Raw genomic sequence first — 69,506 nt, forward strand, 5'->3', positions numbered from 1 at the left:
CCCACCAGCTGCACAATCTGCTCCTGCCATTAAGCTCCTTCTTCCTTTGCAATTCGGTCTTTCTTAAGTGGTCCCTGTGGAGAGAGGGCAGTGGGCAAGGTCAGAGGGAGGAAAGCAGCTGGGCACGAAGAATACCCCACACACGCCGACCGGATCAGACACTGCGCGGGCTCCCAGTGCGGGCACAAGCTCAGGACCCCCAGGACCCAGCCCAGCTGCGTCCTTCTGCACCAGCACCAGATGGGCAGGTGGCAGGCTGACAGGGGACATCAACTGGGAACCATCCCAACCCCAGCCAGAGGGCGGCCAGGTCGGGGTGCTCACCATGAATGCTTTCTTCTCCTCCACCGTCTGGAATCGGCCGTGGCCAAACTTGGAGGTGGTGTCAATGAACTTAAGGTCAATCTTCTCCAGGGCCCGCCGCTTGGTCTGCACTAGCAAGGACTATGGGCCAAGAGCGGAAGGTTAGTTTCGAAGAGCTGGGCCATCCTCTGCCTCCTCTTGGTTCCCAGGCCCCCTCAGCAGAGGGCAGAGGACCAACAATCTCAGCCCCTCCCGCAACACCTCCCGGCTAGCTGGTTTACCCAAGGATCTCGCCCTGCCGCCAGACTGAGCAAACAACGCAAGCACAGCAAACAGCTGGGCCAAGCCCGACTGGGAATTTCCTCCTCCCAGGACTTCAAAGCTGCTGTTTGAGTGGCAAGCCCCCCCACTTTTCCTTTGAACTCCCCTCCACAAAGTGCGGGCACTATGTTCCGCTGTTACCCATCACTCCCCCCTCCGCTGGAGGGCCGAGCTCCCGCCTACCCGCCCCGACTGCGGAGAAGGGCCCCGACCTCACCTTGCGGAGAGTAAGCACTCGCTTCTTGGTTCCCACCACACAGCCTTTCAGCATGACAAAATCATTGGTCACTTCACCGTAGTGGACAAAGCCACCCTGGAAAAACCCAAGGCGTCAGGTCAGATCAAGCACGGACAATACACACGAACGACCCCTTCAGGTTCAGGAGGTCTGCTGCCCGACGACCGCCAGGCTGTTCTCAGAAGGAAGGCAGCAAGGAATGTTTCCGCAGTCTGACTCGGGCGCTGCGCCCAGCGCTCATTCCAGAGCCTCATCACTGAACAGCTGGGTCTGAGACCCCACTTCTCACCAGCCAGCCCCACCAGTGGAAGACCCGGCATTTACAAGGAACAGACAGCTGGGGGCGGTCTGCAGGGCACAGCTGACAGCCTCTGGAAACACGGCCTCCACGCGTCAGCCAGGCCCCAAGAGCACTAGGGTCCCACCCCCAGGGGAGGCCTGGCGCAGATGCACAGCGTGAGGGGAAATCCCTGCCGGAGCTAAGACCCGAGAGGCTGTGAGAAGACAACTCCCGTTCCTCACCAGAGGGTTGATGCTCTTGTCAGACAGATCATAATCAGTGGAAGCGTTGTTCTTGATCAGTTTGCCATCCTTGATGAGGTAGCCCTGGCCGATCTTATAGATCTAAGGAAAGGCATAAGCACTTTAACCGTGAGAGGGGAACAGGCTCACGTGTCCCCGGACAGCAGGCTGGCTACGGGACAGCCAGCCCACAGGGGCAAGTAACCCTCGGCTCAGCAGTGGGTTAACCAGCAAAGGACTCTGGATGGAAAGCAGCTACCAGTCCCTGACGGGGGACCCCAGCCTAGGGGCACAAAGAAGAACCGGCTGGGCCTGAAGATACTGCCACTTGGCTGAGACAGTGCACGGAGGCCTCCCCCAAACCCTCAGAGGCGAAGGAAGGGACAGACAAGGCTCTCATCCCGGGTCACTCCAAGTCAGCTGTACCAGAACCACCTCCGACGACACCTTACAAATCCCGCCCAAGAACCCAAACCATGCCCATCAGACAAGATGAGCACCTCGAGTCCACACGCATTCCAGAAGCTCCCCACCGCAGCAGCGCTAACAGGAACCGGAAACCACACCCCCACCACGGGGCTCATCTTTCCCTTCCCAGCGTCAGTCTCCACAGGAGCCCCCTCGGCACCTCACCTTCTTGTTGATCTCAGTGCGGTGATGGTAGCCTTTCTGCCCAGCCCGAGCCACGGAGAACGCCACTCGGGCGGGGTGCCACGCCCCAATACAGGCAACCTTGCGCAGGCCCCGGTGGGTCTTGCGGGGGAGCTTCTTAGTGTGCCAGCGGCTGGTGACCCCTGGAAGAGACGCGAGCTTGTCACCGGGGCATCTGGCACTCGTGCCACTGGCCCCTTTCCTGCCGAAGGCCAGTTCACCCACTTGTGGCGCACGCACACAGAACATCCGACACACGGGTTTAATGCCCTCTCCCCCGTCGTATTTCCTCAGGTTGACCACAAGGCTAGACATAAACCTGTTCTCAGCCTGTAAGGAAACGCCTTGGAGGATCAGCCCCGAACTAGAAGGGGACCATATGCACTTCACAGCATCCAAGTTCCTCGCCGGCAGAGCCCCCCCCCCCAACTTCCCAGTCCCCTCTGCCTTCTGCAGCGGCCTGCAAATGCGAAGGGTTCAGATGGATGGTGAGGGATCTCCCTCAGTCCTCCACACTTCCCTCACGCCTGACCGCACAGCTGTTCTCGGAAGGCAGGCAGCGAGGCAAGTTTCTGGAATGTTACTCAGGCCATGCGCCAGGCACACATTCCACAGCCTCAAAGATCTGGACCTGAAACCTAAGTTTTACCACAACCTGGCCCACCGCAAAGCTCACCCTTGTAGCCTTTGCCCTTGGTGACCCCGATGACATCAATCATCTCGTCCTGCCCGAACACCTGGCTCACAGGCACCTGCTGCTCCAGCCTCTCGCGGGCCCAGTCCAGCTTCTCCGCCACCGTGCCCCCGTTCACCTGGATCTCCATGAGGTGGGCCTTCTTCTGGCGCAGAGGAAGCAGACGCATCTAGGACGGAAGCGATACAGCTTAGATCCCGAGCTTCGAGCTCTCCTTCCACAGCAAGGGAACTCAGGGTGGGCAGAACCGTCTGGCAACCTTGAACCTCAAGTCTCCCTACCAGCAAAAAAAGACTCATTCCTGTGTTCTAACTCCCCGCTGGGTACGATTCCCCTTTTCAATTCTGACGCCCAAGTTCACCATGAGCTGATCCGTAACAGACATACAAGGGCCATGCTAACACAAGGAGACCAGAGACAAGATCCTAGGACCAACTAGCCCCATGTTCCTCCTCCTCAGCAGGCTTTTGGCCGTTCCCTCTGGGCTACTGCCCTGGTTTACCCTGGCCATCTATCTTGGTCTACTCACTGTCAGTAAGGCATTTACAACGTGGGAGAGTGGAAATAGCACCTCAGCCAAGGGTACAAGCTGCAAATATTAGGGGAAAAAAAGGAATTCAAGCCTAAAGCTTTTCATTAAGAGCAGCCCAGCGCTGTTCTACAGAACTTTCTTCAGTAATAGGCATACAAATGTAAGCAGATATGGTCATTGCTAACCGTAGGAAAAAGGAGTACTTAGGAACTGGACGTAAACCTAGGATGATGGCTCAGACCAACAGTGTATGAAGTAGCCATTCTAACCAAGTCAGGAAAAGGCTCATTCCGTTTGTAGCAAGTCAGATTTGAGCGCAAATGGCCAACATCCTACTACTGCCTACTGTTTTCAGGTAGGCGTTTTACAACATTAAGGAGTCACCAGTTCCTCCACCACTTGTTCTACAATGGGGCACGGCTTCCCTAATACAAAGCCCATAGAGACACAGCGCCCTCTGCTGGCAACAGAGAAACCAACCCACCAGCCTGGAGGCAGCCCTGGCTGCCTTCTCAGACCAACAGTGGTCTTAGCCTGGCCCCAGAAATCAACGGCTGCGCAGGTGCCCCAAGCTGATCACTGGATGCCCATCCATCCAGACAAGCCTAAAGAACCGGAATCCGACTTACCATCCCTCTAAAATCCTGAGACTTGGCACAAAGTCAGCTTGAGCTGAGGATCAACTCAGCAGGTTAACTAGGTAAGCACAAGGTAGTTACCTTGAAGCAGTGGGACAGTCGCCCTCCTTCTGTGCCCCTTGTCAGAGTGCTCACCTGGGTGTGGGCGATGACCCGGATCACCTGGCAGTACTTCTTCATGCTGTTGAAGTCCTTCTCCAGCTGCTTTTTGCCATCATCATCCTGCCACTTCTTGCAGTATTTGGTGAAGGCCTTCTTCTTAGACTTATGCCTTCAGGAGCAGAGCAGAGTTGGGGAGGGGGCCGGGTGCAGGCCTTCATCACCCCTCCAGGGGGTGAGCGGAAGGCACACTGGCACCACATGGGGACGGGGCTCATTGCCGGCTTCTAAGGAGCCTTTTCCACCGGCAAGCGGAGCCTGGATGGAGCTCATCGGGCAGAGCCGAGCGGAGCTGAGCAGAGGTGCACAGAATTAACACAAGTCACAGCATTCAAGCACACGCTAATTCTTGCTCCGGCTTAGCCATCAACCCACCCACACTCCCAGGCAGCACTGGGGGAGTTACACTGCTCTGTTTTAACCGGACTCTCAACACTTCCCAGAACTGAGAGAACACTGAATACCGAGTCCTCAGCCAACACCCACTAGGGCGAACATGAAGGTCTGTCCTCAAAACTGTTCTGTTCAAGAGACAACTAAACCACACACCAGGGCAGCTCTCCCCCTGCTAGAGAGAAGCCCAGCACAGGGTATTCTCTTCTCTCCTAATCCTAGTCCAGGGCCTCCTCACCCCTTACCAGATTTTATTTATTTGAAAAAGAGTGAGGGAGAGGGGACATGAGCAGAGGGAGGGAGAGGGAGAAGCAGGCTTCCTGCTGAGCAGGGAGCCCCATACAGGACTTGATTCCAGGACTCTGGGATCACGACCTGAGCTGAAGGCAGTGGCTTAACTCACTGAGCCACCCAAGTGCTCCATCCCCTTACCAGTTCTTATAGAACCGCCTTTTGCATTCATCACTGATGTGCTCGGCAAAGATGGTCTTAAAGGTACGGAGGCCTCGAGGGGTTTCCACGTAGCCCACGATGCCCACAACCACCATGGGTGGCGTCTCCACGATGGTCACAGCCTCCACAACTTCCTTCTTGTTCACCTCTGCCGAAAAGAGTGGTCAGACTTGAGTGGGATGGCTAGAATCGCCCACAAGGGATTCACGGTGTTTTGTGTGAAATGCCCATTTAGGTCAAGAGAGCAACGTGCTTTGGGTAACAGGCAACTTTGTGGAAATGGGGCCTTACCAATCTGGACTCCCAGGCCTGTCCTTACCACATACATTACAATTCTAACTCAAAAAAATTTCAGGACTCTATGACAAACAGTCCAGCTTCAGTTCTCATCACGAATCTCTAAAAGCAAATTCCTTATTACCTAGATAATACAAGAGTACGAAGTATAATGGGTTGTGGTAATAGCTGAGCTCAGCGTAGACATTCAATACCAACATTAGCATGTACCGTGTGGTTCAGTAGCGTCATTTTTTTTTTAAATTTTAAAGATTTTATTTATTTATTTGACAGAGAGCCAGAGAGCACAAGTGGAGGGAATGGCAGAGGGAGAGGCAGAAGCAGGCTCCCCACCGAGCAGAGAGCCCGACGTGGGGCTCGATCCCAGGACCCCGGGACCATGACCTGAGCCGAAGGTAGACGCCCAACCATCTGAGCCACCCAGGCACCCCACCAGTGCTTTTACTTAGTGATCTTTCTCGTTTGCACTTCATAACCCAGCGACACGGGCAGCATTCAAGCTTTTAGATTAAGGTGCACGGGTACTAATTAGCTTACTCCTCTACGCTGTGGCTCTTGAAGAATTTACTCACGTGCTGCTCTGACTTCAATACATCCCCCCACCTAAAGCAATAATGCCAGCCACCTGTAGCCTTTAGGAGAATCAATCCTAATGGAGATTTCCATCCCGTCAAGAGAAGGTCTGCCCTCCTTTGACTACAGTCCAGTCCATCCCCATCCTCCGCTCCTAACCACCACCCCCCCCAACCAGTGTGAAGGGTCCTGCTTGTACTCACTGGATCCTGGCCTGTCCACCTCCCGAACGATGTGAGTCATGCCAGCCTTGTAGCCCAGGAAGGCTGTGAGGTGGACAGGCTTGGAAGAGTCATCCTTGGGGAAGCTCTTGACCTTCCCACGGTGCCGGCTGCTGCGTTTCCGAGGCAAGAAGCCCAGGGACCCATGCCTGGGAGCGGAGAACTTCCTGTGAGACTGGGCAGAAAGGATCAACGTTAGCACTCAAACTTGTGTCAAGCAGCTCACTTCTGATGCCCGGCTTTGCCTCAGTGGTGGAAGGATCCGCCGCAACGCAGACTCCACACCAGAGACCAGCGGCCCAGCTAACGAACACGCTTACAGGCCGGCCTGGGTTCACTTTAAGGAAGGTCACACGGCCTAAATGACTTGAATCTTTGCCACAAAACCTCCTTTTTTAATCTAAGAAAACGTACCCTCCCCTTTTCTCTCTAAATAGGACAAAAGCACACCAGCTGATGTCCTTAAAATCATTTCACAGGTGGCTTTACGATCAAGTCAACACAACACGGCTGCTGGCACCAAGAGCTGGGTGGCAGACGGCAGCACAGGCTCCCCCGGCTAGAGTGACACCCGAAGGCCACTAGAACTCGACGGAGCCAAATCAGAACATGACAATCAGCACAGAGCCTCTGTCCGCCCGTCAGTGAGTTCATCATCTGTGGTTCCTGGGAACTCCAGAGGCCTTACACCGGGTACCAACGTCCCACCCAGGTCAGCCCGAGGCCTCAGCAACCCCGGCCCAGGCTCCCCTCCCACGTGCTACCGTGATTTCTGCACCTCCCCCGGTCAGCACGAACAGGGCCTAGCGCCCCCACTCAAGGTCCTCCTGACCAGTGTGCTCACAGACTCCAATGTAGATCCCCACTCAACTGGTGAGCTCGAGAAATGATCTGGGACTTGAAAATTTCCGGGCTCGGGGCGTCCAAACCGGAGCCCGCCCCGCCGGCCTTCGCCAACCACAGGCCTCCGCTGTTTTCAGAAAATAGGCCTCACTGTGGATCTCGCTAAGTCTCCCGTGCTCCCGGAGCAGGCCCCCCGCGCCCGCCGAGTTGAGATGGCGGCGATGCGCCACGGATTGAGCCGCACCGCCGCGCAAACAAAGACGAAAACGCCATAGTGAAACGTACCATTCCGCCGCCAAATGCTACCGGTAGAGGTCGGACCACGCTCGACGAGCCATTTATAAAGCCCAGCCTGGGCCCGCCCCTTCCGGCGTGCGAGCGCGCGCCCGCGGTGGACGCCGGGTCGTGGGGCGGGTAAGGGTCGCCATTTCCGCGCACGCTCGTCCCCGCCTAGCGCTCGTTCGGAGCTGGACGTCACCCTCGGGGGCGGGGATTAGGGACTACGGCGAGCGACCGCGTTCAAACTTCGGGAAGAGCCGCGGGAACGCTGGCGGGGGATTGGACTGCGGCGGCCGTAGGGCTTTAGGTCGCTGCCAAATTTGCTGAAAGACGCCGTTACGCTGAAGCTAAGTAGCTGCGTCTTTTTTTCATATGCAATGCAGTCACCTCCAGGATTGAATAACCCAGCTGTGGGTTTCAGTTCCAAAGCGCCTTCGCACGTGGTATCCCATTTCTTCCCGTCCCACACGGGAAATGCGCGGTGTTGCCATTTGGCGGGGGGAATAGGTTGGGACGAGTTGACCCGCTGCCACCTGCTCAGAGTTGGAGAGAAAAGACTGAAAGCCCGGTTTCCTGGCTCCCATCCCAGAGCCGCTTCCACGACACCTTTAATGCGTTGTTTTCGGACATCCGTCCCTCCAGCCTCATCTCGGCCGCTACTCCCGGTGTCCAGCTGCTGTGGCCCCGCTTCTGAGAGTCAATGAGGCGGCAAAACGACCTCAGGACCTGCGGTGACGGGTCCAGCTGCCCAGCCTCGGAGCCTGGCCCTTCAGCCTCGGGGACCCTCGCTGATTGCTTGCACACCCACACCCCCACCTCCGTGACCCAGGGGGCTCCTAAGTGCTCTCCCTGCCTCCAGGCTTGCCTCTCCAAACCTTTTTAAGAATCAAATGTTATCTTCCCCTCACTGGAAAGACCTCTGGGATCCCAAGTCATTCACTCACTTAGAAATTCTTACTGAAGGCCTGCTGTGCGCCAGGTACTGTTTACTTGGGATTAGGCATTAACTGCTTTGGCTGCCACCCAAGGCTCTGTTGTAACTGGCTACTCCACCCTTTTTTCTGGGTGAGAGCAGCACACTCTCTCCCATATATCACCTTGCACCTCCATCCTGCCCAATCCTGTTATTTGATTCTGGGCCTGACCATTGCTCCAACTGTTGTTAAAAACAAAACAAAACAAAACATTCTTTTAATCTTCACGCCATCCCTTGAGGGGCAGCGCTGATGGGTCCTCAGTCCCTTATTGGAAATCTTTGGGGCCTGATGTGTTTCCAAACTCAGCATTTTTCATGTTTTAAAAAAATCATGCAGGGGCACCTGGGTGGCTCAGTCAGTTGGGCATCTGCCTTCGGCTCAGGTCATGATCCCGGGGTCCTGGGATTGAGTCCCACATCGGGCTCCTTGCTCGGTGGGGAGCCTGCTTCTCCCTCTCCCTCTGCCTGCCACTCCCCCTGCTTGTGCTCTCTCTCTCTCTCTCTCTGACAAACAAAATCTTAAAAAAAAAAAAAAATTTTAAAAAAATCATGCAATATGGTGCACACACTTATGTAATCCTCCCCAAACTCTTTAATGAAACACATTAATTCTGTTAAAAAAAAAAAAGGATATTCTCATAGAGTGGGATAAAAATAAATGTCTTCACATTAGTTCAAGGCTGACTTTGCTGCCTAAAAATTCAGATCAGTTTGGTTTTTGCTATCAAATGACTTAAGTTTTTAATTTCAGAATTGCTAACAAGGGATTATGACTGTTGTCTGTCCCCTCTTGTCCCCTCTTGCAGAGAAAACAAAGTCTCAGGCCAAGAGGAAATACTTTGACAAAAGTCACACAATCAGTGAAGGACAGAGCTGACTCCAGCTTGGGTTTTCATATCAGACTTGGTGTTCAGTAACCCCCTCACTGGAAAGATCTCTGGGGTCCCAAGTTTTCACTCAGTAAGAAATTGCAGTGTGCTGGGTACTGCACCACGCTGCGGGAGTACAGAGAAGAACAAGACAGCCACCATCACCACCAAGTAAGACTATTTAAAACCGTGAGGAGAGTTTTAAAAGGTTTGACAATGTCACTAAACATGCTAGATGAAATATTTTCCCTAGAAGAAACTCCCTCTTTACCATCCAGAGAAAAGAGAGCAGGGCCACCTGGGTGATTCAGTCGGCTAAGCATCTGCCTTGGGCTCAGATCATGATATCGGGGTCCTGGGATCGAGCCCCACGACAGGCACTACACTCAGCAGGAGTCTGCTTAAGATTCTCTCTTCCTCTCCCTCCGCCTCTATCCCAGCTTGCGCACGCACGTTCTCTCTCTAAAATAAATAAATAAAATCTTTAAAAAATTTAAAAAGTAAAATGGAACTTCTAGTAAGGAGCAGAAAAGGGTCCCAGGCTTTGCTCAAATACCTAAAGAGCAGATGTTCTCTACAGCCAGGTAAAACCCAAGGTGTGGAAGGTTAGGAGGACCTGAGGAGGAGCTGAATGGGTATGACAGGAGGATGCTTCAGCGTTCATCTCTCTTATTAGACTGGAAGCTTCCTGTAGGCAGAGACCATGTCCTGTTCCCATGTGCTCAGCACCCAGTGCAGGGCCTAGCACAGAGGTGTGGGTCACATTTGTCAGATGAGGGCATGAACACAGGGGACCCAAACTAGAACACCACGGTTTTGCTTTCAAAGGCTGCCTCCCGGGCGCCTGGGTGGCTCGGTTGGTTAAGCGACTGCCTTCGGCTCAGGTCATGATCCCGGAGTCCTGGGATCGAGTCCCGCATCGGGCTCCCTGCTCGGCGGGGAGCCTGCTTCTCCCTCTGACCCTATCCCCTCTCATGCTGTTTCTCTCTCTCTGTCAAATAAATAAATAAATAAAATCTTAAAAAAAAAAAAAAAGGCTGCCTCCCTTGTGCCTTTGAAGCAATAATGCCCCCTCTTTGACATGAGCTCACATCTTGATCTTTCGTGCTGTCATTGATTGTTGCAAAACCACCTGGCCCAAATGACAGAGTATTTGGACCAGAGGCTCAGTTAATGCGAGCTTGTGGCAGGAGCCCAGCCCAATGCCCCCGGGGCAGGAGCCTGGGCACGGAGCCTCTGGGTCATGAAAGCCTCCCATCCCTGCTCCTCCACCACCAGCTGCCAGGACAATGCCCCACAGAACGGGAGCCGACTGGCCAGGGGTGCAAAGCAGCTCCTACTGCGGCTCCTGTGTGGCCCAGGCCTGGTGAAACTCTCTGCCCCTCTGTTGGGGCTGCAGGCGGCCATAGCAAATATGGCCTCCCACTGCCGCTCAGTCTATATACTGGGCCTCTGTATCCTGTGGTGCGACAGCCTCCAGGTAAGCAGGGGGCTCACGCTCATCCTGGACAGGAAGCTGTGCATAGAGGGGCTGCTGCCCATCCTGCGGGCCTTGTGGCAGCCGCTGACCATCGCGTGGGGCTCGGGCCCTCGGCAGCTCACCACCGTGATGCATGGAGCCCACCACTGCATCCTGCAGCACCGGCGGCCCTTGAAGTGGGAGGCAAGCCTCGTCCTGCTCTCCATGGCCCAGTGGGCCTGCTACAGCCTGACCAGCTTCCGCCACGAGAACAGCAAGGCCGTGGAGCTGCTGCTGCGAGCCGTCCTGCAGCAGGTGGCTGCGTCCCTGCTACTCCGCTGGCCTACGACCCCTGCAGTGGGCCAAGCTGTGCTGGGCAGACTCCAAAGACCTGGATGCGGTCACCTCCATCCTTCCAGCCACCACCATCCCTTTTAGCCGGCGCTTCCCTGGACCTAACTCAGCCACCATGAGCAGGGTCACACCAGCCTGCATCAGCCTGCGCCTCGTGGTTGGGGACGAGGATGCAAGTGAGCAGGGAGGAGGCTGCAGCTTTGGGGCCACCGAGGTGCCCGTTGGCACCAGGTTCCAGAGCAGCAGGACAGGCAAGATGGCCTTCATGGGTTCATCCAAGCAGGCCTTTGCCCAGCAAGTCAAGGCCACCCATGTTCTCATCATTCTTTTCTATATCTATGCCGTGTCTCTGTTCATGCAGATCTTAAAATAAATGATCAAGTGGGAGCCAGCCTTTGGTATGTCCCCAGCTTTGCTTTGTCCATGAGAGATTGAATGGTACCAGGTCTGTCCACCTAGGCCTTTGCTGTGCAGGGGGCAAGGGTCAGTGGTAAGCCACATGCATACCCAGGGCTAGGCTGGGGGACCGGGTCTCAGCTCTGTCACCACTATGTGTCCCTGGGGAGATTCCTTTATCTTTCTTAGCTTCAGTTTCCTTTTTTGTAAAATGTAGATAATAGGACTCCCAGGAGAGGGAATATATACAATCGTGCCATCTATAAATTGTTGAGTGCTCTTCCTTCTGTAATTACCCTCAGAGAGTGTATAAGACCTTCTTAGAGGGTGCCTGGGTGGCTCAGTTGGTTAGGCGACTGCCTTCGGCTCAGGTCATGATCCTGGAGTCCTGGGATCGAGTCCCGCATCAGGTTCTCCGCTCAGCAGGGAGTCTGCTTCTCCCTCTGACCCTCCCCCCTCTCATGTGCTCTCTCTCTCTCTCTCATTCTCTCTCTCAAATAAATAAAATCTTAAAAAAAAAAAAAAAAAAAGACCTCCCTAGAGAACACGTTCATATTCTATTAAAGGACATAAAAAGAAGACCCAAATAAATGGAGGGACATAGTCAGTTCATGGATCAACTGGCCTAAAGTCTTAAAAATGTCAATTGTCTCCAGACTAATCTATAAAGTCATTAGGATTCCAACCAAAATCCCAAGGGAACCTGATTCTAAGATGTATAGAGAAAATCAAGGTCCTTGAAAATTTAAGACATTTTTGAAAGAACGGAGCCAAGATGGGGACTTATTCTACCAAATGTTAAGACCTACATATTACAAAAGCACAGCAGTAAAAACAATGTGGTAGTGGCAGGAAAAACAGGCAGATGAATGTCTGTAGAACCCCAGACAGAGGCTGGCTACGAATGGAAACCTAATACAGGAAAAAAGGGACATCCCGAACCAGTGTGAGAGCATGGCCTTGTTAGCAGGTGGGGTTGGAGAAATTGGTTCACTATGTGAGAAAATAAATGCATATGGATCCTGTAGTGGATTGAAGGTGTTCCCTAAAAATATGTCCACCCAGAACCTGTCAATGATGCCTTATTTGGGAAAAAGTCCTTTGCAAAGGATTCTTTGAACCAAGGGTCTTCAGATTAGATCATCCTGAATTAGGATGGGCTCTAAACCCAATGACAAGTGTCTTTATAAGAGAAACTAGGGACGCCTGGGTGGCTCAGTCGGTTGGGCGTCTGCCTTCGGCTCCGGTTGTGATCCCAGGGTCCTGGGATCGAGTCCCGCATCGGGCTCCCTGCTCCGCGGGGAGCCTGCTTCTCCCTCTGCCTCTGTCTCTCTCTCTCTCTGTCTCTCATGAATAAATAAATAAAATCTTTAAAAAAAAAAAAAAAGAAACTAAGGGGAGGAGAAACACAGAGAAGAAGGCCATGTGAAGAGGGACACAGATTAACCAAGGAATGCCAAGGATTGCCAGCAGCCGCTGGAAGCTGGGAGAGAAGCATGAATAATTTCTTCCTCAGAGCTTCCAGAAGGAATCAGCCCTGCCAACAACCCCCTGATTTCAGACTTCTCCAGAACTGTGAGAGAGAAAATCTCTGTTGTTTGAAGCCCCCAAGCCTTTGGTAATTTGCCACAGCATCCACAAGAAACGAATACAGATCCTTACTCTGTGTCTCAGCTCTGTAGCTAAGGTCCAAAAACATGTGAAGTGCTGTATCAATGCAGATTGGTATTATTTATATTATTACAATGATTTGTATGTGCCCAACACATTTATTATTCTTTGGGAAGTAATCTTAACTGCCCTTTATTGAGGGCAAAACAATCTTTGGTTTCATTTGATCATCCAATCAACCCTTTGAGGGAAGCACTCTTTTATCAGCTCCATGTTATAGCTAAAGAGATTTGTCTCAAAAGAATTTAGTAACTTCCTGAGGTCCCACAGCAGAATTCATGCCTTCGGCCACCAGCCCTCCTGTCCCTGCTCAGAATGAGCTCTTTCCAGGGTTTTAACTCCTTCCCTGCCCCCACTAGCACGGAGGTGGCAGGAAGGCAGGCCCTACTGAATTCCTTACTCTGTCCCCAGGCCAAGAGCATACATAGATCCTATGAATGACATCAGATGCCAGTGTCCTCCTTTAGACTTTTGCCTGTGCTATCCCCATTTGTTTGCTGCTCACAGAGACTGTTTGCCTCCTCAGTCCTCAACCCACAAGTCAAGGCAACAGTCCCCTCCTGCCAGGCTTTCTGCACCAGCCTCCAGAAGCATCCTTTTACCCCCATCCTGCCCCTGAGATCTGTTCTCTGCCTGGCAGCAGGGTAAGATCTCACACTGTGAATTAGACCATCATTTCACTGATTAAGACTCTTCAGTGGTTGGGGGCGCCTGGGTGGCTCAGTCATTGGGCGTTTGCCTTCGGCTTGGGTCATGATCCCAGGGTCCTGGGATTGAGCCCCGCATCGGGCTCCCTGCTCAGCGGGAAGCCTGCTTCTCCCTCTCCCACTCCCCCTGCTTATGTTCCCTCTCTCGATGTGTCTCTCTCTGTCAAATAAATAAAATCTTAAAAAAAAAAAAAAAAGACTCATCAGTGGCTTCCCATAGTATGAGACCTAAGGGGAGGACTGCAATCATGGTCCCAGCACATCCCTGGGTCCCCCAGGGGGCCCCCCACAAAGATCCCTCCCATTCCACATGCAGCCCTCCCTTCAGCAGAGCCTTTGCACCTGCTTCTCTCCCTGCCCGGAACATGGGTTGACTTCTACTTATTCCTGTTAAAGCATAAATGTTAAGAGATGATAAAATCACAACTCTTGTACAGATATAAAATGAACATATGTCAAAGATTTTTATTTAGCTCATTAATTAATGAGAGAACTAGACAGATGCCATAACTGGTTCAAAGGAAAAGATGAAGAACCACACATTTATATGGAGCAAAGAAACGTCAAAACGAATTTACAAATAGATGTCAAACTGGCTTTTTTTACTGGAGGGGAATGTGTCCTTCCACCAGAGGCGATTTATTTGCGTATGGATAGATTAGGGTTATTTGCGTAGCTACACTTTTATCTACAATCCACAGAGCTGTAAAACAGTTTAAGAGCAAAGAAGAATCTTTTAAACTACACCCAACTTGATAATCTCCAAGGCTCCAGCATGTGAGCAAAAGGACAATCAGAGAGCTCTTTTCCTTCTTCCAAAATCTTTCCATTTTTCTTCCACTCTTCAGATTGTATCTTACATGTTACCTCTTGGGAAACCTTCCCCAATCACCTGATAGTACAAACTGGTTTCCCTCCCCTCCTCAGATCTTATCCCCAGTTGTGGAATGTATGTAAGCTTTACGCCCAACATGAGAACTCAAGACCTGGAGACCAAGAGTCACCAAGAGTCTCATGCCCTACCACCTGAGCCAGCGAGGATTTTAAATTGCCAATGTCAGTTGCTTTAAAGAAGGGGCATCTCCGTTTTGCATGGCACCAAGCACATAGGCAGGTTTCATAAATATTTGTGGATGAAGGTAAGGGTGAGCCTGTTGTTTGGGGGGATATGTAAATGTTGTCAAGGGAGCCTCAAGTTTGGACCTCCTGGGTCCCTCTAACCAAAATGTGTTTCTCTACCCTGGGGGGAATGTGAAGATGAGAAGCCCCTCTTCCCAGAAGCAAAGGTCCGATTCTGTGTCCAGAACTTCACGTCTTTGGGAACCTTCTCCTCTTGCCATCCCTGCAAACACCATGCCCAGAACCCCCAGCATTTTCCTGGTTTGACCAACTGACCTAAGAGCCACCTGAGCCTTTGTTTCCTTAGGTGTAAAGTAACAATCACATCTGAATCAAGGGTTCATTCATTCATTCATCCATTCATTCGTTCATTCAGTAAATGCATGGGATTGCCTGTTACACACCAGATTCTGTTATGTTGATGCAAATCCAACAAACCTTTTAAAATCTCTAAGAGTCAGGGGCCCCTGGGTGGCTCAGTCATTAAGCATCTGCCTTCGGCTCAGGTCATGATCCCAGGGTCCTGGGATCAAGTCCCACATCGGGCTCCCTGTTCGGCAAGAAGCCCGCTTCTCCCTCTCCCATTTCCCCTGCTTGTGTTCCTGCTCTCGCTATCTCTCTCTCTGTCAAATAAATAAGTAAAATCTTTAAAAAATAAATAAATAAAAAATAAAATAAAATCTCTAAGAGTCAGAATTTTATTTGAGCCCAAGTTAGGACAGCTACCAGGGAAACAGGCTCTTCACAGGGAACAAAGTGTTTCAGAGAATGAACAGTTATTACAGGGTTATATACTGTTTTACATCTTGTAAAAGCTCAAAAGATTATGGGTTAGCATGTAGTCAGGAATCACGAGTTTTATCAGAAAGGAATGCAGGGAGTAGAAGCATTGATTGATATCTCAAGGACAAGATGGTTTTCCTTCAGGCTACTTATTCACAATGCAGATGCACAATGCATGCATGGCGGGCCTTAAATCAGGCTTTTGGTTTGAACAGAGTTTATATACAGTCATGTTGGCTTAGAAGGAAATCTAAAATGGCTTCCCTCATATCTCAGGACTTCAGAGAGTTTTTCTCTCATCAGTTATAGTCATGACATACAATTCATTATATAATTGTAATATCCATTATCTCAGTCGATCCTCAAACAAATCACCAGGCAGCTTGTTGTTAGAATGTAGGTTCGGATTCATGAAGACTGGATCTGCTTCTGGTCCATGGAACACCCTTTAAACAGCAAGGCCCTAAACACATCTTATTAACCACCCATTATATAGCCCAGATCACCGAGGCTCTGAGAGACTGTAGGTCCCAAAGCCGGCAGACATTGAGAGGGTCTTCAGGGACAGAGTAAAGCAGAGGTTCTTCAGCATTGGCTGTGCATTAGAATCACCCCGGGGAGAGTTCAGAAATTCTGACCCCCAGGCTGAATCTCAGAACTGTTAAAAAGAAAACTACAGATCCAAAATGGCATCCTTAGGCCAAGTCACCAAACTGGGGCTTAATACCTAACCTAAGGCAGTTTCAACCTCCCCCAGAAATGCAGTCTTCACTAGTCAGAGATTTTTCTGATCAGCACCAATGTGGTAATAAATCACATGGTCCCTCTCCATTCCCCAAAGGAAAATAAGGTCATCCACCTAATAAGACCTCTGCCCTTCCCACTAAGGGAAGGTGACCTTGCCTGGAACAATCCTTCCATTTCTTCTGTTAATAACTTCCTTGCCTCGTCCTCCTTCCTATAAAAATATTCCACTTTGTACAACTCCTTGGAGCTCCCCTCTGCTTGCTAAATGGGATGCTGCCTGTTTCATGAATTGTTTAATAAAACCAATTAGATCTTCAAATTTACTCCGTTGAATTTTTGTTTTTTAACAACAAATTGCAATTTCTGGGGGTGAAACCCAGACATAAGACATTTTGAAAAGTTCTCCAGAGGACTCTAAAATGTAGCCAAAATTGAGAGCTACAAGACTAAAGATTTCTGTATGAGAGTCGAATTGGTTGGTTTCAATGTTCACCCATCCAACCAATCTCTTCTAGATTTGTAATATGTGCCAGGTTCTTCCCTGGGGGTTGGGGATTTGGAGATGAATCCATTTGGTGTTCATTCCAGTTACCCGGAAAGGTGGGAGAGGGCTGGAGATGGAAGAGGAGGTGAGGGTGTCTTCTAGAAGGAGGCAGCTCTCCTCTGAGGTGAGAAGTTTTCTGTGGCCTGCCCTACAGGCTCCTGGGCTGGGTGACTTCTGCTGGGGTAGGTCTCTCAGGACCTAAGGTGACCCTGGTATTCTTCTTGGGCACAGAATCCCCTGAAAAATAATAAATGCATATTAGTCATGACCTACCTTATCTGACATTAAAACATCCCACAGTCGTTCATTCACTGTATACTTATTGTGCACCTGTTGTTTGCAGGGCTCTGTTCTAGGCATTTGGGATACATCCGTGAATGAAACAATGTTTCCTGCCCACTGGGAGCTTATAGTCTAGCTTTAGTGATAAAAACAGCATGGAACAGAGGCTGGCACAGAAAATAGACCAAAGGAAATAAAGAACACAAAAGCAGATTTCTGTACACATCAGGACCTGATCCGTGATTGAAGAGCCACAAGGCTTTGGGGCAGTTGGGTTGATGAGTGATGTATACAGCGTGGGGAGAACCAACTTACTCTGGGGGGAGGATTGCATCTTCTACATACACAATATATAAAGGCAGATTCTAGGTAGATTAAAACAATTTAAGACTATAAAGATAATGTAAAAATATGAGAGAAAAATCTCTGTGACCTACAGATGCTGAAAGTCTTAAAATAAGGCCCCAGAAACACAAACCATGAGGGGAAAATGATTGTCTTAGGCCATGTCAAAATTAAGGATTGCTTTTCAGTGAAGGACAGTATCATTAGTTAACACTCACAGAGTACTCACTAGGTGCCTGGCACTGTTCCATGTGTTTGCAAATGGTAACCCTGTAATCGAACCATTCTATGAACTTGATCCCATTCGTGTCCTCACTTCAGGACGTGGGAAAACAGAGCCACAGAAAAAGGTACACTTGAAAGTGGTGAGAACAGATTCAAGCTCAAGCAGTCAGGGACTAAAGTCTAAGCTCTTGGCCAGGGATCCACAAATGCTTTCTGCTTTCTGTAAAGAGCCAGAGAGTACATTTTTTTCTGCCGGGGGCAGGGGGGGGGGGGGGGGGGGGCTCTGTGGACCATACAGTTGTAGGGATCCAAAGTGCACGTCAGTGGTATTGGGATTCTTTTAAGCTAAAAACACCTGAACAAACATCAGCCACGGGAAAGAGAAAACTTGCCTAAACTTCTTTGCTGCCTTACAGAGGACTTCCTGAAAGATACAGTCACCATAAATCCTCAGTCTGGGTGACTCACAGCCAGAAAGGAGACTAATCATCGTAACCTGAATAATTGCTTAAACAAACTTTACCTGAAACTGTCACACCTTCTATCTGCTCTTCCATAGGAGCCCTTTCTCCCTGCTCCCTATACCCTTATCAGGTGGGTATGGAAACACTTACCTTCCTTTTCCTCTAATTCAGTGGTTCTTGAAGCAAATGAGAACAGTGGAAATAGAGCAGGAATTGGAGACAGCTCCAGCATCCATCACCCTCAGGATGGGTAATAAGATGTGGGCATGTGCGCAATGAGGCACTGGGCACCACTGGGAATGAACAAGTCAAATGCTCCTACCGTAACGTGGATAAGTGTTAACACCATGATATGGAGTCGAGAAAGGGAAGAAACAGCAATGTTTACAGCCCAATGCCATTCAAGCTATTTAAAAACACAAACAGGGGCACCTGGCTGGCTCAGTCTGTGGAGCATGTGACTCTTGATCTCAGGGTCGTGAGTTCGAGCCCACATTTGGTGGAAAGATTACTTAAATACCTTTTTTTTTTTTAGAGAGAGAGAAAGAGAGAGTACATGAACGAGGAAGATGGGGCAGAGGGAGAAGGAGAGAATCCCAAGCAAACTCTGTGCCGAGTACTGAGCCTGGCACTGGGCTTGATCTCATGACCCTGAGATCAGGACTGGAGCTAAAATCAAAAGTCAAATGCTCGGGGCATCTGGGTGGCTCAGTCAGTTAAGCGTCTGCCTTCGGCTCAGGTCATGATCCCAGGGACCTGGGATGGAGCCCCGCATTGGGCTCCCTGCTCAGCGGGAGCCTGCTTCTCCCTCCCCTCTGTCCCTCTACCCCCACACATGCTGGAGCGCTCCGTCTCTCTAATTAATAAATAAAATCTATATACGTTTTAGATTTAGGTATAGATTATATATATATCACGATGATAATTGTTTTTCCTTCTATCTACCCTTCTAGGTTCCCAGCTGGATCTCTGTAAGAAATGACAAATTAACAGGAGAAAAACAGAAGTCTGTTAACACTGTATATTTCATATATGCATGGGAAAAATCCAGGGATGAGTAACTCAAAGGGGTGGCTAAAACTTGGGCTTATTTGGCATCTTCAGCAAAGAACAACACATTTGTAGAGATGACAGGGCAAAGGAAACTGTTTTAGATTTCCAAGGGTGGCAAACTATGGGAAAGTAAATATATGGTGGGAAAATAACAGAATGCAGTTTGTTTTCAGATTCTTCTGGTGCTGCCACTGGGCTCATAAGAGTCTAGAGTCTCCAGTAAAGGAAAATTTAAGCCCTAGAAAGGGAGAAGGGAAAGAGAGCTTTTCCTGTATTTGCTACTTTTTAATTGCCTTCAGCTCAAAATAATTCTTATGTCAAAGAAGCATATTTTGGGGTGTCATATTCTGGTTTCCTTCAATGATATTTCTGTACAGTGAAATAGTTTGCAGTCTGTTAACCAGAATTAGGTAGGTCTATATATATAGCAACATGAAAAGACTTTCAAGACACATCGTCAAGCAAAAAAAGCAAGTCATGGAACAACACAAATGCTATAATCCTATTTATTTAAAAATTAGATACATGTCCACACATGCAAAATGAGTAAATTCATAGACAGCCGACCAGAAAGTGGCTTAAACTGTGGATACTTTTGAGGAGTGTGGTGGGCCTGAGGGGTGGGTGTGAAGGCAGCTTTCCCAGATGGTTCTCTATAGCCTGCTGTGTTCCTCACAAGAATGTACTCATTGTTAATTACTTGGGCAATTTTTAAAAATAAAAATCAAAGTGAACTTCTGAGAAGAAACAAAACAGGAATCATCTGGACTTTTTCAAAATATAGATACCACCCTGGGGCCTGCTGAATCAGAAGCTGGAGGAAGGGAAGCACAGCAAGCCCGGAAAAGAACCCCAGGTAATTCTGACGGGCACTCCCCCTTAAGCACCACTCAGCCAGGGAAAGTTTGGCAAATCACTTGAACTTGAAATCCAAGTAATTGTAAAAGTCTTTTCTGTGCACCAAAAAGCTCTTCTGGGCCATGACAAAGCTCATGTTGGAAGGCTCTGAGCAAATTCCTTTTCATCTCTGGGTCTGAGTCCCTTCTTTTGGAAAATGAGGCAGTTGGACCAGAATCTCTTTAATGGATGGTCCCAGGTCCCTTCCACTTACCTTTTAGGATTCTAGGTGGGCTGTGTTTCTAATCCAACCAACCAAGACCTACTACTGTCTTGTTAAAAACAAAACACCAGATAACTGTCCTGCTAATGAATACAGAATAAAAGTAGAAAATCACTCCTTTGTCATCCCTAATTGAGTCAGGCAAGGAGCTCCAAGAGATGTTAAAAGCACTGGGTGAAACACAGTTAGAAACAGTAGAGTCATGCAAAGTATTACGTACAGTTTACTAACAAATTCCGAAGGGAAAGTGTACTTCAACAATGGGAGACCCCTTTAAGCAAGCAGCAACACTCTGAGTGGGACAACCTGGTGTGGTGTCCCTCCCGATGGGGCATACGCTGAAGTGCCTGACATCATCTGTGAACTCCTAAGGTCCAAATGTTCTATGTAAGTGTAATCATGAGAAAACAGACCAATCAGGCCTCTCCGGCCCCCACTTCCACCCTGTCCCTTCTCCAACTGCCCCTTTCAGCCCCTCTCAATTTATTGCAACTCCCACAGCTGGGGTTTCCAGCGTATACAGAGTGATACATACAACTACAACATAAAGCAGGAGGGTGCAGGGAGATTTTGTTTTCCACGGCATTAGTCAGGGAAACAGAGAAACAGAACCAGCAAAACTAATCGTGTGTGTGTGTGTGTGTGTTACATATATATATATATGCATATATATGATTTATTTTAAGGAATTAGTTCATGGGGTTGTGGGGGTTGGTGAGTCTGAAATCCATAGGGCAAGACAGCAAATTTGGAACTCAGGCAAGAGTTGATGTTGCAGTCTTGGGTCCAAAATCTGCAGGGCAGGCCAACAGACTGGGAACTCAGAAAAGAGTTGATGTTGGAGTCTGGAGGCCAAATTCTCTCCATTCTGGGAAGACTCCGTTTTCCGTCTTAAGGCCTTCAACTGATCAGGTGAGGCCCACCCACACTCTTGCGGGTCACCACCTTTATTTAGTAAACAGATTGTACACGATGATCACTTCTACAAAGTGCTTTCACAGCAACGTCTAGAATAACATTTGATGGAACAACTGGGCACCACACCCATTGGTAAACTGTACCAAGGCATTTATTTATTCACTCTGATCATCCACCTCACTAACCCGGTTTTTAGCTGTATCCATGCTCTTGTTTTCTCGACCTTTATTTCAACATTTATATTTTTCATTTCTAATACTCCTGCTTGATTCATTTTCCTTATTTCTTGTTCTTCTTTGATATTGCTAATATCGTCCCTTATCTCCACATCATGCTTATTTCAAATTTTTGGTGTGTTTGTCCTAATACCCCTGCTTCAAATGGCATACGTCAGGCAGTTCACTGACTTTATTTTCAGGGAGTTGTACTACTCAGATATCTAGTTGTTTTAGCCCCTGGGTTCCTTTCCCCTCTGCACGAGGATCTCAATTATTCAGTCTGGTGGTGTGTATTGAGAGAAGAAAGAGGCCAGTTCCTGGTGTGTGTTAGTCCCAAAAAGTTTGAGTAGAGGGGAGGATGAGCCCTGGCAGTGGTGGGGGGCAGAAAGCTCCAGGGTCCACCAGATAGCTCCAAGCACTCCCTCTGGTTGCCGCTGCCCCAGCTAATCATGGTTTCACCTTCAACCAGCTTTAGCAGTTTCCTAGTTGGCATCCTGAGTCCTGCTGATTTGGAGAGGTGGGTGGGTGAATGAATCCTGAGTGCAACTGTCTTCAATTTCCAGCCGGCACGTGGAATTAATTTGTGCGAATGGTGTGAGGTAGGAACCCAACCTCATTTCTTTCCCCATATGGATAGCCAATGTTCCCGGCACCGCTCACTTACAAAATGGCCCATCCTTTCATTTGCAATGTCACTTCTGTATATCACATTTCCATATGTCCCTCGTTCTAATTCTGGGCTCTGCATTCTGTTCCATTGTTCTTTTTGTCTATCATCTGATTTACTACAGCTCTATAATAAACCTTTACATCTGCTATGCCTATCTGGTAGAACTTGCTCTTCGTCCTCAAAATTGGATTGGCAATTCTTGGCCCTTTGCTTTTCCTTAAGAATTTTAGAATCAGCTTCTAAGCGAAATAAGTCAGTCAGAGAAAGACAAATACCTTATGATTTCACTCAAATGTGGAATTTAAGAAGTAAAACAAAAGAACATGCGGGGAAAAAGAGAAGAAAACCAAAAAACAGACTCTTAACTATAGAGAACAAACATTACTGGAGAAGTGGGTGGAGGATGGGTGAAATGGGTGATTGGGATTAAGGAGGCACTTGTCCAGACGAGCACGGGGTGGGGTATGGAAATGTTGAGTCACTGCATTCTACACCTGAAACTACTATTACACTGTAAGTTAACTAACTGGAATTTAAATTAAAACCTTAAAAAATAATAATAAATAAGTAAATATTTGTTTTGTTTTAAACACCCTAGATAATTTTTTTTTTTAAGATTTTATTTATTTATCAGAGAGAGGGAGAGCGAGCACGAGCAGGGGGCAGGGAGGAGGGGCAGAGGCAGAGGGAGAAGCAGACGCCCTACTAAGCAGGGAACTCAATGTGGGACTGGATCCCAGGACCCTGGGATCATGACCTGAGCCGAAGGCAGACGCTTAACCAACTGAGCCACCCAGGCGCCCTAAGTAAATATTTGTTTAAGAAAAAAAAAAAAAAAAGAGTTTTGGAATCAGCTTATCAAGGTCCACTGAAAATCTTGTTGCTATTTGGATTGGAATTGCCCTGACTTTATACAACAATTTGGGAAGAATAGAGATCTTTACACACAGTTATCTCAGACTATCTCTCCATTTCTTTAGGTCTTTGTTGCCCTTAATTAGAGTTTTCTTTCTAAAGATCTGTCCACCCCCCTCCTTTTAAAGTTTTATTTATTTATTTATTTAAGTAATCTCTACACCCAACATGGGGCTCAAACTCACAATCCCAAGATCAAGAGTCACACGCTCTTCTGACTGGACCAGCCAGGCACCCCTCCTTCCTTTTAAATTATTCCCAGTTGCTTTTTAAAATATTACACATGGCACCCTTTCTAAATTTACATTTTCTAACTACTGGCTATGGGAATATAAAAATACAATTGTTTTTGGCATCTTGATAATCTGATCAGCAAACTTACAAAACTCTTATCAAGTCTGATAATTTGTGCATTCTTTAGAGTTTTCTACGTGGAGCAATTATATCATGTGAAAATAATAAATATTTGTTTCTTCCTTTCCAATCTTCATACCTTATATAACCTTTTTTTTCTTGTCTTACTGTGCCGGCTGGGACCTCTAAAGCAATGTTGAATGTAGTGATGATGCCTGGCATTCTTGTTTATTCTCCAGCTTTTTAAAGGAATGCTTCTTTTTTTGTACTTTTTTTGTTTTTAAGTAGGCTGCATGCCCAACATGGGGCTTGAACTCATGACCCTGAGATCAAGAGTCGCATGCTCTGCAAACTGAGCCAGCCAGGCGCCTCTAAAATGAATGTTTTTAATGTTTCTTCTTTGAAACTTACCCATCCTGTATGGTTTTTGTGGATGATCTTTATTAAGTTAAGGACGTCCTATTTTTAATTTGGTAAGAGCTTTTATATTGAATGGGTGTTGGTTTTATTGACTAGTTTTGTTGTGTCTGTGGAGACGATCTTGTAGTTTTTACCTTTTAATCTGTTAATATGAGAAATCACATTTCTCGATTTTCTAATAATAAGCCACGTCTGCATTCCTAGGATAAACCCAGCTTGTTTGTGATGTATTATCTTATGAATTGCAATATTAAGCTTGCTAGTATTTTCTCAGCACTGTTTGCAACGATATTCATGAGTGAGACTGGCTGAAACTTTTCCTTTCTTGTAATATCTTTGTCTGATTTTGATGCTGAATCAGTTTTAGAAAATTATATTTTTCTATAAACATGTGGGGAATTGTCCATTTTGGTCTATTTTCAAATTTATTGGCATAAAGTTGTTCACAATATTCTCTTGCTTTTTATTATAATTATTATTATTATTTAAAATCTCTGCATCTGTAGATATGGGCTCTTTTTCATCCCTAATATTGTTTATTCTAGTCTTCTGTTTTATTGATCAGTCTTACAAAAAATACGTCAGATTTTTGGACTTTTTAGAGAACTGACTTTTAGCTTCATGAATTATCTTTATTGTAATGGTTTTTATTCATTAATTTATGTTTTTTTTTTAAATAATTTATTTGCTTCCAATGGGTGGGGGTCATTCTGTTGATCTTTATCTGATTTCCTAAGTTGGTTGCCTAGTTCATTAATTTTCAGACTTCTAAATTATGCACTTAGGGGCTCCTGGGTGGCTCAGTGGGTTAAGCTTCTGCCTTCAGCTCAGGTAATGATCCCGGGCTCCTGGGATCGAGCCCCACTTCAGGCTCCCCGCTCAGCGCAGAGCCTGCTTCTCCCTCTGCTCCTCACCCCGCTAGTGCTCTCTCTCTCTCTCTCTCAAATAAACAAATAAATAAAAATCTTTAGAAAATATTAAGCATTTAAAATTTTAAAAAACTTCCTTCTTGCACACTGTTTCATCTGCAGCCCCCCAAATTTTCACTTTAATTACTTTGCAATCTTAAGTATTTTCTAATTTTCTTTTTTTTTTTTAAGATTTTATTTATTTATTTGACAGAGAGAGAGACAGTGAGAGAGGGAACACAAGCAGGGGGAGTGGGAGAGGGAGAAGCAGGCTTCCTGCGGAGCAGGGAGCCTGATGCGGGGCTCGATCCCAGGACCCTGGGATCATGACCTGAGACGAAGGCAGATGCTTAACGACTGAGCCACCCAGGCGCCCCAAGTATTTTCTAATTTTCGTTATAGCTTTTTTCCTTGGTCCGTGGGTTATTTAGTAGTGTGTTTTAAAAATTTAATGTATAAGGTTTTAAGTAGCTTTTGTTGTTGTTAATTATTTCTTGGGTTTTTTTCTGTTTTGCTTTGTTTTTAAGATTTTATTTATTCATTTGACAGAGGGAGAGCACAAGCAGGGGGAGTGGCAGGCAGAGGGAGAAGGAGAAACAGACTCCCCACTGACATTCTTGTTTATCCTCCAACTTTTTAAAGGAACGCTTCTTTTTTTTGTACTTTTTTTTTTTTTAAGTAGGCTTCATGCCCAACATGGGGCTTGAACTCATGACCCTGAGATCATGGGAGAAAATCTTTACAGAGCATACATCTGATAAAGAGCTTGCATCCCAGGGGCCCCTGGGTGGCATAGTTGGGTGAGTGTCAGACTTGTGGCATTCTTGTTTATTATATGTATACGAACTATACCGTTTCGTATTTTCACCGGCAAGGTTCAAGAGCTCCAGTTGTTCTAAGTCCTCTTGAGCACTTGGTATTGTCAAATCAAAATTTTTAAGCATTTTAATAGGTATGCAGAAGTATCTCATCTGGTTTTAATTTGCATCTCCCTAGTGACTAGTGATGCTGAGCATCTCATGTGCTTAGTTGCCATCCATGTATCTTTTTTGGTGAAATATATCTGTTCAAGTCTTTCGCCCATTTTCCAAAAAGCAGGTGATTTTCTTATTATTGACTTTGTAGAGTTCTTTATATCTTTGGGATGCAAATTCTTTTTTTTTTTTAAGATTTATTTATTTATTTGAGAGAGAGAGAGAGGGAGAGAGAGGGGCAGAGGGAGAGGGAGAGAGAAACTTCAGCAGACTCCTCCCTGAGCTCGGAGCCCAACTTGGGACTTGATTTCAGGACTCTGAAATCATGACCTGAGTCAAAACAAAGTCTGACACTCAACCAACTATGCCACCCAGGGGCCCCTGGGATGCAAGTTCTTTATCAGACGTATGCTTTGTAAAGATTTTCTCCCAGACTGTGGTTTGCCTTCATTCATTCCTGTAACAGTCCCTTGCAACCATTGTATCTGTTTTCTGTCCCTATGGTTTTGCTTTCACAAGAAGGGCACATAAAAGGAATCATGCTGTCTGGAGTCTTTCAAGCCTGGCCTCTTTTACTTAATATGACACATGTTGTGGAGCGTATCAATTGTTCGTTCCTTTTTATTCCTGAGTAGTAGCCCATTGCATGCAGTGTTCCACAGTTTGTTTATACATTCTCCAGTTGAGGAACATTTGGGTTATTTCCAAGTTTGGGCTATTACAAATAAAGCTGCTATAAACATTCTTGTGCAGGGTTTTGTGTGAACATAACTTTTAATTTCTCTAGGGTAAATACCTAGGAGGGGGATTACAGGGTCATATGGTAAATGTAGAAGCTACCTTTATAAGAAGCTGCTAACCTGTTTTCCTAAGTGGCTATAGCGTTTCATATTTTCACCAGCAAGGTTCAAGAGCTCCAGTTGTTCTAAATCCTCTTGAGCACTTGATATGGGCTCCCATCAGACGGCCCTCTGACCACACTTCCACCCCCGCATCGGGCTCCATCTCAGGACCCTGGGATCATGACCTGAGCCGAAGGCAGGCGCTTCACCGACTGAGTCACCCAGGCATCCATTGTGGTAGCAAATTTTTAAGATTATAATTCTGCTTGGTTCATCCACTCAAATCCAATGAACACATTGCCTCTCTGCCCAGGCAACCGCACGCTCTCAGAAAACAGACCTAACACCTTCCATACCAAAGCAGCCTCAAGGGGGCAGGAGAGAAGGAGCAAGGGCCAGTCACAGCTCAGCCTGGACGGGAACTCAAATTACCGTGCAGAACATGGCAAGATCAAGCAGCTCTGGGTTTGCAAAATATTGACCTACAAAGAACAGCCTGACTTCCTCCTTGGGCCCTGCGGTTAACAGGGAACACATAAACACAAACAGTAGGAGAGGAGGATGTTTCTATAACCTACAATGCTAGGTATTAAGTAGAGGTTCATGGGGGACCCTGGAAACCTACTCGTCATTTGCACTGCTAAGAAAATGCCTACCCACCCTGTTGTACATAGCTCCCTTGAAAACCCACTGGGACAGGAAGGCCAACAATGTTTACTAAGCTCGTTCTTTGTATCAAGCACTATTCTAAGTACATTTTGTGCATTCTCTCATTTAATCCTGACAATAATCCTCAGGTTTTGTTTCTTTTTTTTAAGATTTTATTTATTTATTTATTTGAGAGAGAGAACAAGAGCAGGGGGGAGGGGCAGAGGGAGAGGGAGAAGCAGGCTCCCAGGAGGGAGCCGAAGCGGGGCGGGAGAGGGGGGGCTCGATCCCAGGACCCTGGGATCATGACCTGAACCAAAGGCAAACGCTTAACGGACTGAGCCACCCAGGCGCCCCCTCAGGTTTATTTATAATAAAGTACTATGCTTATTTCTACTTTTCATATGAGGAAACAGGCCCAGAGAGGTGAAGCCATTTGCCCAAGGTGACTCAGTGACTGTCAGAGGGAACCAGGACTTCCACCCAAGAATATCTCCGTCTGCAGCTCAGCTTCCTAAACACCATCCTTTCTGAGATTTAAATTCATTGGTGTGATCAAATTTAACGCTGGAAGGGTTAGAAACAGTCTCTAAATTCTTCACCCCTTATGCCCCCATGCCTAGCACAAAGCCTTAGGTAAGGTGGGCTTCAAATAAAGATTTACTGAGGGGGGCCAAGGTGGCTCAGTCGTGCTCAGTGGGGAACCTGCTTCTCCCTATTCCCTGGCCCTTCCTACCCCGCTCATGCTCTCTCTCTAATAAATAAATAAAATCTTAAAAAATATTTTTAAAATAAATATTTATTGAATGAATATGTGCATGAATATTACTTACTGATTCAGTCCATCACACTCACACAGATTTATTTCCCATGTTTAAAAAATGTGTATAATTTGCATACAGGGAAAATCACCCTTTTTATGGACAAACATATATTGTCAATTGTATAACCATCACCACAAACAAGATAGAAAAGGATTCCAACATCCCCCAGATTTTCCCATGCTCCTTACTAGTAAGTCCTCCAACGTGCCCTCCAGCCACACTTCCAGTCCCTTGCAACCATTGTATCTGTTTTCTGTCCCTATAGTTTTGCTTTCACAAGAGGGGCACATAAAAGGAATCATGCTGTCTGGAGTCTTTCAAGCCTGGCCTCTTTTACTTAATATGACACATGTTGTGGAGCGTATCAATTGTTCGTTCCTTTTTATTCCTGAGTAGTAGCCCATTGCATGCAGTGTTCCACAGTTTGTTTATACATTCTCCAGTTGAGGAACATTTGGGTTATTTCCAAGTTTGGGCTATTACAAATAAAACTGCTATAAACATTCTTGTGCAGGGTTTTGTGTGAACATAACTTTTAATTTCTCTAGGGTAAATACCTAGGAGGGGGATTACAGGGTCATATGGTAAATGTAGAAGCTACCTTTATAAGAAGCTGCTAACCTGTTTTCCTAAGTGGCCATACCGTTTCATATTTTCACCGGCAAGGTTCAAGAGCTCCAGTTGTTCTAAATCCTCTTGAGCACTTGGTATTGTCAAATCAAAATTTTTAAGCATTTTAATAGGTATGCAGAAGTATCTCATCTGGTTTTAATTTGCATTTTCCTAGTGACTAGTGATGCTGAGCATCTTTTCATGTGCTTAGTTGCCATCCATATATCTTTTTTGGTGAAATATATCTGTTCAAGTCTTTCGCCCATTTTCCAAAAAGCAGGTGATTTTCTTATTATTGACTTTGTAGAGTTCTTTATATCTTTGGGATGCAAATTCTTTTTTTTTTTTTTTAAGATTTATTTATTTATTTGAGAGAGAGAGAGAGGGAGAGAGAGGGGCAGAGGGAGAGGGAGAGAGAAACTTCAGCAGACTCCTCCCTGAGCTCGGAGCCCAACTTGGGACTTGATTTCAGGACTCTGAAATCATGACCTGAGTCAAAACAAAGTCTGACACTCAACCAACTATGCCACCCAGGGGCCCCTGGGATGCAAGTTCTTTATCAGATGAATGCTTTGTAAAGATTTTCTCCCAGACTGTGGTTTGCCTTCCTTCATTCCTGTAACAGTGACTTTTGAAGAGCAGTTCTTAATTTTGACGAATTTCAATTGATCGATTGTTTTCTCTTAGGGATCATGCTCTTAGCATTATATCTAAGAATTCTTTGCCCAACCCAAATTCACAAAAATTTCTCTTGTGTTTTCTTCTAGAAATTTTATATAATCATAGCAGCTACCTCATGAGGTTGTTGTATTGAATGGGGGTAATATATGTAAAGCCCTTAGCACAGGGCCTGGCACAGAATGAACCCTCAGTAAACAGAGCCTAAGATGGACATTTGCCTAGGTGATATTTATAAGGCGTGCCCTCACACGCACCACACATTTCCTCTGCACAGACCTGTGTCCTGTCATCATAAAATGACAAGACACAGCAGCAAAGCTTATCCTTGTCCAACCTGATCCTGGAACCAATGGAGGTACGTGGGCAATTGAGAGAGGCCATAAGGACTACAGGTCATCTCAAGAGCCAGACCCGGAAGGTGTTCTTCCTACTGCAACTAGCTCTCCGCTAGCCTGCTTGTTTCCATGCAACCCGGAGGTCTAGCCCAAATTATGATGCGGTTCTGGGGACTAAGGTCTATTTATTGAGCACCTACTGTGTGCCAGGCCATTGGCTCCAGCAGCTAACGAGATAGACAGAACCCACAGACTAGCAGAAGAAAAAAATGAACCAATAATTACATAATTAATTACTGAATTAAGGAAAAGGATGGGGGGGTTACGTCCAATAAAAAATGTGTTGCCTTTCCTCAGCCTCCGCCTCTGTACGTCTCGGCGTCTCGGGCCCCTCCAGGCTGGGGGTGGGGGTGCTCAGACACGGGGGCCCCCGTGATGTCACCCTAAAAGCAAGGTGGAAAGGTCCTCGGGGAGGTGGGGGCCGTGCTTTGGAGGGCTCTGAGAGAGGGGTTATTCATTCGTGGTCCATTCATTCATTCGAGAAATCTTCAGGCGGCACCTACTGTGTAGGAAGACCAAGGCGGCCCCTGCCCTACTATGTTGGGGGGCAGACGGCGACAGGAAAAAAATAACGAAGACGGTTTCAGCCAGAGCCTTAGGCACGGCGGGGCTGTGATGGGGACAGGGCGGCCCGGCAGAGCGGCCGCCCGGGGACGTGGTCGTCCTGTATTTGCGGCACCCACCCCCGCGCCCCGGCTCCGCAAAGAGGTCACCACGCTAGCGACGAGCGCGCCCTCCGCCCGGTCCGCAGCACGCGCGCCCCCGCGAACGAGCGCGCGCGGCCCACCGCCCGCCCGCGCCCCGGCGCCCTCCGCGCACGACGCCCCCTGGCGGGAGCCCTGGACCACACCGGCCGCGCGAGCAGGGGAGGGGGCGGGGGCGCCGCGCACGCGCAGGGCCGGCGGCGCGCGCCGAGCGGGGGGCACCGCGCGGGTGCAGCCACGATGGAAGGGGGTGCGTACGGAGCGGGCAAAGCCGGGGGCGCCTTCGACCCCCACACCCTGGTCCGGCAGCCGCACACCATTCTGCGCGTCGTGTCTTGGGTAAGGACGGCTGGGTGGCCCGGCCGCGCCGGGGGTGGCGTGTCGTGGGGGCACGGGCAAGGGCGGCGCGCCCGGACGGACCCCAAACCCGCCGGACCCCGGGCAAAGGTGCCGCAGCCCCGCGGGGAGCCTTCCCGACAGGGTGCCGGCGCCCGCCCCCACCCTCCTTCCCCGGCCCCAGGCGGGGGTCCCAGCGCTGGCGAGGGGCGCCCGCTCCTGCTGCCGGCGCCCTTGCTGCCCGGCGCCCCCATTCGCCTGTGGCCCCCCCCCATGGTCGTGACCTCCAGGCCGCGGCTATGCGGCTCGCGGCTCGGGTTGCGCGTTGCCGCCCGGGCGGATCAGCGCCGGTGGGGACTGAGCCCGGGTTTCAGGTGGCCTTTTTTGGGGGGGTGGATCAGGGCGTGGATCATCTCATGGGGTGCACGCCGCGTCTGCTGTAGACGTTGGAGGAGAGGGCCGGAAACCAGGTTTGATGGCTTAGCCCGGAAGGTATGGAGCGATGCGTCGGGAGCCGGATACCTGGCTTCCACCCGGGAACTGCCTCTCCTTCGCTGCATGACCTTGGACTGGGAACCACCCAAGAAATGTTTATGGGAAACGAGGAGTTACATTCTGAGGTGGGGAGAGTCAACTCCTTTCTCATGCCTCAGTTTCCCGATTTGTAGAAAGGTGGGAGAAGCCACCTTGGGCTCTGATATTTCCTGAATCCATGACCGCCCCGCCCCCAAGTACACCTGGATGCTTGTTGGGGGGGGTTAGGGGAGAGGTCCCCTACCCACAGGGAAGAGCAGAGAGGTCTGTTCTGGAGCTCCAGCCTGGTGGGGGTTAGAATCCCCCAGCAGTAGGGGGTCCCTGCTCAGGCCTGGGGCTGTGGGGGAGGAGGATGGGACAGAGACAGTGAGCACAGAGGGAGGGGTTCAGATGGTCTGGGCAGCACCCCAGGAGAGGAAGGCCCCCTGTGGGAAGGGGTGCTTAGGGCCCCCTAGGGTTTGCTGGCCATTGCCCAGACACCCTCACTAGAGGGTCATGCCTCTGCGGGCCTGGGGCCTATTCCTGTGGGCCCATACCAGAAGGGCTAGGATTGGAGACACTGGACAGGGTCACTTCAGTGACCCCAAGGGGCTACACCTAAGGCCAACTGTGGCCTCAGGGTGCTCAAGCCCCCTCACTTCCTGGGTTTTCAGGGCAATATTAGGGTCTGATGGGTGGGACAGCATGGGTGTTTATCTCTGGCCTCCCAGAGAGAAAGGAAGCTAACTGTCCTTTGTCAGAAAACGTTAAAACCTCTCCCTGGTGCCACAAGAAGCCATGTGTAAACCCCTTTCTTCTCAAGTACCCACCAGATGGGGAGCTCGCTGAGGGCAGGGAAGCCCCAGTGGCTGCACAGGACCTGGCAGTCGGCCTGGCACCCTGGGCACATCCAGAAGGCTTTGTGGTGCTGGATTCATTCATCTGTGCCAGTCTCCAGCTCCCCAGAGACCCCGACTGGCCGTGGGCAGAGATAGAGCTCCGGGGGGGCACCTGCCTGATCCGGTGGGCCAGCTGTGTGCTCTGCTCCCCTTTGCCAGCCCCTGGGCCACGGGCCTGGGAGGGTGAAACCACTGGCTTTGTGAGCAGGTGTGGGCAGTTTGCCTGCTTAGGGCACTTCTGCCTGTGACAGCTTCATTTAGCAAAGCTTCATCCAGTCTGCTGGGCCCCTAGGGAAGGCGGCATGACTCAGACGCAGCCTTTAGTGCTCAGGGATGGCACAGTCCCACTGGGAAGGGAGCCAGGTACCCCCCGGGCAGAGGCCGTGAGAGCCAGCAGAGGGGTCCCCCTGCCATGGGAATCAGAGAGGCTTCGTGGAGAAGGTGATATCAAATTGGGCCTTGAAGGATGAGCAGGGCTTACCTCTGTTCATATCTGGGTGCAGGGAGACATTCCAAGCAGGAGGAAGGAAAGGGAACTGACGGAGAACCCACTGTGTGCGAGGTGGGGGGTGGGGGGCGCACACAGTCACCCAGCTCATTCCCCTACGGCCTGCATCACTCGAAGAAGCAGGCTCAGAGAGACCCAAGGTTACTGAGCATGTAAGCAGCAGACAGAGGACCGAACCCAAATCTTGGCATCTCCAAAGCACATTGATTGGTTCCCCGGGAGCTGGAAGAGGTCAGAATCCTGGGTTTCAGGACTGGGCAGGATAAAGGTCATCTGGGCCAACCAGCATCTAAGGCCCAAATCCCCCCACGGCCTCCTAGCTCTGCTCACTCCCTTTGTGTGAGCAGAGGCCGCTGATACAGGCCGATTGTCACCTTTAAAAAATATATCGTATTTTTTTTCTGATCACAAAAGTAATGCCTGCTGATGTTTGGGAAATATAAACACCAGTTGCGATGGTCACACAACAATATAAATGTACTGGACTTAATACCACTGTGCACCTAAAAGTGATGATGGTGGTACATGTTATGTCCTATCTATTTTACCACAATAAAAACAATCAGGAAAAAAAAAAATCACATGTGATCCCACCACTCAGGGAGGCCCAGTGCTTCCTTCCAGTGTTTTTTGAAAATGTGTGGTACGCCAACATGTTTTAACACGTTGACAAGCATGCAGAGGATGCAGTTGGTGACCTGTCCTTCGCCCTGGTGTTCCCTTGGCGCCCCATGGGGTCAGGGAGGCATCAGGCTTTACCTTCAAGCTAAGGAAGCCTGAGCTCCAGGGCTAGGGTGACCAGTTCATCCCGGTTTGCTGGAACTTCCCCAGCTTTAGCGCTGAAAGTCCTGTGTCCTGGGAGCCCTGTCAGTCCCACACAAACCTGGACGCCTGGTCCCTCCATCCAGGACCACTCCTGTATTTCTCCCGTGTAGCCCGGGGGCGGCCCTAGCCCCATGTGCTCGTGGGCTGGTGATTTTGTGCCATTTGTAAAAGACAGATCTTGTTTCTGAAAGAGGGACCCCCATACCTGGATCTACCCTGGAACCTGAGCCACTGGGGCAGAAGCACGTTGCCCAGCATCTCCTCTTTGGCTTCCTCAGCTCCTCTCTGCACCCCCCTTCCCACCCACTGGCCCCCAGGCGCGGTGATTACGCAGAGAAAGCATTGAGCGCTTTGGCTAAGTGGGGAGGGGGCTGGCAGCCCTCTGGCTCAGCTGACTTGGACCTTTCCTGCCCGGGGTGAGGAGGGGACGGCTGAGAGGGGGGCAGCAATGGAGGGCGAGCTCAGAGCTGCTGCCTCTGACCGGGTTGGAGGGAGACAGCGCGGTGCTGGCTGGTGGCCAGGAGAAGACTGCCTCTGGGCTGCTCCACACACAGCAGCTGCGACCACCCTTGTGCCTCGGTCTCCCCAGCTCAGTGAGGAGGCTGAGCTAGGTCAGAGGTGCTCCAAGACTGCGGCCTGTCAGCGGACGCCTTTCTTTGTGCTGGGGCCAGGTGGGGGACACGGAGCTCCGGCAGGGAGCTAACTGATTTCATATAAAGGACCCCGCTGTGGCCTTTGCAATCTTTTAGACGGTCCACCTGATCTGCGGGGAAGGAATATTGGCGCTGGTAGAGGAGAGGGTGGTTGGTGTTTTAATGTTCAGACTGAGCAAAACAGGATGCTAAAATGTTTGAAATTTCGGCGTGTTCAGGGTTGATTTCTGAACAACCCAGGATTCTGTGAGTAGGGTGGGTATCGCCCCCCCAAACGACAGAATAAGGTCTGCGGGGTCCACATTCAGTGTACCCCCTGTGGCCTCCCCGTCTAGGTTGCCATGGTCTCATTTCATCAGCACCCTCAGCAGTCATCCCAGTGAACACGGACTATAAAAGCTGAGCTTGCTTTGGAAACACAGCAGCTTCGAGATGAGATCCCTTGTCCCCTCTCCCACCCAGATCGCCATTCCCTAGCCATCCCGCATCAAAATCCTGGAGCTGTGGGGTGGCGAAAAGGGGTCCAGGGTGGAGATGGAGCCTCTGGCCAGCTCTGGCATTCAGTCATCCATTCCACAAACGCCAAGTCCCTGCCCAGTACCAGCCGGTGTGTCCCACCAGAGACACTCTCAGTCCAGCGACACGGAGACTTGAGACACTACAAGAAGAAGATCCAGTAGGGGGTAGCTGCCTCTGCCAGGGGGGTATGGAGGACTTCCAAGGAGAAGTGACTTCTGAGTTGGTTCTGATAAAGATGTGAGGAGGGAACATTCCAGGTGAAGGAAACAGCATGTGCAAATATCTGGAGGCATGAGGTCTGAGTGGGCTTCAGAAACGATGGTGAGCTCTTGGGGGTTCCGGGTGTGTGAGTGAGAGTGACGTCACACTGTGGGTGTGCTCAAGAGCGGCAGGTGGAGGGGGGGTGGCTCACAAAAGACCTCAGGTGGCAGATGCACACACTGGACTTCATCTGAGGGCCAAGGGCAGCCACAGAGAGGGGTTTCAAACAGAGAAGAGCTCCCTGTGGCTGCCATGTAGAGGTGTGGCTTGAGAGGGTCCTGGGGGCAGGTGTCCTGACAGGAAATGGGTGGCCTCATACAGCCTGTCCTCTTCCAGCACGTGGCACAGCCCTGTCACTAACTCAGGGAGCTACGTCCATGGAGGTAGATCACATGCTCCTTTGGCGTTTATCACTAACAGCCTTGGAATCTTCCTTGTCTTTTCATCTGCTTGTGACTGACCTTTGGCTGGTCTATCTCACTTAGGTCTAGGATGGAGTCAGTGGCAAGGAGATCTTCAGGAGATGTTGGCTGGTAGGTGAGGTCTTCAGGAGATGTTGGCTGGTGGGTGAGGTCTTCAGGAGACGTTGGCTGAGGGTTGAGGTCTTCAGATGTTGGCTGGTAGGTGAGGTCTTCAAGAGACATTGGCTGAGGGCTGAGGTCTTCAGATGTTGGCTGGTAGGTGAGGTCTTCAGGAGACGATGGTCGAGGGCTGAGGTCTTCAGGAGATGTTGGCTGGTAGGTGAGGTCTTCAGGAGATGTTGGCTGGTAGGTGAGGTCTTCAGGAGATGTTGGCTGGTAGGTGAGGTCTTCAGGAGACGTTGGCTGAGGGCTGAGGTCTTCAGATGTTAGCTGGTAGGATCCTGCCTTGTATCTTGGGCATTTCCTCGTGCACAGGGGCAGTGTGGGAACTTGGGAGCCTGGGGGAGCCTGGTGTTTGACGTGGAGAGCAGGATCGCCTGAGCAGGACCTTGGAAAATCCTGGCCTCTCCAAGCCTCATCTGTGACCTGCGACTGGAATGCTTAGGTTTGGGGCAGATTCGCAGCTTTGTGAAGACGGATGTGTAAAGGGCCTGCCATACATCCGCTCCTCCCAGGCCTGTGGCATCCTGGTCGAGTGGGTTTTGTTACCCCACTTTAGGTGAGAAGCTGAGGCCCAGAGAGGTTAACTAGAGTGGCTGGGATCACCGCTGACAGCTTCCGCTTCAGGGAGTCGCCAGCCACATGGGGCGAGCCCCACGACCTGCTCCTGCAGGGACCTGCGCCTGCGCCTGGGAAGCTGGGAAGCTGTGAGGCAAGCCCGAGCCTGGGGAGAAAGAACAAAGGCTGGGGGAGGAGGGGCAGAGAGGAGGAAAACCAGGAGGAAAGGAGGGCAGATGGCAGAGCTGGCAAGGGAGCTGCACTGGGCACCAAAGCCGGGGAACCAGCTGTCCGGTGGGAGGACAGGCAGGGCAGGCCACGGGGAAGGGCCTGGGGCCTGGGGCCTGAAGCCACGTTCTGCAACCCCTCTGACCCTGACTGGTGGTATGACTTGAGCAAGATGCCATGTGCTCTGGGCCTCAGTTCCCCCACCTGTCAAAGGGGAAAAGGATAATCAGATTGGGCTTGTGGTTCCCAACCTTTCTATCCTCAGAGAACCCCCACTCTTGCTCCTAGTGGACTCCAGGTTGGGGACTTTTGGACCAGTCAGTCTTTGAAGAAGTGATATCAAGAACTACACCCTCACAGTGCTTTTGGGGGGCTTGCAGCAGGGGGCCTGGGTCCCAGGTCCATGGATGTGAGCAGAGAGTCGGTTGGATCCTGGCACGGCAGCTCACATTGCTGTGTTTCTGGAGGACACTTCCCTTCCAGGGATGGAATTATGCTCAGCTCCCCTTGCGGGGAAAGGCGGGGGTGAAGGGGGCCGTGGGGAGCGGGTGGCTGTTTGGCTGGGGCAGCCCTAGGCTGCCAGGCCCAGACTGTTTAGAACACAGTCTTCCAGGAACCCCAACAAGCTGGAGCTCTCAGCTCACAGTCCAGGGGGCGAGTGGACATGGCCTGGGTCCCCGAGTCTTCAGCCCCACACTGAACATCCCTAATTATAAGCTGTACTGTAACCCAGCCTCCCCCGACGACCCCGCTCCCCTGGCAGCCTTCTTAAGGGGCTCTTCCTTCCGTCATACCCTCCCTCTGCCGAGCCTGGAGATGGGACAGGGTCCTCCTGGCTCCCCAGGCTGCCTCCAGACCATTCTCCCCCAGCTCTGACTTCCGTGCCAGCACTGGATCCCTGCCTCTTGGGCCAGCTGCAGGTCACTCCCCTTTTCCTTGAAGGTGCGTACGTCCTGACATTTGCTCTCCCTAGCACTACTCCTGCCTTCATTGCTGGTGACCGTAGCGCGCACCTCCATGACCCTGCTCCTGCCCTGGCCTCGGCCTCCTCCCACGGTCCCGTCCTCGGGCTGGGGCCCCGGGTGAGGCCTGGCCCACCTTCGCAGCAGCTGTCTGCACTCCCCCTCCCCTGTCTCTCCAGCTCTCTCTCACCTCTTGGTCTCAGCATCCCTGGGCCTGGGACCTCTGAGCCACTGGCCCTCGGGCTGTGCCCTCACCTCCTCCTCCCTGCCCCCCTGCAGCTGGGCTCCCCCGCGCTCTCACCCACCGGCACCCAGCCCCGGCCTCCCCCTCCCCCGGGCTCTCTCCCGTTCTGTGTCCCCCGCCAGCCTCCCTGTGGCCGCTTGCTCCGGGCCTTCAGAAGACCTGTCTGGTCACGGTCTCCAGGGCTTCTCCCTCAGTTTCTCACCTGCACCCCGCTCAGGCGTTCTCCCCATCCTCTCCACCATCTGTGACCTTCTTGCCACATCCATGGTCGCTTGTCATTAACGGCTCTCTTCGCCAAAGCTGGCCGGCCGTGAGAGGCTTCTCTGTCCTCCCCTTGGTCCCAACAGCCACAGGACGCACACACCCTGTCGTCTTCCCTTTAATACACACGGGAGTGTGTGCTGGGGGCCTGCTCTTTGCCGAGGGCTCACGGACTGTAAACCAGTAAGAACAGAGATGAGCACGCAGCCAGAGTGAGGAGACACTCAGGTCAGGGACAGGGAGGTGACAGTACAGTGGAGATGAGAGCGATGGGGCCAGCCAGGCGGAGAAGTGGGGAGGAGGACTTCCAGGCAGAAGGAAGGTCATGGTAAAGGCCGAGAGGTGCAGGAGAGCAGTGAAGAGGCTGCCACCCCTGTGGGTGGAAGCTCTGGGGGGACAGAGACTGCGTCTATTACGTCACTCTTGTATCCGGTGCTAGATGGTGCTTTTAGCGTCTTGTAAAGGTAAACAAGGTGGGGAAATGCACTGCTCTACTTTCCTCTTTCCACCCTTTGTCCCCATTTAGGGTCTCCCACGCAGCCTTCAAGGCCCAACTCAGATATCACCTCCTCCTTGAAGCCTTCCAGGATCCCCCCACCCCCAAGCTTGCTGTCTCCTCCCTGCTTCCTTTGTGCTCTATGTGAAAGGCTGTAAGAACTCTCAAAGCAGAAGGCATCTCCCCCTTTGTGTCTTTTTCTCTAGAAAGTGAGGCAGGGCCTGGGACCAGATTATCTCTCTGAAGACCTGGTATTTCCACAGAGTGAAAGAAACAGTGGACAATGTCAGGCTTATAGGAACTGGCAGGGCAGAGACAGACATTGAGGTGAGGAGGAGCTCACAGACCTGGGTGGTTATCCCTGCCCTTAGTAGCGGAAAGACAGCAGAGAGCCTTGGTTTCCCCACCTGCAAAATGGGGAGAGCAGGGCCTGCCCCAGGGGGGCCGTTGGGGCATAAACAAGGTCCTGCCTAGGAAGGGCTCCGGTGGTGCTTGGTTGGCGTTCACAGCGCTTTTCCAGGGGTGGCATTGTTCCCCCTCCCTACCTCCGAAAGTTCCGAGGTGGCAGGACCTGGGTGAGGAAGGACCTGGGCTGTAGTGGGGAGGGGGTGGATACTCCTGTCCCCAAGCAGCTGCCTGGGGCCGTCAAGCAGCTTGTCTCGGGGTCTTGGTTTCCCCCTGCCCCCCGTGGTTACACAGCCACAGGAGGGTGAAGGTGGGGACAGTGCGGAGAGGAGGGGGACCCTTCAGATCACCCAGCTGAGGCTCTCAGTACCTTGGGGACAGGGGTCTGCTTGCTCAGGCCCCTGCCCTGCAGAGCCCCCTCACCACCCCCACCGCTGAGAATGTGAGGGACAGCTTGCAGGAAGATTACGGCCTAATCCCCTGCAGGTCACATCCAAGGCTTCAGAACAAGGTGCCCGGGCAGGGGAGGAGAGAAGGGACCCTGGGAGCCCTCCCCCCCCCCCCCAACCCTGCCTCAGCCCTGCGGCTCCGCACGAGGCTCTCCAGGAAGCAGAGAGGCTGCCTGGTGCTCGTCATGTGCCCCTGCGTTGGCTTCAGCCATTTTCCTCATATGACCCCGTGGGAGGCAGGGCCCCATTCCCATGAAGGCGGGGGGCCCTTGGCAGCCTGACTCATCCCTCAAAAGCACAGCTACTTCTTTCCTTACAGCCTTTCCCTGGGACCCAGGAAACAGGATCAAGGACTTTGGTAGGGACACTGGCAGGAAGGCAGGGTCAGCTCGGGGTGAGGGAGAGGACTCAGCAGCCCCCCTTTTTAGGGAGTGAGCTCCCCATGGCCAGAGGTGTGTAAGCAGAGGCCCAAACTAGGGATGCTAAGGAGGGAATCCTCCCTTCTCCTGATTCCCATGCTGCCTGTGCCTCTGCCCATCTCAGATTTGCTATTTGCTCCCCTCTAAGCCTTTTCCTGACCCTCCCTCTGGGTCCAAGGAGGGAGATGTTCACCCACAAATGAACCAATAACTGGGGACATTTGTGTATAATGATGTTATACACAGTTTATCTGGGGGGAAACCCAGCATGTGCCTAAAGATGGTTAAAGCCAGCCTCTGGGTAGTTCCAGCAAACAGCAGTGACCTCTGCCCCCCATGCTGGCTGGGCGCAGCTCTCCCTGGAGCCGGGTCAGCCTGATGCCCAGCAGTGGCCCAGACACAGCCTATGGCCTGCCCGCTCTGGGTGCGGATATGGAGTAAAGTGGGCCCCGCCTCTCCTGCCCTGTGGGGTGGTGACACGGCTCCGGACGGCAGGTGTCCCTCACAGGACTCATGCTTGTCCTAGAGTTTGGGATCTGGAATTCCCTCCTGGGGAGGCAGCTGAAGGTAGAGATTTGGCTTACATTCTGGAATGGGACTGGAGGGAGGGCAGGCCTGGGCTGGGGCCTGGCACCCTGCTTACCCGCTAGGGGCCAGCCTGTTATGGGCCGGCTAGAGTCCAGGCCTCTCTGAGCCTCAGCTTCCTTCTCTGTGAAATGAGCTAAGTGAGCCTGATTGTGGAGATATTTTTCTTTAAAGGTTTTAAAGATACTTTATTTTTGGGCACCTGGGTGGCTCAGTCGTTAAGCGTCTGCCTTTGGCTCAGGTCATGATCCCGGGGTCCTGGGATCGAGTCCCACATCGGGCTCCCTGCTCTGCGGGAAGCCTGCTTCTCCCTCTCCCACTCTCCCTGCTTGTGTTCCCTCTCTCACTCTCTGTCTCTCTCTCTCTGTTAAAAAATAAATAGGGGCGCCTGGGTGGCTCAGTCGTTAGGCGTCTGCCTTCGGCTTGGGTCATGATCCCGGGGTCCTGGGATCGAGCCCCGCATCAGGCTCCCTGCTCCACAGGAAACCTGCTTCTCCCTCTCCCCCTCCTCCTGCTTGTGTTCCCTCTCTGTGTTTCTCTGTCAAATAAACAAATAAATAAATGAAAAACAAAAAAAATAAAAGATAAATAAAATCTCTAAAAAAAAAATAAAGATAATTTTTATTAGAAAGAGAGAGAGGGAGGGGCAGAGGGAGAAGGAGAAAGAGAATCTCAAGCAGGCTCCACACCCAGCTCAGAGTCTGACTCCGGGCTGGATGCCAAGACTGTGAGATCATGACCTGAGCCGAAATCAAGAATTGGCCGATTAACTGACTGAGTCCCCCAGGTGCCCTTCCTTAGAGGTTTTGGTGAGGATTAAGTGACATGATTTTTGCCAGGCACTCCCAGTCGATGCAGAGCTCCTGCAGAGGCTGTGGGGTTAGCTCGGGGTCTCCTGGGGGAGACAGACCCAGAAATGAGTGTGTGCAGGGTCGGGGTGGAGGAGAGTTTTGAAGGGTGAGAAGGAGTTCGATCCTATCTGAAAGATGAAAAAGGTGGGGAAGGACGTTCTGGGAGTGAGAACAGCAGGTGCAAACTTACCAGACAGCCTGCGGCCGGGCCCTCAGGGGTGGCTGAGCCGAGTGGGGGAGGGGGGGAGGGGAGGCCAGGGTGGGGTCCGGCTGTCCTGGGGTCTCCATTTCTGTGTCTCTGAATCCAGTACCCCAAGATCATGAAACTCTGGGGTACCCCTGATTTGTTTTTCTGAGTTCGACCTAACTCTGTTCCAATTGCCATCTGGAATCCGTTTTTTTAAAATCCATTTTTAAAAAGACCCAGGATTGGATTATAAAGACGGCAAAAAAACAGCCTCGGCCCATTTACATTGGTGCCTTTTAAAAAAAAAAAAGAAATTTTTATAGCATTTTCTTTAGTTCAAGGAAGAGGGGTGGTTTTTTTCCTGTGCCTTCCCGTGACCAGCGACCTCTCTGGGACCCCCCCTGAGGCCACCCTGTCCTGTTTCCAGGGCGCTGGTTCTGCCGCCAGGGACCTGTGTCCCGTCCCTCCAGCATATCTGCTTGTCGGGAAGCGTTCGCCCACAACAGCATAGAATTTCGTTCTGGTTTCATTCCGGGCCTCTGCTGGTGGCTCTGTGCGCTCCCTGCTGCAGATCAGGCCTTAGCAAGTCCCCTGGAGGCCGCCTGACCTGATGCGGAGCCTGGCGCGGGGCTCAGAGAGACTTGGGTTTGAGTGTGCAGCCACCCCGACCAGCCGTGGCCCCGCGCAGACCCCCGGACACGGGCCTCGCCCAGTTAGGAGGACGCATTTCAGTCACCCAGCGGATCCTGAGGGAGCCCCCCCTTCCTCCCAGCGGGATGGGAGCGCTGGGGGACAGAAACCTGAGGCCCATCCCGGCTCCTGGGGGGGCTCCCTCCCACTAGGGTGGAGGGACAACAGCTAAATGGAGAAGTTAACCCGGGGCTTGCAGGGTCCTTGAGGGAGTTTGGGGACCACAGGGGACCTTGGCAACGCTTCTCCGTGTGTAGACTCTCGGGCCCGGTCTAGGTGAGGCTCCCTGTCCTGGCCCAGCTCTGCAGCCTGCAGGGGACGGGGCATGCACACCTGTGTCCCCGATGGGGACATGCACACACCCCCACCTCCAGCCTTCACCCTGGCCCTACACTCCTCTCTCCATCCGCCCAGGGGGGGCTCTTTTCAGACCTAAGTCACATCAAGTCACCCACCTGCTCTTAGGCCTGAAGTGGCTCCGAACTCACCCTGCCCCTGGCGGCTCTGGGGGTCCGGCCTGGGTGGGAGCTGGCTCCACCCCCACAGAACATAACCTGCGCAGGTAGCAACCAGGTTCAGAGAGGAAATGGTGGGGGGGGGGCGGGGCGTGGGAAGGTGGGGAAGCACTGATTGGTGAGCCGTGGAGGGAGGTGAGGCCCAGGGACCACCGGCCCTGGAAGCTTGGATCGTGTCTGGAAGGCGGTGGGGAATGGCTTTAGGGCTTTTCGTGCTGCAGGGTGGGGATGGGGATCCACAGGTCTGGTCACCCCCCTGTGACTTCTCACCGTGTCCCACTGTGGTCCATCTGGCCCTGCCCCCCCAACACTCTCCCTGCCTCCCTCCCTCCCCGACCCATGCACCTCTCCAGCCCCACTCGTTGGTCACCGCCTCCCACCTTCGGCCTCTGCCCTTTCTGTTCTGCCTGAAACACGCTTCCCCTCATCTTGGCCGGGCTGGCTGCTTCTTGTCTGCGCTCCAAGGTCGCTGCTTCGGCTCCTTCGCTGACCACTGCTGCGTCCCTCCCGCCGCTGCCCCCGCCTGCGACGCTTCGATGCTTCGTTATCCCGTCCACTTGTTCAGCGTCAGTCTGGTGTTTGGGGACGCTGCCTCCAGGACACCTGCCGGTCCTCACGGGCCTGACTTCATCCCGTCCTCGCGAGGCGCCATTGCTTTACAGTGAGGGCACTGAGGCGCTGAGAAGGCAAGTCCCTTGCCCAGGGTGACTTTGAGCGCCCTGTGTGCCGGAGCCGTGGGCTGGAGAGGAGAACCTGAGCGGGCACAGAGCCTCCTCTCTCTGCCTGCCCTTGGGCCCCGCGGGTCCTCAGAGGATGTTGTGACCTTGTTCCTTACCCTCTTGGGGACTCAGTGTCTCCAGCACCTGCCTCCCGGCCTCTCCAGGGACTCCCTGCTTCTCTCCCCCCAAGAGGGCCCTGTCTTAACGGTTCCTCCTCTGCTTGTCCCCAAAGCCCCGACTTCCGCCCGCCTATTTCCCCTCCCACCTCCTCTTGGCCTGCTTTTGGCTGGGGGGGTCCACCCTTGTCCCCACCCCTGGTGGAGGCTGTCAGTCAGGAAGTGCTGCCCAAGAGGGCCTTGCTGGTGCTCTTCCTTCTTCCCTGGGGCCTCTGGAGAAGGGAGCTAATCCTTGCTAAACCCCTACAGTGCACTGCTCTGCTCAGGGTGCTTGCATGTAATTCGCCCACTAGCCCTGAAGGGAAGGTTAATTTTTGCAGAGGACCAATCTGAGGCTCAGAGAGGTTGTCATTTGCCTGAGGCCACACAGCATAAGCAGCAGGCCTGGGATTTGACTCCAGCAACCCTGTGTGACTCCTCAGTGTCCGGAGCGCCCTCTAATCAAGAGGCTTTTCCATTCTGCTGGATTGGGGACCGCGGGTGACATCCAGAGCTGGGCCTCAGATTCCTGACCTGGCAGGTTCCTGGTAGGAACCTTGGACTCCTCTTAGCTCACAGGTCCAAGGGGTGCGTGAATGGCAGTCCCGGAGTTGTGCTGTGCACGGCTCTGGCAACCGGCCATCAGAGCCCGCCTTCGCCTCCCGGTGTCCAGCGTCTGCCTGGCTTGTCCAGAATGTGTCAGTAGCCTAGGAGTCCCTTAGACAATTGCTGTGAAATCCGGACTTGCTGCCTCTCCCCTCCCGTGCCCCTGAGCACAGACTTGGCTCTCAGTCACACTACGGGCCCCTCAGGTGTCTGTCTCCTTCAGGGCCCACCTCCTGAGGCTGAGAGGGTGGGTCAGGTGGGAAGAGCCTACACTTGGGTTCAGGTTCAGCCCGTCCCGCTGACAACAGTGCCCCCTGCTGTTTCTGAGGCTCAGTTTTCCTGCGCCGCTAATTGGGAGCAGTGCGAATTGCCCTCTGCGCTTCGCGGGGGGATCATGAGGACGCAGGACGTGTGACACGGCCACCCTGAGAGCCAGCATGCCCGCGAGGGGCTGGACCGTGGCTATGTGTACATTCTCAAGTCTGGATTGGCAAATGTGTGGCTCGTGGGCCACCACGGCCCAGCTGTGTGCTTGTGGTTGAACCAGGACACAGACCCACTCTTTCTTTTCTTTTCTTTTCTTTTCTTTTCTTTTCTTTTCTTTTCTTTTCTTTTCTTTTCTCTTCTTTTTCTTTCTTTCTTTTTTTCCTTCCTTCCTTCCTTTCTTCCTTTCTTCCCTCCTTTCCTTTTTCCTTTCCTTTTTCCTTCTTTCCCTTTCTTTCTTCTCTTTCTTTCTTTTCTTATTGCAGAAAAACCCACATAGCGCATAATAAACCATTTTAAAGCACACAGTTCAGTGACATTTATGTTGTGCAACGATTGCCTCTGTCTAGTTTCAAAACTTTTCATCACCCCATAAAAAAACCCCCCGTGCTCATTAAGTAATCACTCCCCATCCCCCCTCCTGCAGCCCTGGTCACCTCTGGTCTGCTTCTTGTCTGTTTTGCCTGTTAAGGATACAGGACAGAAACGAAATCATGTAACATTGACTTTCCGTGTTTGACTTCCTTCACCTCTTTTTCCACTTGTTTTAAGGTTCATCCAGTCGTAGCACGTATCAGAACTGTTTTGTTGTTTGTTTGTTTTAATGACTGAAAACTATCCCATTATGTGGAGATGCCCCAACCTGTTTCTCCATTCATCTATTGACGGACATTTGGGTTAGAATTTTTCTTTTTTTTTTTAAAGATTTTTATTTATTTATTTGAGAGAGAGAGAATGAGAGAGAGCACATGAGAGGGGTTAGGGTCAGAGAGAGAAGCAGACTCCCCGCCGAGCAGGGAGCCCGATGCGGGACTCGATCCAGGGACTCCAGGATCGTGACCTGAGCCGAAGGCAGTCGCTTAACCAACTGAGCCACCCAGGCACCCTGGGTTAGAATTTTTCTTAACACACAGTGCTGTGAACCAGTGGTCTCCACACTTTTGGTCGTGCCATTCTTTAGGAAAAACTTTTGAATCAGTCCTCCCATTAAATGTAGATTTATTTGTTTGATATACATTACTACTACACAGATCCAGTACATTACAGAATCCATGTAAAGTATGGACATCTCAGGGGCGCATGGGTGGCTCAGTCGTTAACCGTCTGCCTTTGGCTCAGATCATGATGCTAGGATCCTGGGATCGAGCCCCACATCGGGCTCCCTGCTCAGTGGGGGGGCTGCTTCTCCCTCTCCCCTGCCCCTGCTCATGTGTGCTGTGTCTCACTCACTCTCTCTCAAAAAATAAGTAAAATCTTTTTTTAAAAAAAGTATAGACATCTTAGGAAGATGAGATTAAAAAAATAATAATGCTTTTCATGTGTTTTCCCACACCTGCCATGGAGTTACTGCCCATCCTGCATATTAGCTGAGGATGAAAATGTGCCTGAAATTATAGTTTCTTATTTTAGAAAAATTGGAAACCACAAAGAAGTGGAAAACAGACAATAAAAATACCCTCTGGCCCCTGCCTCAAGCTCACTGAAGGCCACACCTGAGGCTCTGCGTGTTGAGTCTGGGCCTCTTCACCCTCACACAGTTTCAGGGACGGTGAGAGGCAGGAGGAAAAAGCAAGAACTTTTTTTCTTTTTTAAGATTTTATTTATTTGAGAGAGAAAGAGAGCATCCAAGCAGGGGGAGGGGTAGAGGGAAGGAGACAAGCAGACTCCCCATGAGCAGGGAGCCTGATGCAGGACTCGATCCCAGGACCTTGAGATCATGACCTGAGCCGAAGTGGGAGACTTAATTGACTGACCCACCCAGGCGCCCCAAAGCATGTGCAGCCCCTGGACTCTAAAAACTTAACAGTTTTATGACTCTGGTAACAATCAGTACTCGTACCTTAACTGTCTCATCTGCAGAATGCTGATGATAACTGATGTATTAGTTAGCTATTGCTGTATAACAAAATATCCCCAAATAAAGTGGCGTAAAATAACAAACATTTGTCATTTCCTAGTTTCTAATGTCAGGAATCTGCTTAGCCAGGTGCGTCTGCCTCAGGATCTCTCACGGGTTACAGTGTGGTGTCAGCCAGGGCCTTACCTGAAGGCTGAGGGTGGACCCATTTTCAAGCTCACCTACATGGTGCTGGCCGACTCGATTCCTTACAGGCTGAGGGGCTCCGCTCCCTGTTGATTGTTGGCTGGAGGCCTCCCTCAGCTCCATGCCACGTGGGCCTCTCCACAGGGTGGCTCAAAACATGGCAGCTTCTTCCATTAGAGCAAGCAAGTAGGGAGTGGCAAGAGAGGGTAAACAAGGTGGAAGCCAAAGTGTTTGTAATCTCCTCGCAGAGATGTTATTTATCACTTGTTGTGATATTCTGTTGGTTAGAAGTGAATCAGAAGGCCCAGCCGGCATTCAAGGGGAAGAAGTTGTACAAGGCTGTGAATACCAGGAGGTGGGGGGGGGCCATCTCAGCCGGTTGCCTACCCAGCTGCAATAGACCTGTCACAGAGGGTTATTGGGTTAATGAGGTACGTGCACTGTACTTGGGGGAGTGCAGGTTGCCCTGTAACTGGCAGGATTGTGACTGGTGTTACTTTTTTTTTTTTTAATTAATATATTTATTTGTGAGAGAGAGAGAGAGAACGAGCAACGGGAGGGGCAGAGGGAAAGAACCCCATGCAGACTCCCTGCTGAGCGCAGAGCTGGCCACAGGGCTTGATCCCAGGACCCCGAGATCATGACCCGAGCTAAAACCAAGAGTCAGAGGTTTAGGGGCACCTGGGTGGCTTGGTCGGTTAAGCGTCTGCCTTCGGCTCAGGTCATGATTGGAGATGGGGCTGGGCACGTGCCAGCATCCAGAGGACTCAGCCTTGGCAGGTCCACCTCCCGGAAGGACATGAGACCACTCGTTCTGGGAGGCCAAGTCTGCAATTCTAGAGGAATCTTGGTGGCAGGGCCCAGGAGGACCTCTCAGGACCTGGCTGGTGGGATGGTAGTGCCAAATCTGTGGTCAGAAGGTCATTAGAGCCTGAGGCTAAGGAAAGAAGTGATTGTCCCCTCCTGCGCTGTGTGGCCCTAAGCAAGTTGCCCTCCCTCTCTGGGCCTCCCCTCTGACATGCCTGCTTAACAGCAGCCTTGTGGCTGATTGGGGTGAGGGGGGCTGGCTGGGGTCGGGGCAGACAGCAGGCCGAGGGGAGTAGCCGCCCCTTCTCCAGGCCTGGTGCTGGGTCGGGGCCGGCCTGGGTCTCATGCCCGGCCCTGCCCCTCCCCCGCCCCGACAGGTGTTCTCCATCGTGGTGTTCGGCTCCATCGTGAACGAGGGCTACCTCAACAGCAACTCGGGGGGCGAGAAGTTCTGCATCTACAACCGCAACCCCAACGCCTGCAGCTATGGTGTGGCCGTGGGCGTGCTCGCCTTCCTCACGTGCCTGCTCTACCTGGCCCTGGACGTGTACTTCCCCCAGATCAGCAGCGTGAAGGACCGCAAGAAAGCCGTCCTGTCCGACATTGGGGTCTCAGGTGAGTCCCCTGCCCCCGTGGGCACCCCCCCAGCACAACAGAGACTGCAGAGGGCTGCCCCAGCCATGGGCCCGTCACTCCTCACGCACAGCTATGAGGCGGGTGAGGGGACAGACCGGGGGTCACCTGGCTGGCAACGGGGAGTGGTGGGACCAGGGCTGGGCCTGAGACCCTAGAAGAGCCCTCAGCTCCACAGCGGGGAGGGGACAGGGCTTCTGTGCCACCTCCCTTGGTGGAGCCTCGTGAGAAGTAAGGCAAGACTGATGGCATGGCACACAGTCCGGGCCCGGGGAGGGTCGGGGCCTGATGCGACCTGCTGCCCCTGTCTTCCAGAAACAGCCTTTGGCGGAGGTAACCCGACCTCTGTCCCACGAGTTCTGAGAGTCTGATCACTGGGTGCTTTGGTTGAGGGGCAGTGAGGCTTTGGCTGTGGTCTCAGGTCTCTGGCTGGGACCTCCCCCCATTACCGGGCCTGGGACTCTCAGGATGAGCCCGGCTGACTTGTAAGCAGTGAAGCCAGTCCCTTAGACTTGAAAGATAGAATGAAATTAGTAGTTCTCAAACTGTATTCCCCGGAGCCCCAGGGTTCCGCAGCAGTACCTGTGGGAGACGTTGGTCTCTAGATACCACAGCCCTTTGGCACACACACGCTTTACTGGAGCAGCTCTGGTTCTCTCTGGGTAGACTCTGGGCACCCACAGAAGCTCTCATTGCCAGGAGGCTCTCACTGCTAAACTCCCCAGGCCTCTGCTCAAGAGGCTCCTCCCTAACCTCGGGCTTTGTGAGGCTGCAGGCACATGAGAAGCTGGTGCTCAGACCCGCCCAGCCGAGCTGCCCCCCTTGCCCAGCCTCCTCCTCTCTCTGCCCAGTTCTCAGGGAGGCTGCAGTGGGCCGGGGGGTCAGATCAGTGCCCCTCCCAGACTGCTGCAGGGCGGTCAGCGGTCCCCAGGCAGGGATTCAGCTGGGGAATCTGTGTGCGGCTGAGGTGACAGAAATGCCCGCCCAGGCTGACTGACTTTTCTCTGTCTCTCCCTCCTTCGCTCCCCTCACCGCCCCTGGCTCTCCCCGGCTCTGCTCCTGGCCTTGCCGTCTGCACGACCGCTGGCTCCTCTCTGTGGTCTCTCCGCGTCTGACCGACCTCCCTGCTCTGGCCTCACCTTCCCCCGCCCCCGCCCCCGCCCCTGCCCCCACCCCGCCCCCACCCTGCCCCTCCCTTTGGGGGTGGGGGAGCATGGGAGACGTGCTCCTGAACCTCTCCCTGTTCCTCCCCTCTCGCCCTCTCTCGCGCGTGGCCCCTTCTGCCTGGTCCCGGTGGACACCCCAGCCTTCTGGGCCTTCCTCTGGTTCGTGGGCTTCTGCTTCCTGGCCAACCAGTGGCAGGTGTCCAAGCCCAAGGACAACCCGATGAATGAAGGGACAGATGCGGCCCGGGCCGCCATCACCTTCTCCTTCTTCTCCATCTTCACGTGGGTGAGTATACCGCCGGCCCGGCGCGCACTCTCCCACCCGGCCAGGCTCCCAGGCTGCGGGCCTTGCAGCTTCGCCAGGGACTCTGGCTTCCTGGGGCCCGAGCGGCCCCCCGCGTCTCTCCTGGACGCTCACACGGGGCTGCTTCCTGAGGAAGGAGGCTGTTGCCCGTGCCGGTGAGGACAGTCCCGTAGTGACGGGAGACCCTTGCTTTGGCCCAGAGCACCCACCAGTGATCATGAACGCCCCTCCCAACCAGTCTGCTATTTGGGTCGTGGGCGTTTACCATAAGCTTTTATAAACACTAGCAGAGGCCTAGGCGGGAAGATAAGGCTTTGCAGTCCCGAGGCTGGGAAGGAGCCCAGGCCTAAGCGTCAGGAGACCTGGGCCACATCTTGGGGCTGCCTCTAATTTTCCGGGCCTCTGTCTTCCCGTCTGTAAAATCAGGCGATTGGATTTGGGGTGGGAGGGTGTCACAAACTCAGATGCCCACGGGGCAGGCAGCACATGAGAAATTATGAGTGGGCCGGTGGCAGGTACATGCCCCCCCAAAAGGGCACCCTCAGCCCCTGTTCCAAAGCAGGAATGGGGATCCACACAGGCCAGGTCTTCCCGTTTTCCAGAGAAGCCAGAAATCTGAATTTCTATGTGAAATCTGATCTTTATGTGTTAGCAATTTATTCAAGTTAAAAAAAAATACCATGTGGGTCAAAGAAAGCATGTCTCTGGGCCTGACTGGCCAGATGGCACCCCTTGGCAAGCTTTAGACCTAGGCTGGGCCCTCTTTCCCACTGGTTCCAGGTTGCCTTGATGTATTTCTTCTCCTCTCATCTTCCTCCTGCAGATGTCTGGGGTCACATGGGCTCCAGGCCCCCATCCCAAAGTTCTCCCTCCCCTGCGTGCAGCCCCTTCCCCTCCAGGCCTCCCGGCAGTCCTGGGCCCAGCGTTCTGCAGGGAGCCCCCGGGGCTGGATAGGGGCAGCCCCAGCCCCTCCTGCAAAGTGTGCTGCAGCCAGCCCTCCCTGCCCCTCTACCTTCCTGGGCTTGTCCTGGAGTGACTTCCTGCTCCTTATGAGGGCCCCTGAATATCCATTTTCTCTTGGGACACTCCCCCCCACGCAATATTAGGAGCCAGAGTTTGGAGGAGAACAGCTGTGGTTGAGGCCGCAGCTCCCCAGCTGTGGTCACACCAGCCCTCCAGGTCCTCAAGGCTGGGCCGGAAGAATCAGGTGACCCCAGGGCATCTCGGACCAGAGAAGGTGCCCGGTGTGTGGGGACGTCCCAGCCCACCCAGCCCTACAGGGAGGTGTCTGGAACAGTGAGCCCCGAGATGGGGGTGGGGCTCACGGAAGAAGAGTGGGTGATTGGACGGCAGGACTTCCAGGGGCAGGTCCAAGAGCCTGACTGACAGGAGCCCGCTGGCCCCCTGCTGGCACTTCTGCCTTTCCCAGCTCTTCCCCACTGGCCTCACCCCTGCTCTCTCCTGGCAGAGTCTGACCGCAGCCCTGGCCGTGCGGAGATTCAAGAACCTTACCTTCCAGGAGGAATACAGCACACTGTTTCCCGCCTCGGCACAGCCGTAGGCCTGCCTGGCTTCCAGAGGCAGGGGCGCCCCGTGTCATGGCCAGTGGCAAGCTTGTGGGGCGTCCTGCTGCTGGGAGCAGCCAGGATACCAGGGCCCGTGGGGCAGGGGAAGGCTGGCTGCGAGGCCAGTTCAGACCCGCCACTGAATCACTTGTTGCCTCCTTTATGTTTCGTTTGTCCATTCATTCAGTAAACATTTATTGAGCTGTTTTGTGCCTAGTGATGAATCAGACGGGGGGCCTGGCCCCAGGAGCCCACAGGCTGGGGAGGGGAAGACAAACAAATTGCAGTTTCCCCTAACCAGACTGCCAGGGGCTCTAAGATGGGGGGAGGTGGCTCATACACGGGCTGCCAGGATGCTGTGGACGCTGGGAGAGCCTGTCCCTCGCTGCAGCATGAAGGCTGACCTTACAGTCCCCGTGGAGGCTGGCTGCTGGGGGGGCAGGCCCAGCACGTCAGAGGACGCCTCGCGTGCCTCTGCTCTTATATGCTGTATGACCCTGGGCAAACGCCTGCGCCTCTCTGAGCCTCCGTCCACTACCCAGTGGACCAACCTCGCAGGGCTGTTGTGCGGATGAAGCAAAGGCCGGCGCAGGGCTTGGCATAGAGATGCTCAATAAATGTAGGTTCTTTTGTTCTTTCATGCATTCATTCATTCATTCTCTCCCAGGAGTCAGAGACACCTCCATAATCCCTACTTTGGGGGCAGTTCTCAGGGGGTGAATCCTTGTTCTTCCAAAAGACTCTGGCCTCCAGTTCTATACAGCCTCCAGCTTCCCCAGGCAGGAACCACCTATCCCTCCACCCTCTGTAGGAGCCGAGGGGGAATTAAAGCAAACAGGCCCCCAGAGCAAAGCACAAAGAGAGTAAGCTTCCTAACACGAGAGGCATACAAGTGTAGATGGCCGCAGACAGTACCCGCTCTGAAGAAGCAGGGCCAGGCTCACCAGCAGGGTCCGTCTCCCCCTCCCCCTACCCCCCCACTCCCACCCCCACACGAACTGGCTGACCAAGGGAGGCCTGATTTCCTCAGCTCAACCCTCGTCCACCTGGTCCCCCTTTCTTGGGCTCCTGCTCTGCTTTGGACAGCCACCATTCAGGAAGGGCTGCCCCTCAGAGCTTTTACCAGTGACACAAATCGAAAGTCAGTGCCTAGTCACTGGGCTTCTGGAACTGTCTAGAATAAAACGCCAAGCACACTTCACCCCCTGCCTGTCATCAGATGGCCTTTTGGGGTTCCTCGTTGGTTTATTGCCTTGTCAGGGGGCTGATGAAAGGGAAAGAGATGGGGAGGGCCCTGGCCTGGGAAGAGGCAGGACCTCTGTTCAGATCTGGCTTCTGGCACCGACTCTGCCATGAGGTCTCCCTTGACTAAGCCTCAGTCCTCCCATCCCAGAAGCGGGTATGTTGAGCATGAGCATCTTTCCATCACAAGCAGACCACCTGCTGGAAAGATCTTTGGAGGAGGCTTTCAATGTAAACCTAAAAACTATTTTTTAAAATTTATTCCCTCACTTGGTGTGGTCAATATCATTGCCCTTAATAACAGTGTGATAGTTTTTACTGAAAAAGAATTTCCCACCTACGTACATATGCTGTAGACAAGTCTTTCCCAACTAGGTCCTGTGGGGAAAGGGCTTTGTTGGTCAGATAAGGTTGGCACGTGCCACTTGTCATAGTTTTCCCCTTGGGGATCCCAGCGTACATCCTTCACGGCTCCGACAAGTCCTGTGGCCTTGAAACTTATTTTACTCTGTTCCCAAACTTGTGTGACCGAATGTTTTAGTTAGAATCAGGTTCAGCCCCAAGTGAAACTGTAAATCACAGTGGTTTAAATGCAGCCTAGTGCAGGACTGACCTAGTGGCTCCAGAGGCCTTTTGTGACCCAGGCCTCTTCCATCCCTCCAACTTGGCTTATGGACCTTGCGGTCCCGTGCGGCAATTAGAGCTCTAGCTACCACATCTGCATTCCACGGGTCGGGTCAGAGGGTGGGACAAAGGACCTGGGGTGACGTGCTGGCCAGAACTTCGTCACATGCTTACACCTAGCTGCAAGGGAGACGGGATGGCTTTCAGGAGATACCAACAGTTCTCTATCCCACCGAGAACCCGTTTTCCCCATTCCACCTAACACCCCCGAGACCACAGTTTGAGAAGGATGTCGTGGCCTTTGGGCCATTTTAACGCTCCACCGTGGAGGATGCTTGGGGACCCATCATGAACTCTGGGGTTGGGGGACATGGGACGGGTGACTTCCGAAGGTCTTTCTGGCTGGATGGACAGGGTGGCTCTGGATCTCTTGAGGGCTGGCCGCCAGGACAGACTCCCCCTCAGGCAAGCTTGGTTTCATCTTCGGGGCTTTGAGGATATTTAACCCCTACTGCGTGTGTCCTGTGAACTAACTGCCACTAACCCGCTGTTCTTGTCTGTCTCTCTCCTCTAACCATCCCCTCCCGCCTGTCCTTGTCCCCGCCGGCGCCCGTCCCCAGGCGGGCCAAGCCGTGCTGGCCTTCCAGCGGTACCAGATTGGCGCCGACTCGGCTCTCTTCTCCCAGGACTACATGGACCCCAGCCAGGACTCCAGCATGCCTTATGCCCCCTACGTGGAGCCCAGCGCCGGGCCAGACCCCGCCGGCCTGGGCGGTACCTACCAGCAGCCGGCCAACGCCTTTGACACCGAGCCCCAGGGCTACCAGTCTCAGGGCTACTGAGCTGCACTGACCACCTGCCCCTCGCCTGTCCCTTGCCCCAGTCCCAGCTGCCCCCCCCCCCGCCCTTTGCCCTCCTGCCCACTCCCAGACCCCTGCTCCCTCCCAGGCTGCCCTGCCCAGCACCTCAGCAGACTCTGGGTTGTTCCCCTGAGGTCCAGGGCAGCTCAGGGTGGGATGGGGCGGTAGGGTGTTGGGTGGGGGCGCATCTCCACATGTGTGCAAGTCTGTCCAGCAGGGGCTGGGGGCGTTTGCATTCATGCATTGTGTCACTGAGCATTCATGGAGTGCCTACTGCATGTCTTGACGCCGGTGGTGAGAGACCAGGGGTCCCGGGAAGGGCGAAGATGAGGGACAGAGGAGCCCCATTGGTCCCGGAGGTGGGAATCGGTGTGAAAGATAGACCTGGGTGATGCTGGGAAGGTTTGGCTCAAGGGTGGGTGGGAACACCTGCAGGACATCAGGGGCTGTCACCGAGCCCTACTACGAGCATGGGGGCTGTCTCCATTTTATGTTGAGGACACTGAGGCCTGGAGAGGTCAAGGTCCCTTGCCCAGGGTCACTCAGGCAGCCAGTGATAGAGTTGGGGCCAAGCCCCGGCCACCTGACCGGAGAGCCCCTGCTGTCCCTTGTCCTCCCTGCCTTCCCCGTCCCTGAGCCTGGGGCTCCACCGCTCAGTGCTCCCGTCACTCTGGGAGGCCTTGGGGACCTCAGCCCATGATATAACCCTGATTCTGCTGCAAGCCAGGGGCCTGTTCTGCCTCCAGGCCCCTCTCCCCACATCCCCACCAGCCCCTCCCCCAGCCTCCAGTCAGGGTGGGAGGGCTAAGGGGTCTCGCCTCACTCGCTTGTTTCCCCATGTACTGCTCCATGCTGTGCGTGCCCCACCGGGAGCTCCAACACCCTCTTTGTGGCCTCCCAAAGGACTGACCATTGTCCCTGCCCAGGGCTGGGTGGACGAGGAGGCCCAGAACGGGGAGCGACCGGCCCAAGGTCACACTGAATAAGTGGCAGAGCTGGGCTTGCTGCCTGGGTTTCTTGGCCCCAGCCACCCAGCAGGTGCCCCGATTCCCTGCCCTGCCCTTGTGACCTCCCAGGAAACAGAACTGATCTGGGACACTGTGTCATCTTTCCCTCAGCCAGGGTTAGCCAGGGTCTCAGGGGCTGGAACAGCCAAGGGCATGGAGAGTCCTTCCACTGGCCTTCCAGAAGGTCTGATGAGAGGACAGTCTCTGTGGGAGTCAGAGGAGAGAGAGCAGGGGCTCTGGTGCCAGCAAGGCCAGCCTTCGAGCTGCTGCCAGGGGACACACTGCTCCCAAGGTGAACGCTGAGGGCCCCTGGTGCGCGGTGGGCTGGGGGAGGCGGTGGGCCGTAGCAGAGACTAGCAGGTGTCTCCAAAGGCACAAGGAGGGTTGGGGGCAGGGAGGGACTCTTGCACAGGTGGACTCTTCACTGAACCTTAAAGGACGGGGAGGTCTTAGAGAGAGAGAGGTGTGGGGAGACATGGGGCTCCACGTCCACTGGCCAGTGACCTGGGGAGCAGGGCCAGGGGATCGTGGCTTGGCACCGTGCTGGATGTTCCCACCACCAGCACCCCATGCCCCCACGAGAACCCTCAGAGGCAGGTGATACTCACTTGCCCTTGGACTCAGCAGCTATCCTGTGCCAGAAGGCATGCAAGCTGGCCGTCCAGAGATGAGCACCAAGCCAGCCTCTGTACCCAGGCTCCACCAGAGGACAGAGTGCTATCTGAGCACTTGCCAAGGGATGCGGCGCCCCTAGGAGGGGCCAGGAGGACGGGCAGCAGTTAGCACGGCGGTGAGGGAAGGAGAAGGAGTTTCCTAGGTTGAGAAGTAGCGTTGTTGTCCCCACTTAACAGAAGGGGAAACTGAGGCTCAGAGAGTGTAAACGACTTAGCAGTGGAGCATGGATCTGAACTTAAGCCTGTTCAAGTCCTCATAAGGGGCAGCAGAGACAGGAGAGAACCCCAGACAGCTGAGCAATAACTGGTCTTTGTGGACTTCAGTTTTCCACATCTGGGGAAGGGGCTCTGTCTCTGGTACCCCCGCCCCCCGCAGTGGCTCAAGTGGGGATGGGATGGGGTTGTGGCATCTACCAGGCCAAGCAGCAGAGCCAGTACCAGACCAGGTTGGCAAAGCAGGTAAGGGTGTGGGTGGTTGTGGGTGCCCTTCTGGCAAAGTGAAGCTCTGTGCCCATGCAGGAGGCTGAGAGAGGTCCTCCCCGCTCCCACTCCCCACCAAACACCTCCCCTGCTGATGGACACCAGGAGACCCCAGGGTGCTGCCCATCCCTTCTCCCTGGGCACCGACCAGCTGCTTGTGATACCGAGCTGGAGGGCAGGCTACCACTTCAGCTTCACCGATCCCCTGGGTGTTTCTTATAGACGCTCCCTGCCACCCCAGACCAGGAAAGTTTACAGGACCCCTGCCAGGAGGGAGGGGCGCAGAATCTTCTCACTTTGCATTGCTCACTCGGCCTGGGGTACAGCCAGACATGATCCCACCAACAGGCTGGGTGTTGGCAGGGCCCGCCAATGGTGGAGGTGAGAAACGGGGAGAGGGCGGGATTCGGCTGGGACCCAGGGCTCCTGACTCCCCCTCTGGGAGGTTGGTAGGGATTCCCTGCTTCTTCCCACTGGCTGAGGACAGCGCCCTGGAGGCCCCAAACTTAGAGCCTGTACTCTCGGGCCAATGGTATCCTCTTTTCCCTCCCTGCTCCCTCCCTCTGCCTCTCCCTTGCTTCCAACCCTTTCTATGGAGAAGGCTGCCCCCTGCAGCCTGACCTTGCTGAGTCTGAGCTCCCTCCTTCCACCAAGCACAAGAGAGGGCCCAGGAAAACTGGGTGCCACCCAAGTTTAGAGCTGCAAGGACCCTTCGAGATGGTAGAGTCGGCCGGGAAGAGTCACTTGTCCAAAGTTACGCAGAGTCAGAGGTTGAGGACCTAGGTCTCCTGCTTCTGAGTTAACCCTCATCCTGCACAGTCATGGGCCGTCTGCCTGGGTCTGGCTTCTGGTACCTGGGAGTGTGACAATCGAGGGACTAATTCCACAGGGACTGGCATCCGCTCCCCTACTCCAACCTCCCCTGTGATTTTTGATCTTCAAAGACTCTTGGGGGTCCCAGGCTTCCCCCATGTAAACAAGAGCCCCCACTTGTTACCCCTTGAGGGCCCCCCAACCTTGGCCCAAGACCCCTTTGATTCTCTAAGGAGGAGGAAGGGGGAGCACCCCTCCCAAGAGTTTGTGGGAGGATGGGCTGGTCCAGCCATCTCCCAGCGCTGCCCTTTGATGTGACACTCCCCATCCCCTGGTGCCCACAGCCCTTGTCTGGGTGTCCCAGCCCTCCCGCAGCGTAACTGCCTGTGTATAGTATAAATATATATATTTTCTATATATAAGATGTATAATATAAGGCTCCACAAATATATCTCTGTGTGTGTGCGTGCGTGCAGTGAATGGCGGTCCCCATCCTGGGCCCCCACTCTGGACTCCCCCACCACCTGGTTAAGTCTCAAGAGTGAATCCAGTGGCCCCATGGCACCCTCCGTTATGACATCTGTCCATTTGTGGTGAACCAAGTGAAGGTGGTGACTTCTGGTGACATAGTAATAAAGTGAAGACAAACCCACCAGCTGACTGCGGCGTGTCACAATCTTTTTGTTCTTCCTGAGTGTGGCTTGGGATCACCCATTCCCTCTCTCCCCTGAGCTGGCACGTACTTTGTTTGTTCTTACTGTTCAATACAAGTCAGATCATTACAGTTGAAACCAGTGCCCCCCAGCTTTACATATGCGATGGCAGGCACACAGGCGTATACACACACACACACACACACACACACACACACACACGCACGTCATTGTTCCCTATCCTGATTCCTTTCCCAATCTCCAGAGGCACCCAAGCCTCCATCCAGATCTACACATATGCTTGCAGGTCACTATTTAAAGTTAATGGCCCTGAGCTGGCACAATATTTATCCAGACACTGAGCCGGGCCCTGGGAGTCCACACTGAGCGGGGTAGACAGCCCTTGTCCCCGCAGACGTAGTCTTCCAGCAGGAGGCATGGATGTGAAACCAACATGCAAACAAAAATGTAAGTTGTGACAAGTGCTGAGAGAACTCAGAAGATGCCATTTAGACCTGGGCTCAGATATAGGCCCTCTGAGCAGGTGACCCTTGGCCGGAGCTCACTCCGATGAGCAGGTGTTCAGTGGCAAGGGGGTGGGCTGCTGAGTGACCTGAAGAGAGGAACTGAAACGCGGAGGTCCCTGGCCCGGCAAGAGCTTGGGAGCGGCGGAGCGGCGGAAGGCAGGCGAGGCGGACACACGGGGGAGAGGAGGAGGAGGGACAGGCCACAGGGTACTCAGGGGTCCCACCGCGGAGGGCCTCCAGGCTTCCGTAGGAGGTCTGGTTCCTGCTGAGCGATGTGGAACCCACTGACGGGCGGATGACCATCCCAGTGTGTGTTTGAAAAAGACCAGTCCTGTGGTCGGATGCCAGCCAAGAGGTTGCTGCCCGGCGTTCAGACTGGAAGGTCACCATGGACATGGGGAGAATAGAGGAAATCTAGATATATTTGGGGAAAGAGCAGATCGGTAAGTGACGGCTTAAGTAAGGAGGGCTGAGCTGGGTGTAAGAACCACTCTCCCGCAAAAGCCGGAGCTCAGCTGATCCGGGGCTCCGGCCTCTGTATCGGCCTGTCAGTCACAGTACTGGCCACGCCCACACCATGGCCGTCCACAAGTCCCGCCTTTGTCCCACCGCGGGGCCTCTGACTGGACAGAGGTGAGCACCTGATCTACGGAATGCCCCTTCATAGGCTGATGAGTCTCAGGGCCTAGGTGCCAAGGCAGCACTAAAAAGCACCGCCCTCCCTCCATGACTAAGCCAATCAGACTGCTTCCCTCCACGATGGGGCGGGAGGATTGGTCAATCGGGAGTGGGAGGAGGCTGGAGGAGACCCCGGAAGAGGCACTGTTCCGAGAGGAAGTGCAGAGCGCGAGTTTCAGTGCTCCTGGGTTCAACCTCCCTCCTCTTGCTTTCAGGAGGCCTGAGGGCTGCAGCTGTTTGCAATCACAAGAGCTTGACTACCCCAGGAAGGCTGCCTCACCTGTAACAACCCTTCCCTGCCAGGCATCAAGAAGACTAATGGAACTGTGAACCAACCAGACAGCAGAGCGCATGTGCGGAGTCACTGTTAGCAAGACTTATAACATCATTATTATTATTACTTAATAGTCACGCCGCCCTCCATTTGCGTTTTCTGTTTCTGTCATTATTATTCACCTATTTCCTCCACTCTGGAGTTACCAAAATACTTGTCACATACCTTACCTGCCAAAGGACTTCAAAACTTAAAATCTGAATCCGAAGGACTCGGATCTGCGGGGGGAGTGGGGTTTGGGGAGGGGGGACTACTCAGAAGAATGATCCTTGGCTGGAGAAGATGGCTCCCAGTTTGGGATGAGGAGGACATCACAGTGGTCATCTCTGATTCAAAGATAACCAGTCCTCCATGCTGTGATGTGGGTTTTCAAACGTGATAACAGGGGGCGCCTGGGTGGCTCAGTCGTTAAGCGTCTGCCTTCGGCTCAGGTCATGATCCCAGGGTCCTGGGATCAAGCCCCACATCGGGCTCCCTGCTCCGCGGGAAGCCTGCTTCTCCCTCTCCCACTCCCCCTGCTTGTGTTCCCTCTCTCGCTGTCTCTCTCTCTGTCAAATAAATAAATAAAATCTTAAAAAAAAAACAAAAAAAAAAAAACGTGATAACATGGTGGCCATTCCTTGGACTTGACAGAAATCAGTAAAAGCCTGAAAGGGCTTTAACAGAGTCAGAATAATTTGGGGAAATATGAAAATCCTCTCAAAGAAATACTAGTTTTCAAAATCAGAGCCCCTACATAATTTGGGGGGCCTCTTATTCAAAAACCAATAAAAAGGAGTGCGGGGGTGGCTCAGTTGGTTAAGCAGCCAACTCTTGATCTCAATTCAGATCTTGATCTCAGGGTCTTTAGTTCAAGCCCGAGTTGGACTCCATGGTGGGTGTGGAGCCTACTTACACAGACACACACAGCAGTAAAAAAAAAAAAAAAGTGCAGTTAAAGGTACTAAAATAAAAATTTTTTCCTTTCGAAATATTTGATTACTTATAAAATGAAATAGGGGTTACACGAGTGACATCATAAACTTAAAATTGCAAAAAAAATTGTTATAATCCGTACATTTAGAGTTGATTAATCTTGTGGAACAATTTGTCAAAATATTTAAGTCTTCGAAAAATCAATTTCACATATGCCTGAATTTAATTTTATATGTAAGTTTATACAGTGACATTTTAATATTTCTTCTAACATTTTCTGTACTTTGTGAAGTTGTACAAAAACTAAGAGTGATACTTACCTGGCAGGGGAGATACTAAGTGGTCACCAAAGTAGTTCTTGCAGGGTGAGGCTCTTACATTGCACTTAGGAAATGTGAGAAACTCAACTGTGTAATTCCTAATAGTAGGGGCCTGCATTCATGTTCTCCTCTGGGGGGAAAAAAAAAAAACTGAAAGCGACTTCATAATTTGTCTATAATTTTAATAAACTGTTTATGCACCTGATTGCCATATCCTTGATTACAAGAAAAATTAATTTTAAAATTGTCTTTCTCATTAATAATGAAACTTCACATGAAAATAGAATTATTTTCTATAAAATGTGACCTTTAAATTTGAGTTCTAGTCCTAAGCCTCTGAATAATTGCTTTGCAATGTTGCGGTGGTTTTCAAAACCAAGGATTCCAAACTCTGAAGAATTGGCAACTCCCTGATATGCTTTATCGCAATGTCCATGTGTATGCTTTGGTTGTGTAATAATTTACCGACAGTTTACTGCCCGAGTGCTGACAGTTCCTGTCCCAGCCTTAGGCTTCAGAGTTTCCGTTTGTGTAAATCTACTGGATGGGCTCTTCCATGGGGGGTGCCCTCTCTCACCCTGGCTTTGGTGGCCTGCAGCCATATTCTGCTGCTGCCAATCCGGGCACAGATCCCAGACTGCCCAGCCATGTGGGTGCACACTGGGTGGCCAAGCCAACTGCTCGGCCCCCATACTGCCCGCCACCCGCCATACTTGCTGGCCAGGGCCAGCTCCCCACCACCTGGTGTATCTTCACACCATACTTCACTGTCCCATTGGACTTCCTTTATGAAACACAGGTTCAAGGAGAACATTATTACGAATTTCAAGATGGTGAGAGCAGAGCGTTAAGCGAAGAACTGGGTCCATTTTGAGCTGGGAGGCCTCTATAACTGCACAGGTCACACGCCTATGAGTTGAGCCTTGCCCAGAATACCGATTTCAGCCCCCTCTCCACTGCTCCTTCATTCTATTCTGTTTGTTTGTTTTTTTAAGATTTTATTTATTTATTTGAGAGAGAGAGAGCACATGAACGGGATGGGGGGGGAGAAGCAGACTCCCCACTGAGCAGGGAGCCCGACGTGGGACTCGATTCCAGAATCCTGGGATCAAGACCTCAGCCAAAGGCAGACTCTTAACCAACTGAGCCACTCAGGTGCCCCTCCTTCATCCTATTCTGAATTGGTTTTTTCTCCTTTTAGTCTCCTTGTCAATTAGATAGCAACACTTAATTGTGCGCCTGTCATATTGGCTATAATTATAATAAATTTGATCACCCAGTTCTAGTTCCTGACACAGAGCTGCTAAAATCCTTGGAATTTCTGAATGATAGGGTTAAGAGGTTCACCTTTTGTTGTTTATAACAAGCCCCTTACAGTCACACCTGCGTGCATATTAATGAGGTAACTTTTGGAAAACCCCTAAGGGGGGGATGCCAGAGAAACCAGCCCTGGGATTGAAGGGTTGGAAATTTCAGCCCCACCCCCTGACCTTTGGGTAGAGGAGAGGGGCTGGAGATTGAGTTCAATCACCAATAGCCAATGATTGGATCAAGCATGCCTCCATGATGGAGCCTCCAGAAAGATCCTAACCAAAGGGATTCCAAGAGCTTCTAGATTGGTGAACACATCAAGGTGCTGGGAGGGTGATGCACCCAGAGAAGCTCTGCATCCACCCCCGCCCCCAGGTACTTTGCTCTATTCATCTCTTTCATCTGGCTGTTCCTGAGTTGTATCCTTTTATAAGAAATAGGTAATAGAAAGCAAAGCATTTTCCTGAGTTCTGTGAACCATCCTAGCAAATTATTAACTTATTCAGGAGGGAGTCATGGGAACCCCTGATTTTTATAGCCAGCAGATCAGAAGTAGAGGAGGCTGGGACCTTCCATTAATATCTAAAGTGAAGGCAGTTTGGGGATTGAGCCCTTAACTTGTGGGATCTGACACTAACTCTAGGTAGAGAATGTCAAAATTGAACTGAACTACAGGACACCCAGCTGGTGTCAGAGAGTGGGTCAATGTGAGAAAAAACCCACACGTTTGGTGTCAGAAGTGTTGGTGCTAGTGGTAGTAGAGAAGAAAAAAGAGTGTGTGTGTGTGTGTGTGTGTGTGTGTGTGTGTATGTGTTGAGGGCCAGAGCTATGCTAAGCGCTTTGTTAGCATATCTATTTCACTTCTTTCAATGCCTGTGTTAGAGACAAGCTGAGCCCATTCTACAGATGAGGAGCTGGGCCAGAGAAGTGGCACAGCCTAGGGTCTCACTGGGCAGAGCCTGAAGAACCATAGTTCATCCACCTTTGAAATCCATGCTCTTGGGGCGCCTGGGTGGCGCAGTCAGTTAAACATCCGACTCTTGATTTTGGCTCAGGTCATGATCTCAGGGTCGTGGGATTGAGCCCTACATCAGGCTTAGTGGGGGGAGGGGTCTGCTTGAGATTCTCTCTCTCTTTCTCGCTCCCTCTCCCTGTGCCTCCCCTCCACCCCTGCTCACTCTCTCTCTCTCAAATAAATAAATAAATCGTTTTTTAAAAATCCATGTTCTTAGCCACTGCCTTTTGTTAAATTATTTTTATACCAGTATATGGTCATATTGGTAATTCACATATCCTTAAAGCCAGTTTTACACAAAAATTGCCCCCGCTCAGAATGTTTCTGGATCAGCAAAGACTTCAACTTTGGTCACCCATCCAGCCTCCTCTGTGCTTACCCATCTCTGGTGTCGTCCCAAGCCTGTCCTAATGATGTGTCCTAGAAATGCTATTTCAAACATTTGAGAGATCTCCGACAAAACCGAGAACCTTTTCCTCAAGCTTTTTCAAAACTCTGCAGGCTTTTCACAAATTACATCAGCTGGGTGGTGGCATCGGCCGAGCCCTTGCTGTGCACATGGCAGACTCCCAGGCTCACCCTTGGCTCTCTTCTCCATCCACACTCACTTCCTTGGTAAGCCCATCTGGGCTTTCAAACCCATGGCTTGAAATATCCACTGTATACTGATCACTCCCAAGCATACACCCCCAGCTTGGGCCACTTGTATATCCGACTGCCTGCCTTTACACTGAGACATCCAGTCGACGTCTCCTGTTTATCATGCTCAAAGCCAGATTCCTGATGTTGCTCCCCATCTCCGTAAATGGCAACTTCAGCTTCCATGTGCTCAGGGCAAAAATCCTTGGAGCCATCGTGGTTCCCCTTTCTCTCATATTTCATGTCTGATCCACAGGCAGATGCTATCAGCTCTTCCTCATTCCGACCACTTCTCTCCACTTCCACCATAACCATTCTGGTCCAAGCCATCCTCACCATTCTCCTGGGCCCCTGGACCACTGCAGAAGCTGCCCAGATGGTGTCCCTGCTTCCACCCTGGCCCCCTCCATTCTGTTCTCAAATCAGCAGCCTTGATGATAATTATCATAATTGCTGCTCCCGGTCTAAAGTGCTTAGAATGTGACACTGTTTGGAGTGCTTTCTTTATATTAACTTTATTTAATCCTCACAATAACCATACAAAGTGATTACTGGTATTATCCCCATTTTACAGATTATGAAACTGAGGCGCAGAGAAATTAAATAACTTGTCCAAGGTCACCCAGCTAGAAAGTGGTGGAATTGGGATCTAAGGACCAAGGAATACTTATTCACTAAGCCTCTAAAATACAAGCCATTCAGGGTCCTCTTCTGCTCAAAACTCTCCAGAGAGCCTTCCTGGCTTTTTTAGCATAAAAGCCAGCATCTTTACAATGGCCTACAAGGCCCCACAGGATCTGCCTCTGCTATCCCTCCCATCCAATCAGCTGTCACTCCTCCCCTTGCTCTACCACATTATTCCTCCTTGCTCCACCACACTGGCCTCCCCACTGTTCCTAGGATATATCTAGCATGTTCCTGCCTCAGGGCCTTTGCACGTGCTGTTTCCTCTGCCTGGAATGCTCTTCCCCCTCCGAGTCTCTGCCTACATGACACCTTGTCAATGGGACCATCCTTGGTCGTGTCTTTTTTTTTTTTTTAAAGATTTTATTTATTCATTTGAGACACAGAGATACACAGAGAGAGAGAGCATGAGCAGGGAGAGAGGCAGAGGGAGAGGGAGAAGCAGGCTCCCCACCAGGATTTTTTTTTTTTTTAAAGATTTATTTATTTGACAGAGAGAGATAGCGAGAGAAGGAACACAAGAAGGGGGAGTGGGAGAGGGAGAAGCAGGTTTCCTGCAGCGCAGGGGGCCTGATGTGGGGCTCGATCCCAGGACCCTGGGATCATGACCTGAGCCGAAGGCAGACGCTTAACGACTGAGCCACCCAGGCGCCCCCTTGGTCATGTCTTTAAAAAATTGCAGACCAGGGGCACCTGGCCGGCTCAGTCAGTAGAGTGTGTGAGTCTTGATCTCCGTGTCATGAATTCCAGCCCCTTGTTGGGTGTAGAGCTCACTTAAAAATAAAACAAAAATAAAAATTGCAGACCCCACCCCCACTTTCTTTTCCTCCATAACACTTTTTACAACTTGACATATGTTTGTTTCTTTATTGTCTAGCTCTCACTGAATTTAAGTCTCATGAGAGCAGAAATTTTGTCATTGCTCTATCCTAAATACAAGGTGCCCGGCATACAGTAGGTGCTTAATTGAGAGTTGTTGCCTAAATGAATTAATCTTCCCACCAAACCTCCTTCTTTCCCTGTGCTCACCATCCCAGAGACAGGCACCTTCAGCCTCTGGTTCCCCTCCCTGGAGGTAATATCTGAGCTTTGTCCCTCCCTTAAAAAATCAAAGCATCTGCCAGATCCTATTGACTCAACTTCCTAAATATTTTTCAAACCATCCACTTCCCACCATCCCTTCTGCCACCTGCTGGGTTCTGCCCTTCCATAACAGATGCCTGGAATGCATACAAGAATATGCTGAGTTTTGCAGATTTTGAATTTTTCCGTGTCCTCTCTACCCCCACCCCTTTCAATTGATCCCCTTGTCCTCCCCAACCCAGACCCAAATGTGCTCCTTTTCTAGTGCTCCTGTCTCAGTGAATCCTCCACCATCAACACAGCTGTCCATGCCTGGAACCTGGGGGTCCTCCTTAACACCCCTCTCTTCCACCTCCAACCCACTGCCAGTCTTTCTCTTTTTATCTAATTAGATGTTTTTGAAAACTGCCCATTTCCTTTCATCCTCGAGGCTACCACCCTAGTCCTGGCCACCACCCCATCTCATCTGTGTTATCTCAGCAGCCCCCTAGTGCTGGACTCCCTGCCTGCCATCTGGCCTGGGCTAATCTTCCTAAAATACAAGTGTGATCACAGGACTCTCCCACTTAAATGAATCCCTACCCTTTCCCGTGCACAGAGCCCCCTCCTTGACTTGTCCCAGCCTCCTGCCACTCTTGACTTCTGCCATTGCTGCCTCTCACTCTTGCTTTGATCACACTATTCCTTTGGCCTAGGATGCCCTTTCTCCCTTCTCTGCCTGCCCAGGTCCTCTCCCCTCCTGGGCCCAGCTCCAAAGTCACCTCTCCTGTGAAGTCTCCCCTGACTCCACCCACCCCACCTCCACCACGTCCTATGCACTGGGTAACTACCATCTTCCCTTGGCGGCTCACCCACCAGCCCTCCTGAGCAAGGTACCCTTGGCTGAGGGGATAACAGGCCAAAAAGAAGTTTGGGGGCCAAACGATGAGGCCTGAGTAAGCACCTTCTGTGTGGTTGGAACCATTCCCAGAATCCCAAGGTCAAACAGCAGAAGCATATGGCATGAGGAGGGAGTAATGGTCTGGAGAAGAAGGGCAGAGAACCAGCGTGCTTGGAGAGGATTCTGTGTTCCCATGCTAAAGGCTTTGAAAATGTTACTTCATTTAATCGTTGTCACATCTCTGGACGGTAGGGATTCAAAAACAAAGAAACTGGTGCATAAGGTTTACAAAACTAATAAAGGCAGCATTCCAAAGCAGTGGGGGAAAGGAGATTAATCAATGAAAGGCTTTCATAGGAAATTGGCCATGTGTATGGAAACAACCAGATTGGATCCCTTCCACTGCATGAAACCCCAAATGGAATAAACATGACCGTAGTTAAGCGAATATTTACTTCAGTTTGGGGTCAGGTAGGTCTTTCTCAGCATAACATGGAAGACAGAGACCATAAAGGAAAATACGGAGAGATTTCATTAGTCAAAATGTAAATGTTTAGTATGTCAAAAAATAGAGTTAAAATGAAAATAGAAAACTGGGAAAACTATTTCCAACATGTTAACAGAAATAGGTTCATGATCTAAACAGACAATTCACATAATAAGAAATAAAGTGTGCCAATACACGTATCCAGAAAAGTTCCATTTGCTGAGTAATCATAGAAACACAAATTAAGTCGAATTGAGGTACCATTTGTAATCTACCAAATTATCAAATACTCGTTTTAATAAGGTTATTCTATCACGGGGTGCCACGGGAGAATGCATCTTAAAACTGCGGATCTAGTGATGTGAGAAACAAAGGCAGAAGGAAACGTAGATAAAATTAAATGTCTTTACAACCTGCAGCCCATTGACAGATACTTGAGATAGGCAGATTATAACATTCCTCCAGAAGCCTGCGTCTTCTTTAGCATATGAAAGTCCTCTTGGAACTTCCCTTATCTTTACTTCCCCCAGCCCCAAGGCGTATAACCAGACGCAGCTCACAATCCCGGGGCAACAAGGAGCAGCAGGCCGCAGACTACAGCTCTTTCTGCCCCCGGGTCCTGTCCCCGTGCTTTCATAAAACCACCTTTTTGCACGAAAGACATCTCAAGAGTTCCTTCTTGGCCTTCAGCTCCCGACCCCACCAACCTCACCAACACAATATTAAAAACAACTACATCACTAGAACCTGCCATTTTTAAGGTTATGGGGCGCCTGGGTGGCTCAGTTGGTTAAATGTCCAGCTCTTCATTTTGGCTCAGGTTGTGATCCATCTCAGGGTCACGGGATCAAGCCCTGCGGGGAAGGATCTGTCCTCGGCAGGGAGTCTGCTTGGGATTCTTTCCCTCTGCCCCTCCCCGCCAAATAAATCAATACATCTTTAAAAATAAATAAAGGTTATAAACAGGAGGCCTGGCTGAGCATGGAACTCTTGATCTCAGGGTCATGAGTTCGAGCCCCATGTTGGGTGTAGAGATGACTTAAGTAAACTTTAAAAAAAAGATATAAACAGATTTTGCGTTCTAGGGCAGGAGAGAGAGAATTTGTTTGCAGAGAAGACCTTCCCTTTGTTCTAGATTGTTCTGGAAAGATCACCTCCATGGACCCTCTTGGTCAGGCAGCTGTGAGGTAAGAGTGGCTGCCGCTCTTGGGGAACCCCCGAGTCAGCTTCTTTAGACTAAGACATTAAGGATTCTGTTGAGTTACGTAAACTGGGTCTGTTAGTTAAAGGACTTTTTTTTTTAATCTGGATTTTCCACTCTATGCCAGGAAAATCGTGTGCGTGTGCGCGCGCGCAGTCCCACCACCTGCAAACAGGAGGATGGCTGAGCACGGCAGGCCAGACCTTTCCTGAACCACTGGTCTGGGCTGTCGGTCGGCAGGCGGTGCGACCAGCCTGACCTGGGGATATGCAGTCATATGTTGTGATGGTCTGGCCTGACCAGGCCCCATGATGAGGGTGGGGGTTGCTCCCGAAGAAAATGAGTATCCCCACCATGGAAGATTCGGGAGCAGAAGCTGAAGCAGGATGTCTCCTCCCCCTGGAGTGGGAGGCTGTGGAGGTCTATGCTCCGGGCAGTAGAGACTCAGTCAAGGGCTTCCACGCTTGTGGAGTCCCTGCACTGAGGGAGAAGAAAAGAGATACACCAGGGTGGCCCCAGGGGAGACTCGGGGACTGCAGACTTTGGCGGCAGTGACCTCTAGTTTAAATCGGCCTTCTGTTCCCAAACCTACTGGAAAGGGTCGTCAGGCTGGTGGCCGCTGTGTTTTAAGGAATTCTGGGAGGGTGCAGAGCCCAGGGAAGCCATCCTGGGAGCTGAAGCCTGGAGAGGGACCCAGATGGCAGGAGGTGACCCATTTCTGGGGAGTAGGGCAGTGATCCAGAGGAAGGGAGGTGGCCGAGGTGACAAGCCAGGTCAGAGCAGGGAGAGGAAGCGTTGCTTGGAAGTCGCTGGGCAGTCAAACCTGTGAAAGCTCAGTCTCTAGAACAGCCGCTCAAGGCCATTTCCATTGGAGTGTTAAAGAGCAGAGTGGCCCCAGGGGATGAAGAATTTGAGGACCCCTGGCTGCAGGTAGGAGGCAGGAGAACAGACCCTTTTCATGCTGGGCGACTGGAAATTGCCTCTCCAACCGCCAGCCAAAGCTTACCAGTGTACAGACTCTGACCCAACGAAACCGCGTCTACGACTTTACCCTCAGGTCAAAGGAAGCTGACTGTACAACAGGAATCCGGGAGGCTGGCAGGGAGCAAAAACATTGCACCTGTATTTTCAGAGACCGATGGATGAGATTGAGCACTTCCGAACGCGGGCAGCCACCTGCGGCCGAATCCGCAGTACCCGGGGCTTTGACCATAGAGTCACAGAGCCGTGGGGCTCTTGAAGGCTCATTGCCAGTTCAAGGTTAGGCAGTCTTGCTATTAATTGCATTAATAAGAAGCAGCATATCTACAATTATAGCCCGTTTTTTTGGCACTTCATAATAGACTTTATTTTTTAGAGCAGGTTTAGGTTTACATAAAAATGGAGCAAGAACTAGGGTTCACATATACTTCCTGTCTCCCGGCCCCCAGAGTTTACCCTATTATTAACATCCTGCCTTAATTGTTTACCATTGATGAAGCAATAACGACCCGTTATTGTTGACTAAAGGCCGCCATAATGATGTAGGAAAGATGTTGGGGTTTGGAGCCTATGGACCAGAGAGAATTCTTGAGACGTCTTTGGTGCAAAAAGGTGGTTTTATTCTGCCCACAGGAATAGGACCCGTGGGCAGAAAGAGCTGCACCGGGGTCCTGAGGAGTAGCCGATTATTTGCTTTCAAGTTGGGAGGAGGCTAGGGATAGCCTAAGTCTCCAAGGAATTTGGAAGCAAGGTTTCCAGGACCTTGAGGGAGCTAGCTACTATTAGGGAAAGGTCATTTATTACCGTCTAATAAAACCTTAGTCATGAGACCCTTCAGATGTATATCGGTGGGCCATAGGCTTGCAAAACGATTACCAACATGTATCTTGGGGGGTTTAGAGATAAAGGAAGTTTCCAAAGGAATTTTTATATGTTAAGGTAGGCTTACAGGATCCTGGGGGTCGGGCTAAGATTGCCTTTTGCCCTTAGCAAAGTATTAACGTTGGGGCAGCTGAGTTCCTAGAGGAAGGTCACTCTGCCTGTTTGAAGGGCTTGTCAGTGGGCTGTAGGGAGTCAGGAAATTTAATTTTTCCTTTGCCTTTTTTCCCCACATCAGTTAACATCAGGGTTCGCTCTTTATGTTGCACATTGTATGGGTTTTGACCAAGGCACAATGTGGTACATCCACCATTCCAGTATCATACAGAAAATGTACTCTGCCCTACACATCCCCTCCGCTTCACCTGTTCATCCCTCCCTTTGTCTTCCTGAACCCCTGAAACCACTGATTTGTTTCACTCTCTCTAGTTTTGCCTTTTCCAGAATGTCGTATAGTTGAAATCGTACAGTATGTAGT

General features: G+C 51.7%; 2 protein-coding genes, 4 non-coding genes and 1 pseudogene across 7 annotated transcripts in view; 2 read left to right on the forward strand and 5 right to left on the reverse strand.

Moving 5' to 3' along the window:
- Positions 1 to 7,195, reverse strand: part of RPL3 (ribosomal protein L3) — a 7,222-nt gene extending 27 nt beyond the window's left edge. The window contains exons 1-10 of the mRNA XM_032416471.1: positions 7,124 to 7,195; positions 5,978 to 6,170; positions 4,884 to 5,052; positions 4,035 to 4,170; positions 2,712 to 2,898; positions 2,018 to 2,178; positions 1,385 to 1,486; positions 842 to 937; positions 325 to 444; positions 1 to 74 (exon numbers count right to left, since the gene is read on the reverse strand). The exon at positions 1 to 74 is cut by the window's left edge and continues 27 nt beyond it. Of these exons, the coding sequence (XP_032272362.1) occupies positions 30 to 74; positions 325 to 444; positions 842 to 937; positions 1,385 to 1,486; positions 2,018 to 2,178; positions 2,712 to 2,898; positions 4,035 to 4,170; positions 4,884 to 5,052; positions 5,978 to 6,170; positions 7,124 to 7,126 (1,212 nt within the window). The 5' untranslated portion in view covers positions 7,127 to 7,195 and the 3' untranslated portion in view covers positions 1 to 29. The remainder of the gene's footprint in view (positions 75 to 324; positions 445 to 841; positions 938 to 1,384; positions 1,487 to 2,017; positions 2,179 to 2,711; positions 2,899 to 4,034; positions 4,171 to 4,883; positions 5,053 to 5,977; positions 6,171 to 7,123) is intronic.
- LOC116640165 lies at positions 1,034 to 1,127 on the reverse strand. The gene has a single exon (XR_004300990.1). It is a non-coding gene; the product is annotated as a small nucleolar RNA U83B (small nucleolar RNA).
- LOC116640166 lies at positions 2,574 to 2,664 on the reverse strand. The gene has a single exon (XR_004300991.1). It is a non-coding gene; the product is annotated as a small nucleolar RNA U83B (small nucleolar RNA).
- LOC116640168 lies at positions 4,171 to 4,225 on the reverse strand. The gene has a single exon (XR_004300993.1). It is a non-coding gene; the product is annotated as a small nucleolar RNA U82P (small nucleolar RNA).
- Positions 6,594 to 6,657, reverse strand: LOC116640161. The gene has a single exon (XR_004300986.1). It is a non-coding gene; the product is annotated as a small nucleolar RNA SNORD43 (small nucleolar RNA).
- A 23,303-nt stretch (positions 7,196 to 30,498) lies between the features above and the next one.
- On the forward strand, positions 30,499 to 57,101 carry SYNGR1 (synaptogyrin 1). 2 transcript variants are annotated; one of them, XM_032416330.1, is made up of 4 exons: positions 30,499 to 30,653; positions 47,451 to 47,688; positions 49,013 to 49,158; positions 50,645 to 51,613. In XM_032416330.1, the coding sequence occupies exons 1-4, from the start codon at positions 30,555 to 30,557 to the stop codon at positions 50,735 to 50,737; spliced, it is 576 nt and encodes a 191-aa protein (XP_032272221.1). In that variant the 5' UTR covers positions 30,499 to 30,554; the 3' UTR covers positions 50,738 to 51,613. The 2 variants fall into 2 exon arrangements, with proteins under 2 accessions (XP_032272221.1, XP_032272220.1); XM_032416329.1 differs by lacking the exon at positions 50,645 to 51,613 and adding an exon at positions 53,228 to 57,101 and having other exon boundaries at positions 30,502 to 30,653.
- A 2,759-nt stretch (positions 57,102 to 59,860) lies between these two features.
- On the forward strand, positions 59,861 to 60,001 carry LOC116640133 (annotated as a pseudogene).
- Positions 60,002 to 69,506: the final 9,505 nt, after the last annotated feature.

This window comes from Phoca vitulina, unplaced genomic scaffold (genome assembly GCF_004348235.1).
Source record: "Phoca vitulina isolate PV1807 unplaced genomic scaffold, GSC_HSeal_1.0 scaffold19, whole genome shotgun sequence".
Lineage (NCBI taxonomy): Eukaryota > Metazoa > Chordata > Mammalia > Carnivora > Phocidae > Phoca > Phoca vitulina.

Bases quoted from the DNA above. Each gene is read 5' to 3' on its own strand.
- SYNGR1 (XM_032416329.1), top strand. From the start codon at position 30,555: ATGGAAGGGGGTGCGTACGGAGCGGGCAAAGCCGGGGGCGCCTTCGAC. The intron at 30,654-47,450 runs GTAAGGACGGCT...CCGCCCCGACAG, and splicing joins TTCTGCGCGTCGTGTCTTGG to GTGTTCTCCATCGTGGTGTT. The intron at 47,689-49,012 runs GTGAGTCCCCTG...TGGACACCCCAG, and splicing joins GTCCGACATTGGGGTCTCAG to CCTTCTGGGCCTTCCTCTGG.